This window comes from Saccostrea echinata, unplaced genomic scaffold (assembly GCF_033153115.1).
Source record: "Saccostrea echinata isolate AGI-Se365-2 ecotype Australia unplaced genomic scaffold, CSIRO_AGI_Sech_v1 ptg000014l, whole genome shotgun sequence".
In the NCBI taxonomy this organism is placed as follows: domain Eukaryota; kingdom Metazoa; phylum Mollusca; class Bivalvia; order Ostreida; family Ostreidae; genus Saccostrea; species Saccostrea echinata.
The window spans coordinates 15,327,541-15,399,629 of record NW_026889763.1 but is presented as its reverse complement, the minus strand read 5'-3'; the positions used below and the strand labels follow the sequence as shown (position 1 = coordinate 15,399,629).

The 72,089-nt window shown below is 34.6% G+C and overlaps 3 protein-coding genes across 4 annotated transcripts; 1 reads left to right on the top strand and 2 right to left on the bottom strand.

Moving 5' to 3' along the window:
* Window positions 1-34,833: 34,833 nt before the first annotated feature.
* Window positions 34,834-50,313, top strand: LOC133186815 (uncharacterized). Of its 2 annotated transcripts, XM_061322150.1 has the most exons (14): window positions 34,834-34,902; window positions 35,621-35,651; window positions 35,811-35,954; window positions 37,676-37,849; window positions 38,381-38,461; window positions 44,625-44,813; window positions 45,014-45,218; window positions 46,123-46,382; window positions 46,720-46,866; window positions 47,297-47,596; window positions 48,382-48,687; window positions 48,780-49,073; window positions 49,193-49,492; window positions 49,800-50,313. In XM_061322150.1, exons 1-14 carry the CDS (start codon window positions 34,846-34,848, stop codon window positions 50,009-50,011), a joined length of 2,700 nt encoding a protein of 899 aa, XP_061178134.1. In that variant the 5' UTR covers window positions 34,834-34,845; the 3' UTR covers window positions 50,012-50,313. The 2 variants fall into 2 exon arrangements, with proteins under 2 accessions (XP_061178134.1, XP_061178133.1); XM_061322149.1 differs by lacking the exons at window positions 34,834-34,902; window positions 35,621-35,651; window positions 35,811-35,954; window positions 37,676-37,849; window positions 38,381-38,461 and adding an exon at window positions 41,132-41,786.
* Window positions 50,314-51,136: 823 nt separating this feature from the next.
* LOC133186814 (uncharacterized) lies at window positions 51,137-58,558 on the bottom strand. Its single transcript, XM_061322148.1, has 8 exons — window positions 56,626-58,558; window positions 55,787-56,083; window positions 55,548-55,673; window positions 54,615-54,759; window positions 54,331-54,473; window positions 53,980-54,062; window positions 51,777-52,915; window positions 51,137-51,643 (listed from the first exon to the last, which is right to left on the bottom strand). The coding sequence occupies exons 1-8, from the start codon at window positions 58,529-58,531 to the stop codon at window positions 51,328-51,330; spliced, it is 4,155 nt and encodes a 1,384-aa protein (XP_061178132.1). The 5' UTR covers window positions 58,532-58,558; the 3' UTR covers window positions 51,137-51,327.
* LOC133186528 (uncharacterized) lies at window positions 58,548-65,474 on the bottom strand. Its single transcript, XM_061321761.1, has 7 exons — window positions 65,131-65,474; window positions 64,727-64,904; window positions 63,887-64,071; window positions 62,836-63,518; window positions 60,246-61,693; window positions 58,724-59,858; window positions 58,548-58,574 (listed from the first exon to the last, which is right to left on the bottom strand). The coding sequence occupies exons 1-7, from the start codon at window positions 65,357-65,359 to the stop codon at window positions 58,548-58,550; spliced, it is 3,885 nt and encodes a 1,294-aa protein (XP_061177745.1). The 5' UTR covers window positions 65,360-65,474.
* Window positions 65,475-72,089: the final 6,615 nt, after the last annotated feature.

Here is a 72,089-nt window from a genome sequence, read left to right as displayed (position 1 = left end):
GGATTGTTGGACACCTTAGAACATGGTATACATATTATTTGACAGGAAAAAAAGTCTGTATGAAACTTTGTGAATGATGGTGGCTTTCTCTTTGAAGATAACAAAGACATCATTTCTGGCTCATAAAACGTTTTATATATATATCGGTTTATATAATGGTATCGGATTTTTCAGCCGTCTTTATCGCTGAACCAGATGTTGAGGGTCTTTCAAGCATTTTAAACCGAATCGATCCATCGATCCCAGCCACCCACCTCACAATAAGTACTTGTGAGAATTTGGTATCTAAAGACTTCGTAATTAAGTTGTCCATGACTGTTAACCTGGCTGATCGACCGTCCTCAGATCGCCGTTGTTCGCGGCAGCAATAAACTTCCCGAGAATTGTGGCTACGACAGACCCACTGGTGTCCAGGGTTCGCGATCAAAAACAAATTTCTTCAATTTCCAAAGTGTCGTTCTGTTGCATGTAGAATTAGATCCTTTGAATACCTTTCTTTTTCTTTTGTTTTAGATCTATTTCTTACGTATATATTTGAGTTTTTTTTCTTTAAAATTTTGCATAATAAAAATTGGATAAAATAATGAAAAAATATTGTGTTCCCAGCAGAATAATCAGTGTTATGATAAAGCATAACCAAAATTAGAATATCAGAAACATCAAAGGTCTGGACCAAAAATTTAACATGTACCACAGACAAGTGGCCCGTGTCGGAGATATCGGAGAATGGAGGGCGTTCTCTTCTCAGCGTGATAATTGTTTCATTATAAACCATCACGGGAGTGATCTAGTCAACAGGAAAAACTCAGTCATACTCTGATAGCAATGCTTCACGTAAACACAAACAGAAAATGGTTACTCATTTTTTCGTCTTTAAGTTTTAAATATAACAATTTTACTGGTAGTTAAGACTTTTGGATTTTCTGACAACAATTAGATGACGTAGTCCGGAAAAGTTTGGTGTGAGTATAAGCATGCCATCTGCTACTGAAATATAGTCACTGTGTAACAGTTCAATGTGATATCAGCGTCTACTGAAATATACAGTCTATGTCATTGCTTGATGATTCAAAATGTGACCTACAAAATGTTTAAAACACCACATACACCATTCAGTGTAGAATCTTGTCATAATTCAGAAAATTTGTGTCCCCTCTTAAATAGAATAAATGGACGAAAAACTTAATAAAATCTGACCTTGACCTTTTTACCTTAAAGTCAATTTTGTTCATGTTTTTTATACTTATTATCGGCCACAGGAGCAGCCGATCTCTGTGGTTGTGTTAGAAGGTGCACATGGGGAAATGAGACGTTATTTTTTTTATTGGTTCGATTGAAAAATTCATTATTGAGAACATGCATAAAGATTATGAATAAGATTTTTAAATTCGCTTAATACTAAGTCGAAATGGTAATAAATACGTTTCACTTTGTTTTTCATTTCTCATCAGAAATTTATTAATCTATGATTGTATAAAAAATTGTAACATGGGTGTATGTAAGATATGAACACAAAACGTAATTAGTTTCCAGATATTAATTACAGTACCAAAGTGGGGTTTATTCTTTTTTGAATACACTACAGTTGCAAACAACACAGTAATACTTTTTTCTTCATTTTTTCGGCATTTATTGTGATACCTATCTATCAAAACGATGTCATCGCCATTGTCACGTGACAAAGATCCGGTGTATCAGCACGTGAAAAGTGTTTACGTCTTTTTTGTCAGAAATTATTGCGACATTCAAGTTATAAATTTTAAAAATATGTTCTTTTTTCCTTCTTCATCTTGTAACAAATTATTTTATGATGATACAATCATATCCCTTATGTCCGATTTCCATATCCATGACTTGATATTAGTTTAAAGTAATAGTTAACAATTCACTGAAAATAAAAGTATTTGAAAATGCACAGAAATTTAATCTAGGTTTACATTTTCACAAGAAAATGCATCATATACCTTTCTACTTCAAACTATTGAAATACTTTAAAATGCTACTAATCATTCTTGTGGTCAGTTTCACGCTTTGCATCACTTTCACTTGTAGACAGTATTGAAGTGAATCTGGAAATCATTTCATACTACCACAGGCACTTGTTTCGTATATGGGGCACCCACTACTTACAAGTATTTTTACCACAAGGTATCTAACTCAATTTCAGGTACAGTACTTTTTTAATATATCAATCATTAACCTACTGTAAAATGACATCGCTTCATGTTCGCTTCGAGAGACTTTTTTCTTGCTAAATAAATCGTTTCAGACGTCTCTGTTCGAGCCTCTTTATTGTAAACCACTCATTTATTCCTCGAAAATTACCTCGATATATATGAAGACTTTAGATGGGATACAGAACTTCCGGTTGGGGTTATAAATGTAGGATAAAACCAAAGACTTCCGAGTATTCCATTCCGAGGTCTCTGGTTTCATCCTTCACATTTTATTGTGTAAATATTTTCAAAACTATATATATATATATATATATATATATATATATATATATATATATATACGAGGGTTGTCCAAAAAGTTCGTGGACAAATGCTTAATTTTCTTTATTAAGTCCGCAATGGCAAACATGTACGATAATATCTTTATATAGACCATGATTGAGTAAATGTACAAAAAATTAAAACAATGCACATTATTTACTGAACACTATAGGTGTAAATACTTTGTATATGCAAGTCGCACGGGCCAGTCTGACGTAACGCTTTTTTTCATGATAACGTCAGAAATATGAATTTTGAATTTTTATCTCATGTTCATAGACGCACGCTATTTTTCTTTATTATGCCATATTGCCAAATTTGTGCAATGATATTTATGTATAGATTATGATTAATTTAAATTTTAAAATTCAAAACAATACACAATAATTTACGAGCGTCATTAATATTAACACTTCGTAAACACAAGATGCACATCCCAGTCCGACGGCGCTATATTTATAACAACGTCATGAATAGGAATATATCCTATTTTCATCAAATAACAGTAGTTTTCCACTTCTTGTAGTGTCTCCGAAATTTTACATACCGTTGAAAAATCGTATACACCAATTACAAATCACTAGACTAAATATTTTCCAATAAATTTAAGTTGTTTGAAAAAATATTTCTTTTTGACGACGTTTCAACCATATTAACCATAATTGTATGATTGGACGCTGTCCCGTTCAGATGGCCTACGTCGCTTTTTCTGTCAATTTTTGAAACATACTTCTTGTGGTTTTCACTTAATATTTTCATTGTCTATTGAGTAAGCGATACTAATTTAAAAGGTATCAGAAAATAGCGATAACAGCTTTATTTGTGATATATTAAATTTTTATTCAGCTTTGACTCGTTTTAAAAAGAAAATAATCGTTTCAATCAGATCACTTTATTTAAAAGTTCATGGCATTTTAACCCTGGTCCGTGCGCACTATCGGCGACCTGTAATTACCGAGATTTTTACAAAAATATTAAGTTCAAACAATAAAAACCAAACTATTTCGACTTGGATTTTCATGACTAATATTTTGATATACAATAAGCATATCTTGAACCATTCATTTTGACAAAAACGCCATTGTCCACGAACTTTTTGGACAACCCTCGTATATATCCTTACTCTTAGGGTTGAAATCGATCTTTTAAATTATAAATATAATGTTGCAACGGTGAACTGTAAGCGACATGAAAATTTGTTATTTGGTGATGTTTTTGTAGAATGGCTGTGTGGTGAAGAGTTGTGTTATCACAGATTAGAAATGAATAAACACAACAAAACATGAGCAACATGCTTATCACTATGTGACATGAAGTATGAAATACGGAGATAACGAAAGTTAGCGAAAGTCAAGCTCAAAGTCCATTTAGACAATACAAATTTGGAGCAGAGCAAACATGGAACTGCAAAAACATCAGAGATGTGATTATGTGCTATGAAAGAGTGAGCATCCCCTGCCGACCGGTCACACCAGCAGTATGCTCCTTGTCCTGATCGGGAAAAACAGAAAAATCCGTAGACAATTCAGTGTGTAAATAATGGCCTATCAATTAGTATGAATAACTTCAGTCAGCATTTGACTTAATGACAGGTGTATTTGCTGACAAGGTCATTGTATCGACCATAAAACTTACAAAATGATGACTTCAAACGAAACTGCTGATATTCTTGTTTCATCAACTTGTTTGTCAATCGCTTGCCTCGTTTTAGAAATTGTTCATACGTAGAGGACCCTCTTGCGTATCGAATCAACTGGGAGACAAAAACTCCATATTCAGGTGTTCAGGGTATATTGCTACATAAGAAAGGGAAGTATAAGATACCAAGTTAACAACATATGTTATATAATTATAATGTATAATGTAGAACAAAAATTCAATGCAATTTATCAGGGTCTTTCCGAAGTATTTTCAGATGAAAAGATCAGAGATATTGATTAATCATACTTTGATTCAAACATTTTCAGTTAGCAAATCATTTGTTTCCAAGTGAAGGGAATTGAAAAAAATTTTATTAACATTTCGAAATTAAGACATAATTTACTTTTTTTATATATGACTTTAAAAAAATATTCTCGCAAGTGGACTCAACAAAGAGGGGAAACCACTCTGGCCTAACAGTGACATTTTTGTAATTTAGGAAAATATGCTAGGCTGGCATCATCCCCGTTGCAGTAGTGTCTGGTTGCCTCTTCCTTGTCGTAAAGAATATTGAAAGCATTTCTTGATGGTTTTTGATCGTATGGTTTCTCAATATTTTGATTCTGGTTGACTGACCGCGAGACTGACGACTTGCCGCCATGACAGAGCGATAAATATCAAACCGCCATCTACTCTACTACCGGTGTGACTTACTTAAAAGAGGAAGTCCTAGATGACCCGCAATACAGAGTCTCTGATTCAGTGACATGCAGGGACCTACATATATATATCGGGGCAGAAATCAATACGCACTTCAGACAGATGTGTTCTTCTTCTGTAATATACATCACAGGACCAGGAGTCATCAAGCGTGGCTTTCATCCTCTAGAAATTCAAGGAATCCATTTTCTGGGTTAATGGCCTTCCTGTGACACAGCATTCAAGAAGCTTCCATTATATATCGCTTTATAAAATCGGGTTTTTTGACGATCCTCGCATATTGATTTAGTCGACAGGTTAAAGAAATCAGATTTTGACTTTTTACAGTGTCACAATGATGCACACTTTAAAAAAAAACTAATATGTAATACGTATTATAGGTAATGGAGGAGACTATGAGCTCTTGTTTTTCATTATACTTTCAGTTACACATTTATCTTTAAAGACAAATGATTTTTTTAATGCTTAGCAGTACCATCTGTAGAAAGCTGATCAATTAAGACCGGGTTTTTTTTTTATCTTTTGTCTTTTTTTCTTTTAATGACGGGTTGGGGCTAGGAGAGTGGGAAAAGGTTGTTTGGGGAAAGGTTGTTCATCTGATTAGATATGTTCGATACTAAGGTCCAAACTAAATCCTAGGGCCATGGTTTTCTGTCCAATCTCATACCCGGGGACATGATTTTAAACACACTTCAATATGCACTAGGATGTTAGCATATTAGTATAACTAATCATGGCCCTTCTGTTCATGAGAGAAGAGGTTTTAAAACAAGAGGTCCAAGGGTCTTATCGGTCACCTGAGTATAATACATGTATAACGAATTCGACCTATCAGTTACATTAATTACAGTAATTAATTATCATAAGTAGATTGCAAAGGGAAGTGACTTCTTCAGTAGAGTACAAATTTCCCTACAATATTAATAGAGCCCTACCCAGCACCAGAACACTCGACCCTGTGGTCAAGAATTTCACAAATCTAGTATAAACACCCTTGCACTGACATTACAACTATTAAGATTGTCAAAGAATTTATGCATTTTCACTATACATGTGTAATCCATGGAGCCCCACCCTAACACCAGAGCCCCTGAAACAGGGACCATGAAATTCACAATTTCAGAAGCATCCTTGCTCAACATAACCATGCACTTACTTTGTTTGCTATATATCCAGGGACAGAGAAGAAGATTTTTAAAGAATCTAATAGATGCATATTCACTATATAATCAATACAGCCCCGCCCTAACACCAGAATCCCTGACCCAGGGGTCATAAATTTCACGATTTTGGGATCTTTGCTCATCATAATTATTTACTTACTGTGATTGCTTAATATCCAAGAGCAGAGAAGATTTTCAAAGAATTGGCCCCAATACAGTCCCACCCTAAAACCAGAGCCCCAGACCCAGGGACCATGAAATTCACAATATCAGAAGAAGCATCCTTGTTCATCATGACCTTTTACTTAGTTTATCTGCCAAATACCTAGGAATAGAGACGATTTTCATTATATTATAATACAAGTCCAGAACCCCCGACCCTAGGGTCATGAATTTCACAATATTGGTAAAGGACTTAATGGTTATTACAATCATGCCACCACGTTAGCTGTTTGATCTGCAGGAGTAAAGAAGAAGATTATTTTCAAAAATACATCAAATTTGATGGTTTTAGACTCACCCTTCAGGCCCCCCAGGGAGTGAGGATCATGAAAATTTACACATTTTGTTCAACTTCATCCATAGATGTCATATGCTAAAATTTGCTGATATTGATTCAGCGGTTTCAGAGAAGAAATTGAAAATGTTCAAATATAAACACACGATGTACGAAACAGATAGCAATAAATTCCAAAGTATTCCTTTATTATACGATTGAATAATTCCCAGCTCTCTTATTAATGGCTTAGATCCAACAATCTAGAAAGCATATTAAGTTATGTGAATGTGACCTTCCAGTAAACATAAATATTTATTTTTTTCTACATTGATCTAACTATATCGAAACTTTCAGATTGATTCAATGAGTTATGAAAAGTTATTTCATCTGCATCCGACCTTCCAGCGGATTCGGTGAACGGGCATCGTCAGATACCCACGGGTGATCGTCACTCGTGGGCAAACTCGCCGAAAAATCGTCGCATGTAATTAATATTCGCGGATAATTTGATTGGCTGCTCCAGAGTCGCGATGGCAAATCAACAAATTAAAGTTTACGTTACGTATGCATGTTCGGCAATGACAAAAGTTTTCCGTAGTTAACACATGGATTGCAAATAAATCCACTCACCGGTGCATTTCGCAGTTTGAGAAAGGTACTCCCATATAATTTCTTACTGGTATTTGATATAAGTGATCTGTACGATTTGTCTTTAATCGTTTTAAGTGTAACAAAATTTGCACCTTTTAACGAGCGTCAAGATATTAAGCATAAATAGCAAACTAATAAACGTATTTTCAAAATTGAAGAGTTCCAATATTTTGATTGGTTGTCTATAATCAATAATTTCAATCGAAACTTCTCGGGCCTTTCCGACAAGCGGAAAAACAACCTCGAATGTGTTAGGTAGGCGTCCATGACAACCCCACTTTTCATAATCTTTGAAACAAATGTAGGGAGACCTCTTATCTGTAGAGTTTGGAGCTCAACTTTATTGAATGTAAAGATTTCACCTTAAATATACTATAGGGGTGCCTTTTAATTCTGTCTTTCCAATAGTTTAATAAATAGGAAGCAACTCCATCTTGTATAAATATTTAACATCCGGTGATGTTAATACATTCGAGGAGGTTGTTTTTCCGACCTCTGACGGAAAGACCCGAGATGATGCGATTGCAATAAATTAGCATATTTTACGACAATATTTCGGCGAGGTTGCCCACAGGTGGTGAGTAATAGACAAGATCACCCGTGGGTAACCGACGATGGTGAACGGGCAAACACTGGATCAAAAAAGCTCTCTTGAGACTTTGGCTCGGGTGAGCTACAAATTACAGTAATGGTTGAATAAAAAATAACAATCAATAATTTTAAATATTTTTGAACTACTAATTTTCAAAAGGAAATTTATTTATCTATAAAATTAATACATCATTGCCTCGAAAGATGTCTCTGAAAAACCGATGTATCTTTCCGTCAGATACTGAAAGAGTTCATTATATTAAGTTCTTGAGGACATGTGTACCTGGCCACCCTTGTACGGCTGATGATTATCATTGTTAACGCAATTAAGTCTTCTCAGAAAAATAACTGACTTTATGTAAGATTCTCTACGTTGTCTGTGTAGCAGATACAAAAAATGTTTATTTTCATTGCCCGAAAGCAGCATTACGTATTCATTTGGTAATTACTCGTCTGTGTTATGTAATCCTTGGTTATTTTCTGCTTCTTCTTCCACTGCTGCAAGTATGAACAATAGAAATTTATTACAACGGTGACACGCGTTGGTGCCGCAAAGCAAGATCATAGTAACAGAGAGGCTGCTCCCGCCCCCCCCCCCCCCCGATTTTTCCGAGAGTAGTTTTTGCTGTTAATTTCATCCAATGACCCCCCCCCCCACACACACACACAAACACATTTTGTTGCAGTATGGTCGTACCCTCAAACATTATTGTGCCCATTAATTTTTCTGCAGAAAATGAAAGCAGAATTCAGTAGCTTTTTTTTAGTTTGTCAATTATTTTTCTGGCTGCCCCTCCCCCTCCCGACACTAAGAGCCACTTCTGTTGTTTGTTAGAGTATTTTCAGTATTACTAAATACTTCATAACCTCTCATGTCTCATTTTTAAATTTTAACCAACTTCGCATTTATCAATCTTCATGATTATTTCAAGGCTTAAGGTTTTGCCAAAGGTCAAGATGTCCAAAAATTTATTTTTACAATAGCTCCAAAACTATGTGAGGCACAAAGTTAAAACTTTTACAGTTTATAAATACGAGGTGTGATCAAAAAGTTCGCGAACTATCTCTATATTTTCAAAACCACAATTCAGATCAGAACGAAATTTGGCACACATATAGTCATACATGTGTTCTATATATAGCAGTTTTATGTAATGTTTTGCTCCATGTTTGTGACGTCACAATCTGAAAATGACGTCATTAGGTAGGTTACTTGTGACAAAAAATGATTGACTCAGTAGTACGTGAGCAAGAAAGGCTGTAAAGTTTAATATGTATCTTGGAAATTCCTTTGCAGTAGCATATAATAATTTGTACAAAGTTTATGGAGACAAAAGACTTGCCAAGAGTCCAATCATTAATTGGACTGATTATTTTAGTGAAAGAAGGGAGATGGTTAAAAATGATGATTATTCTCTTGCCCAGTGAAAGCAAGCTGGGGAAGAGATGTGTCCTCAGTTGAGCAATTTGATATGAAAGTCCGCCAAGTTACAGTTAGAAAATAGTTGAATATCTTAACAATAATATAGTTATTTAATCCCTAGAATATCGTTTACATTAGACTTTAAACATATCAGTTATGATAAAAAGAAGGCTCCATGCCTTATATCCACATTGGATAAACGACTCTCCCAAGACAGAAGACTCGGGTTGTGATGGTCTCCATGCTCATTCCCGGAAAGGATATCCTTATCCACCCATCCTATTGCCGAGATTTGGTCATTTTTGACAAGTTGACTGTTCTTGTTATAAAAAATAACTTGCATGGTAAGAAATATAAGACTCGGAAAAATCTTTTACCTTCTGTGAACGGAACGCTTCGGAGCATGTCACGTGACCGCCTGTATCACGTGATTCGCGCTTGGGCAGAACGGTGACAGATGTGCATTTAAATCGGAGAGGACTTTTTTAAAAGATAATGAACACGGAAACCTAATTTCATTTCTTTTATGGAAGTTATTCAATTAGTTCGCGAACTTTTTGATCACCCCTCGTATATCATTGATTAACAGATAAAACGTATCACTCGAAAACAAATATTTAAAAATAATATTTTTTGAGAAAAAAAAAATTCAAAAAATTTGCATATTTTAAAAAAATGAACCTGCTTAATTTTAATTCTGTACTTTCAGTGAAAACCACCATTGCAGAAATAATATATGTTTATCAATGAAGGGCAAGGTGGACGTGAATGGTCTCTGAAATGCTGTTATTGAAAGTATGACATGTATAAAGACAAGACCCCTATAAAATCCGCTGTTTGCAATGTACTTTCGGTTTCAAATGTTAACATTTGGACAAATTAAACAGGGAAAACAACTTTCCAGAGGCTATCGAAGTCCAACTTGCCCTTCACTGATAAACATATATTGTTTCTGCAATGATGGCTTTCACTAAAAGTACGGAATTAATTAGGTGTATTTTTTAAAATCATATGCATTTTTTTAAAGAATTTTTCTCGATAAATATATTTTTTAAGTATTTGCTATCAAGTGATACTTTCTATCTGTTAGTCAATGATATATTTATAAACTGTAAAAGTTTTAACTTTATAAACCACATAGTTCTGGAGCTATTGTAAAAATAAATTTTTGGACATGTTGACCTTTGGCAAAACCTTAAAATTGAATACTTTTGCTTATTCTCTTCGGAGACGATTTATGAAAAGAAAGTAATATTTTTACATATGGGTGTATTCCTGTTATTCCTGTTAAGGAAATGATAAACATTACACGTGTACATATTAAGTTATTCTTTCTTCTGCTCAAAACTTTGAGTATCAAGATTTCAGGGAATATCTTTTAACACATGATGAGACTGGGATTTATTTTGGTAGCAAAGAAGAACAAAAAAAAACACACACACACACACAAAAGGTACTCTGAGCGCACTAGCTCACAAAATGATCATAGCCAAGGGTTTCTGATCCGCTACTCTCCTCACAAAGGGTTTGTGAGGAAAGCAGCGAATCAGAAACCCTTGGCTAGCGAAGATGCAAAACGATACGCTTTTCTTAAATTGTTAAATCTGGTGCCCCTCTCTTAAAAATTTGTGGGCCAGACATAAATTTTAATTTCTTTCTACAAGCAACCTTGGATTTTCCTAGTGATCTTGAGTGAAGGTCACAGTTCATCTTCAGATGAAAGGCAATCTTTTTTATCACCTTCCAATTTTTCTCAATGCCAAGTAGGCCGGCCACGCCAGGAAGTTGTACAAATGACCTTGAGTTTAGGCCTTAATGCATTCTCATATCATAAGTAATCTTTGTGTGAAGTATGAACTTCTAATACATGTAAGTTAATTATGCATTTTTTTTTTCTAACAGTAACCTTGTACAAATGACCTTGGACCAGATAACTTGATTGGTTTGCTGTATATAAGCAACTTACTGTAAGTAAATATGTTATATAAATCCCTTTTTCATTTTTTCCCTACTTATTCAAATAGAATGCCTCCATTCCAAAGCAATAACCAATAAAATCTATCTTAATTCAGCGTTGTCTTGTGTGTATCAATTCATAAAATAAACTTTTTTTTGAAAATTCCCTCCAATACACTTGCTGGTGCTGTCCATATAATTCTTGAAAATTACTTGGCTTTGTATTTCTTCATAAGTTTTTTTCTGACATAAACCCTACCAAGTGAAAAGTTAACAGATGCTCGACTGTCTCCGTAAACTTCGACTCTGCTTCCGAGATCATTCGGCAAACCTCAGCTAATTCCATCCCCTTTGTGATATGTAGATGAGGTACGAATCGGCCGAGGTGTTGCCGAGTGCTGCCGAGATTAGAAAGACAGTGAAAAACAAAGGGAAAAAGATACTTATAAGCTGTAAAGCTTGCATGCAATAAAGATCAATTCTGTTAACAATGAAAATATAGAATTTTTTTTTTGGTAATTGCTTTAAAAAAAACTAGCATGTTATTTCGAATTAATTACTGTCAATTTCCACTGTTCGTTTTGTCATATTTTTTTACGATTGAAAATCTTGAAAAATTGTTAAGTCGTACAAAAATTAGATCATCAGAAAATTATCTCCCTTGCCTTGAACAGCATTTCAACCAATGAAATAATTGAAAATTTTTTCATCATGCAATTTCTACCAATCACAAAAGAGAGGAAGTGCGTAGTCCGAAGACTGTAAAATACTTCAACTCTGTATACCGTCTTCCTTGGAAGACGGTAATATTTATTATTATTAAAAGAAAACAGTAAGTAAAATAAGCATGAATTGCCAATGTTTCTCCGTTATACCCGGTAAGTTGTGGACCAGGCACGAATTATACACTTCTATATTATATACCAGTGATCTTGGACTTATCCAATTAAAGGACCTTGCATTGGATTGATCAATTGTTTGTTGTTCAACGTCCCTTACGAATTTTTCACTCGTATGACAAGTCACCATGTACCGGTGAAGGGCATCAAATTTAGACTTTTACTCAGCTCGGCACTCAGGGCCAGTGACCAGCGAGGCTTCTTTTTGTGCACACTCCTACCGTGACACGGGGCCTCGATATTATTTGAAGCTTTTAAGAGATCGATCACTGTTCGTTATCTTTACCCTTTTTCATTTTCTTTTTAAGGTCTCATCCGAAAGACCCTTGACTTTAATTTCTAGTGTCGGGTGCTTGGCAAAGGAACAGTCACTCCCTATGATTGCCTGACGCCACGTGCGTCAGGCAGTATAAGGATTAATTTTTCCATGGTCCGAAACTAAGCAATCATTCTTAATGAACTAGATTTTGTGCAAGCTGATTTACATCGGAATTTGTTACCTGCATTTAAACAAATACAGTTTGCAGAAGAAAGAATCATATTACTGATGCAAAATAATGATGTGTTTTCCTTCAGTATGCACATGTTTATTCTTTGCGATTCTTTGTACGGACGTGTCCGTGTAACATTTTTTCTGCATTTCTAAACTACTGGATCAGTCCATTTGCCTTCTACGAAAGGGGTGACACAATCTTTTCGCGCCAAATGTCACGTAAATTATCTTCGCGCCCTTTTCTTGGATTGTTCTATTGAATGGGTGTGATAACTTTTATGGAAATAGTAAAGTTTATTCTTTTAATCTGATTCTTAAGCTTCAGATTTTTTAATTATGAGTAAATTTTATCTCATTTTTTAAAAGAACACATTGTATATGGGCAGGCAACACTAAAGCATTGGATTTGATGATTATTCTTACTATTTATCCCATAAGTGGACTAGTCCAATCATGAACAAACTCCCTCCACCTAGTAAATGGGACATCCCTTCTTGATTCAGTCTGTTTTCCACCTTTTCTTTCAATATTACATTTATCAATAATGTACGTTACAAGGTAAGGTTTTTAAAAAAGCTTAGAAAGTCAGCCAGTAGCATATCATTTCATGCTTTGTGATGAACAAGGGTTTCCTTTTAATACAATGACAAGAGTGAAGGTCAGTACCCGTAGAGGAATGGGCTTCACACCCGTAAGGTTCTAAGTGAAGAATCGGCAAAATGAAGAGGACATCATGATCTGTACTGGTTTTCATTTCATAAAAAAGCATGTTATTATAATTATGAGAAAGGTCCTGAAATCGATTGAAAAGAAAAACTAAACAATTTTAAAACTGTACATAAAGATGTATTCTAAACTCATTTATAATACATGTACATGTATATGGTAAGACCATCATCGCGTGAGTTTTGTCCGGGAGGGGGGGGGGGTATTACTATCTTGTTTGCTATAAAATGTACGGGTCCCAGTCTATAAATAGAGGCCGTCTCATCAATCTATCACTGACCAGAGAGTACATGTAATATGAATTTCTTTAAAACGTATCATGCAACTATTTTCCCCAGAATTATAATATACGCTAACGCACTTGTAGTTTCATCCCAACCTAACAAGTCAGCCCGAGGGCTACTACTAAATGACCAAATAGTGGCATGTCTTAGATATTCGTTAATCTGTAGTATTTGGTTATGACATTTGAGAAAGTCAATTGTACATCTTGTGTAATGAAGTATCGCAACTATGTCGCTCCTTGGTGATGGAAACGTTTAGCACCCCTCTTGCTTATACGTTCCATAGATATTGATTGATTAGTCAAGCAAGCTTTTTGAAAAGCTATTACTTGTAACGTCTAAGGTTTGTAGTCTGGTACTCTTTCCACAATTCCGTTCGCGTACTTTCTACACTGAGTGCACAAACGGAATTGTGGGAAGGTTACTAGAAAGATTTGACGCACTTGGAGCTCCTCGGGTGGTGTGCCTCGCACACTAACCTCTGACGTGAACGGTATTCTACTAATTCTACCATTTTGCTAATACTATCATGTGATCCAATGGCCACTGAATTCATTTTTGTCGCTAGTTAAATCCCATACAGATATAAACAAGTCACTGATCGTAATGCACTTGTCGACATGACGTCATCTCGCATTTTATGTACGTGAGAAGCGGATCAAGTAATTTTTACACAGTGCAAAATACATTTTATTATTTATTAGAATATTATTAACACATATATATTTAGACCATTAATACCAATTTGTAACCATTGATTTTTAAAATTATTATCGAGAGATGGTATTGAATTGATTTTCTTACCGTGTGTTGTGTACAGGATTGGCATGTTGACATCGAGGAGCTTCTTTAAATTGCATTTTCGCAAGGGCATACACGTAATAGATCTTGACCATTTTTGAATATAAAGAAAATATTCCTTAACTTAAAAAGTGCTGCTTTCGCGAAATCGAGAGAATTACTTAATAAATACATAAAATACTTCATAAAGGTCAAGCATATAGTTGCAAAGAATGTTACCTTTTGCAAATGAATTAAACTTGTAGGCCCTTGCGATATTTATGACTTCCATGCAGTACACATTACATGCATTTATCACGTGATTGTCGAATCAGGAGACGAATCTAAATTCAATACAGAGTGGGATATACACAATATCAATTCAATACAGAGTGGGGATATACACAATATCAAATCAATACAGAGTGGGGATATACACAATATCAATACAATAAAAAAAGATGAAGATAACGAACAATGATCGATCTAAAAAACTGAACAAACGATACATATCTGTGAACAGGACATATAACATAGTGGGGTCAAGTGTCTAGGGGGAGTAAACATCTCCTGTTGACCGGTCACCTATGTATTAATCATCTAGACGGAACATTCCTTAGTCGATTTTGGAATAAAAACAAAAGCATAACAATTGGTATGAAACACTTCTGCCAAAATACGACCTAATGTTAGAAAATATATTGCTAACAAGATCATTTAAAAGACCATAGAATTTATCAAATGCTGAATTTAATCGAGGTTGTTGAAAATACTGTAGCATCAACTTATCTGTCAGTAGCAAAAATTGATCTTACTCAGAGCATGCTCTTGAGTATCGAATAAATTGGGGGACTTCAACACCTTATCCAGGTGATAGCGGAATATTACTACGTATATATGCATTGGAAAGTTGACGATGGAAAAGGTAATTAAAAGTCATCGTGTATATAGTTAATGTATCCCACTACATGAAGACGAGGAAGTCCAAAGAGAGAAAACTTACACGTACCCTAGGATGAGTGAAGAGCTTTGGCTGAAATACTTAAAAGTAGTGTTATGGTGAGGTTCAGATTGGTTTGAAGTGAACAAGCTAAAGATGTACCAATGCAAACTTAAAACGTTAAGCAATCCCTCAGGTAACAAAAAAGATACGATTTCCATGAAAATGCAATGTCCGTTTGTGATTTTTAGCGGGTTGGTTGTTAATGGATATGTTTCCTCCGTGCTCTTGTTTGATGCATGTAAATTTTGATTTGATGTCTTCCTGAAGTAGGATAATTCCTTTCTCTTCCATACGTTGTGTTAATTAATAAATTCAACATCACAGATTTATTTATAAGATTTTCTCGTTACAGATATCCATGAGGGACCATAAAGAGTTCTGATGATAATGAAAAATCTTATAAGTCGACACAAGTGTCATCTTCCTCATCAATCGAAGTACTATGTTATATTTCAACCAATCAAATTTGGGATGGGAAAAATTCTTGTAATTAAAAAGATCAATGTATGATGATTGGAAGTTTCCTTAAAATAAAATGATTAAGGAAAGGTGTGTGTGTCATTAGGGGACAGCGGTCATTTCAATCCATTCTCTCCAGAACAAGCCATCTCTAGTAGTTGTCCTCGTGTAGAGCTATCCAAAATCGGAATAAAGAAAATTTAATCCTAAGCGAATAGTTCTCCATTTCACTATTAATAAATTAAAACAACACGTTTATACAAAAAAATCAACATGAAATAGACAATAATTAGTAATTATTCAGTTTATTCCTAATAATGATGTTCATCCTTCGATCCTTGCAATAGCCTTACAATTGTTACGTGCAATAATATGTTTCTTACATATATCAAGTGAATTATACAAAACATACATTGTATAAACGTTCATAATTTTGCCCTTGATGATGATGAAATCGTACGTAATTTGGTAAGCACCAGTCATATACAGCTATAGAATTGCGCCATTCAAGTAGACAGTCTTAAAAAATCGGTGGAATCGATTGACGGCACCCTTCATTTCAAATAAATTGTGCAGTTACGTGTGATAGTTTTAAAAATTCCTGTTAATATCCATTTCAACGCATTAAAAACTTGAAGAACCATGCACGATAACTCTCGATTCCCGCCTACATTTTACACCTATTTAAGGACATACGCAACGTAGTTTGAACATTATTGTCTTTTCCCTGGGGTTGAAGAGTTCCAAAACTTAAAGGAACTGTGTGCAACATTTTAATGTCTATATATGGTGCTGTACACTTCCTCTAAAACAAGTTTGGATAGACAAAACATCTAGAATATGTGCTTAGTAATTTTTGTATATTTTTCTTTGAATTATACAAGAATATTCATCAATTGATATCTTTTCAAAACCCCTGGTAAGCATGCTGATTTTTTGTCTACGAACATCTGATCGCGGTATAATCTTGAGAATATCTAAAAAAAATTATCAGTAGGTAAGGTACGTTGCGTATGTCCTTAATTCAATGTAAACGGCAGTTTAGCCATTAAAAATTGATTTAATGCAAAGAAGAGTTCAAGAAGAGTTTAATTCATTAATAATTTTAAATCCAGTGTCTAAAAGTTAATCGCTCTTATCTACGACTTTTTTCAAAAAGGAAGGGGGGGGGGGGTAAAATTTTTATAATTGAAATCAGGCTTTAAAAATCACTAGATTTTCAAAAACGCATGGAAATGGATAAATTCCCTTAAAACTTTCAGTATGCTTAACTTACGTAAAATTCAACATAAAAGATTGAGAGAAGACATATGATTTGTAATCTCATTTGAAATTGGTAACAAAATGACAATTTTTGCAGTTTTTTGTCTGTAAACATATGCCCCCCCTCCCCCCCCCCCCGAGAAACAACAAAAGCTTTGGTATGAATTTGTGAAATAACAATTCATAAAACCCGTAAAAAGGAATTTTTGTTTCACGGGGGGGGGATGGTTTAAAAATATTTTCAATTTTTCCGTGTTGATTTCTATAGTGAAAAACGCTTTTTTTAACAAAATTAAAGAGTTATCTCTCTTTGTTTTCCCAAATAAATTATGTTTTATGAAAACTCACATAAATATCTATATAAATATGAAAAATCGTTCAAATATCTTAACTTTTGAAATTTGACTTGGATGTAGGCGGCAGAACAATACTATCGTTCGCAGTCTTTTAAGCTCTGCAGAAAAATAGCCAAAATATCTTCTTCTTTTTTTTTACATGCAACAATTCTAAAGATAATCTTGGCTGTAAAGATATTACTTTGGTATTGAAAATATTGTCTTCTAAAAAAAAGTACTTAAATCATTAGTTTTATATCAAAATGGTGTCTGCTAAAAACGTACTTCAATCATTAGTTTTATATCAAAAAATTGTCGCTAAAAACGTACTTAATTTTATTCATGAAATCTTTTCTAAATGCACAAATATTATTCAATGTTGACATTATTGCAAAAATGATATTAGACAGGATTGAATTAATACCGCGGAACATTAACTGGCAAAATTGGAAATATGCACCTTACGTCATTTCCATCTGTTACAGTCAAAATATTTAATGATAGACAAGGAAATGGGCGGGTACAATTCGACACGGACGTCCGAGAAAACATTGGATTGAAATTCTAGTTTGAAATTCATTTTCCATCCACCTGAGGTGTTTTCAAACGCAAAGTATGAATGTATGGTTCAAAAGACAAATAATTTCAATTCCCAAATACATGTTGTTTAAAATTCATATTTATATAACTTTTTAGCCTATAATTTTAAGGACACATAAAAATCATAGAAGACAGAGATTATTTTTTCAGGGGACGGCTATTTGATTCAAGAAGGGGGGGGGTCAAAAATTGTCGAGTCAGATTATACCTTCACCTGACAAATTACATTTATTTCTCGGATGACAAGAGCTATTTTCTATAGTTTTGTCTTCACTGAAAAATGTTTGACAATCAAAAACAGGGAGGGGTTGTCCAAACTAAAAAGAAAAACTTTCTTTTATTTCCAAGATTGTCAAGCCCCCCGCCCCCAATACACGCATGCACATATCTAACAGAAATAAAACATTTGTCCCTTCAAATATCTTTTAAAACACTTGACAGAAATTCTTATTTACATGTATATAAATTTCAAACTAATCCGAAATTGAAATTATTTGTCTTTTGGGTCAATCAGTAACAGTCTAGCGTAGCTGAGGTGGATTGAAAATGAATTTCAAACTAGAATTTCAACCAATGTTTTCTCGGACGTCCGTGCCAAATTGTACCCGCCCATTTCATTGTCTATCATTAAATGTTATGATTGTAACAGATGGAAATGACGTAAGCTGCATAATTCCAATTTTGCCAGTTAATGTTCCGCGGCCTTATTTATCAAACTGATTAACATCGGATATTTGAAAAACAGAATGAAAATCATTAGTCTCGGTGAAACCCATATTTTTTAATAACATAACAGTCAGTTAACGTTGAACTGCATGTATGACTATTACTAGATATATTCGCTTAAAATCAACAGTAAACTATGATGCAAGTCGTTTACATGTACCTTGTGAGCTACGCTCCCTATTGTCATTATGACCACGTTCATCATCTATTTGTACAAAATCAACGATATTACATGGGGAACCTGCTACAATGTACATATTTAATAATAGCACAGAAATATTACACCGAGGAAAGAAAGAGCAATAGAGAATCTCTTTTGGGTCGATATTTACAATGAGTTATCGAACATTATGTCAGGTTTAGCAATAGCGACTTGAAAGAGGGGAGAGATTTTTACTCCCAAATCGATTGATTTAACATATACGAGAGGTGTTCAATATTTTTGTCCAAGCGATATTAGATCAACACAAACGAAATGGAAATTTAAATTATTTATTGCATTCCTTCAAAGTAATCACCTTCATATTTAATACAGAGCTTAAGTCGTTTAATCCAGTCAAAAACACTTTTTTATAAGTTTTTTTGTGGCATACTCCTTAAATACTGAAAAATAGCTGTGTCCAGTGCTGACCCCGACTGAAAACGCCTTCCAGAGAGAGCTTCTTTAAGTTTTGGAAATATGAAAAAAAAATCAGAAGGAGAAAGATCAAGTGAATATGCAGGATGTGGGAGTTCAAGAACTTTATGACGCTGTAGATAGTCCTTTGTCACTTTTGCTTTATAAGTAGGAGCATTGTCATACAGAAGTCTAATGCCTCTCAAGCCGGTATTTGGTCGTCTTTTTTGTAAAATTTATAAAGTCTCGGAAGAATACTTGAAGAATACATATTTCCAGTGACACTTCTGCGCTGTGGAACCGCATATTGAACTACTAATCCATTAGAGTTTTTAAAAATGCGTATAGAGCTTTCTTGAAAGTTTGAGTTGTTTTTGCAATTGTTGGTCTCTTCATATTCCTTTCTGTCCAGACTTGATTTTTTACTTTTCTTTCTGGCTGGAAAAAGTGGATCCACGTTTCGTCACCCGTTACACTTTGATTAAGCTTCTTAGTGTTCATATCTTTAAATATTTTCGAGTTTTTTGCCACTTTTATAAACGACCTCTCTTCTTCGCTTTGGTAAGTACATGTGGAATCTACCTTGCACAAATTTTACGGCACTTCAATTTAGATTTTAAAATGGTAAAACCACTACCAGTTGAAATTCCTGCAAAATTTGCTATATCTTTGACGGTAATAGCATCATGCATCTTTCTTAAGAATATCACGGATTTTTGAAACATTTCTTTTGGTGACTTCTCTTGGCGGTCTTCCTGAATGTTGTTTTCTGAAACATGTGTTCTACCACTCTAAACTTGCTAACCCATCTGTAAACGGTCTTTTTTGAAATAGCGGACCTACCATCCGACTAATTTCTTCATATATTTCATCATTCTCTATCCAGAGTTGTCTTCCGCTACGCTCACCACACCTCTGTCAACGCTCGTTGTGCAAGATTCTTGTACAAATTTTAAATGGTGATAATTTGAAATTTAAATAGTAATCAGTTATTGTAATTATCGATAAAGATATGGTTAAGAAGTTTTAGGTTAGTCTGGTATATTGATTTTACCTTAACCCCATTCCAGGTACCCATATCCTCGTTTGAACCAGATTGTTTTGTTTGTTCCTACCCTAGTTTTAGGCCTTGCTTTTCTCCCTGAGTCCCTAGGACTCAGACTTGAATCCTTATCTACCAGCGTCTCCCCCCGGAATAGCTTTATCACTCACAGGAGAGCTTAAAAATATCTTGGCTTACATCTTGCTCAGTAATCCTTTTTCTGCATAGTGATAACCAATTAGGGAGTCATTTTCTTGTCTTGGTGCATGACGTTAACGTCTTCGAGAATAAACTGCAAACACTTTTGACTTTGCCAAGCCTATTTTAGCTTAACTCTTCAATACTGTCTTTCTTTCTTTTGGTAATGTTACGTCGCGGGTTCGAATCCCACTGTGGGACGTGGAGACCGGTCCTTCGGATGAGACTGTACAAACCGAGGTCCCGTGTCGCAGTAGGTGCTGGCACGAAAAAGATCCCTCACTGCTCAATGGCCGTAAGTGTCGAGTATAGGACAAAATTTGCAGCTTTCCACCGGCAAGTGGTGGCGTCTCCGTGTGAGTGAAAAATTCTCGAGAGGGACGTTAAACAACATACAATCAATCAATTAATCTTTTGGTAATGCACTATATTTCCGACCTTGAAGTTGCTGACCTAGATACTTGTCCCAAGTTTTCAGCTGGTCATCAATGTAGCTATGTACTGTGTCCATCAGAGAGCGCTTAAAGCTGTACTTGTTCGTTACCAGAAGGTCTGTAAGGTCCTGGCAATATGTATTCCTAACAATTTCCAAATCTTGCAGAGAAGATCACTCTCAAAGTTACGGGCTTTGATCCGTAAATACTTCATAGGGATAAACGAATCTGCAGACAAAAGTAATAAATGCCTGCTCTAGCAGTCACGTCCGCTATTTGAGAAGGACGTTGGAAATACTTAACCCATTAATTAAGGTATCGTCTGCCATCAGTTTGTACTCATTCCCGCCCTCAGAAATACGAAGCCAAGCTTTCAATCGGGCTTCCCGGGGCCTGAAGACTTTTCATTTTCCATCAGTTTGGCAAAACACCGTTCTTATATACCACAAGTTCCGTTATACAAGTTGATGTCGTGATCATCCAACACCATGCAGTTACACTGCCTTTATAACTGATCTATCGTTTTATTGATTCAAGATTATGGAATGTCATGACACAGGTTTATGACTTTGAACCAGACCCCTAGGAACTAGTAACCCTTGAGGCGTGTAGGATTTCTTGCAAAATCACTCCTGTCTCATCTAGGTGAAAGCAGTCTTACTCCAGAACATAACACATGTGTTCCAGACTTGAGATTACTAACTAAAGTATTTTTGGTAGGTACATATAGTGCCCCAGACTCTAGGTAATGTCTCAGGTATACCTAGCTGAAAACTGTAGCTCTCCAAAAAAAATGACAGGGGAGCTACATTGCCATCCATTAATTAGTTGATTAATTGTATGTTGTTTTACGTCCCATTCGAGAATTTCTCACTCATATAGAGACGTCACCATATACCGGTGAAGGGCTTCAAATTTTGACCTTTACTCGGCACTCAGGGCCATTGAGCAGTGAGGGATCTTTATCGTGCCAACGCCTGCCGTGACACGGGGTCTCGGTTTTTAAGATCTCATCCGAAGGACCCGCAACTTTCACTTCAAAGTGCCGAGCGCATGGCGAAGGAACAGTTGCTACCCATTTTTTATCGACTTAGGTCAGTCGCGGCCGAGATTCAAACTCACGACCTCCCGATCAGGAAGCCAGCGCTCTACCGACTGAGCTACCGTGAACGGTGCCATCCATTAAAAAAACTATATATTTATTGTGCATAATAAGTTCTGCTTGATTCTGGATTTGCTTTTTCCAAATTCTTACCTTAACTACACAAAAGCTTGATTTCATCGAAAAATTCCTTTGACCAATACCAACCCATGTTTTAGTTGATATCTGCATGCACATATGTTGGACCGAATTGTTTTGCCCCACAAAATGGCAGTTTAAATATGTGAAATTTTCGATGGTCTCAATTTCAGGCCTAGGAGGTTTATTAACAACGGTTAAGGGGATTGTTGTTTTGCGGAAATAGTATAAGAATATGCTAGGAGCACACGGTTAATAATATTTGAGATGACAGTTTAAATATACAGAGAAATAAATCGAGAAACAGCGCACTATTTAATGCGCAATAATATACACTTTTTGCAATTGGTAGCAGTCGTCCATCCCATTTTTTCCAGACCAGCAAGGTACAGATCTGCAGATAAGATATACCATACAGAATCTACTTTTGCTTATAGGATATATCAGCAGAATTTTAAGAAGATAAAAAAGATTCCTGCATCAGCACTATCATTTGAGACAAGTAGCAACTCCGGGGCTGTTTCTTGTATTTGTAACGTGAAGCGGTCACCCATCCAAGTTTATAAAGGCTCGCTGTTGCTTAACTTGCCTGAAATAGAGGGAGACTCTACCGCATCACTAGAAAAGCTAGCTCACTAGCGAGGCAGTATAAGTTCCCTATATATACCGTTCGCTACACTCCACCCCGCTCAGAGAAGCTTCGACCCAAAGCTTATATTAAGGGTTCTCTCTAAGTGTCTGGGCCTCTTCAGTAACGGCAACAAATGCCGTCCACGAACACTAAGTACGTACATCGACACAAAGTCCTTCCCCTAGAGCTTCCTGAAGCAGGCCTTGAACCTCTTCAGTTGCGGGAACCTCTGCCGTCCACAGACAGCAAGTCTGTAAATAGACACAAAGTCCTAGCTCTAGTCCTGAAGTAGGCCGCCAGACACTATAGTTACTACGCTGCCACCAATATTGTAACGTGAAGCGGTCACCCATCCAAGGGTTATACTGGCTCGCGCTTAACTTGCCTGAAATAGAGGGAGACTCTACCGCATCACTAGAAAAGCTACCTCACTAGTGAGGCAGTATCAATACCCAATATACTGTCCGCTACATATCTGTGGCTTAAGACTTGACACTCCATTTTCATCAAACTGGAAAATTGTCATTTCATGGTCATATTTTGCCATGAACTGGATACGACGGCTTTACAGAGAGTGGGAACTAGCATCCCTAGACTAATCTCTAGCGGATTCATTTTCCGCAGTCAGTGATGATTTCTGTATTTATTATGACAAGGAAATCACAGCATAAAACATTCAGGAATGCCGGCGCAATTTAACAGCTTAACCTATGCAACGCGATCAATTTGATGGTCCTAGTGAAGGTCGCTGGGGCGCAAGATAAACTAATACCCATCTTGGTAAATTCAGAAACTCCACGCTTTTCTTTTTTTCACTTTTTTGTCATATTGACGAATTACTAGTATATTTGCCAATATTCCGCATTATCATCCAGCTTAGAGAACCAGCGCTTCACCGTTTCTTTGCCAATATGCTCTTTAATGAGAGGGAGCTGATATGCGTTACTTTGTTATGGCACTACAATTCATACACCACCGGACACTTCTGTCCTTTCGAACCAGCACTCGTACTGAGGTCTAGTCTGAGGAAGATGGCTGAATTACTCCGGCCTTCAACATGTTATCAAATTGACCTTCCTCTTCCCTTTGGAAAACGACAGGAGTGCGGCGCATCCGCAACTTAGGGGGCATGCATCACCAATATCTCTATGATTTTTGTAAAGTTCCCGAGATTAAGGTCATTTACGGCAAAGATTTCGGCAATACCCTTTAGCCAGATTTCAACTCCACTGGCACACTCTTCTGAAGATCCTCTTAAGGAGGAGCATTTTTTTTTTTAATAAATTTTCTCTCTATTGTCACACGGCGCACAGTGGGGTCTGTTGGTTTGATAGATCTCTAATAAATTATCTTAACGATATGTCCATCATGTATAAAACGCACAACCTAACCTTTTGTCTGCAAGCATTGTAGGCCCCCAGACCTCGCTAAGCCAGACGGAAAAAAATACTGGCTGGTTCCAGTATAAAGTCTGACGTATCCGAACTCAGGTCACACTCGATAGCCTGCGAAGTGTCTGCTGAAATTCGTACTCAGTGGGCTGACACCGCATCAAATACTATTACTGGCACCTCTGTGTTTAGCTGAAAGGATGTTTCAATGCCCTTGACCTCGAGGGTTCCGGTCTTGCATAAGACTTCTGCGCCATGTGCTAAAAAGAAAAAAATTCGAGCAACATTTCATCATACAGTGGAGTCGAGTGGACCTATGTAAATCGAATCTCAAAATCATGAGTTCAAAGTCTTATGTTAAGATTTTCCATGAACTGGGCAGTCATCCCAGACCCTGTCCCCTCTACAGTAAACCTCAATCTAATAAGAAACCGTCACGGTAGCTCAGTCGGTAGAGCGCTCGCTCCGTGATCGGAAGGCCCTAAGTTCGAATCTCGGCCGCGACTGACCTAAGTCGATAAAAATAGGTAGCAACTGTTCCTTCAACAAGCGCTCGGCAGGTTGAAGGGAAAGTTGCGGGTCCTTCGGCTGAGGCCTTTAAAACCGAGGCCCCGTGTCACGGCAGGCGTTGGCACGATAAAGATCCCTCACTGCTCAATGGCCACGAATACCGAGTAAAGCCCTTCACCAGTATATGGGGACGTCTCTATATGAGTGAAAAATTCTCGAATGGGACGTTAAACAACATACAATCAATCAATCAATCTCATAAATTCAGTAAAGATTACAAATCGAGCCACCTTTAAAAAATTGTTTACTTGCCCTCTCCCGACCGACTGGCTAAAAACGATCCTACTCAAGACTTTTTTTAACCTCCAGGAAGCAATTATTTTTTATGTATTCTGGAAAATAGACATTAAAAATTTAGCAAAAATTGAAATTTTCTGAGAAAATTTTTTTCTCACCTACCTACCGACCCAATTCTTTCATCCTGAGTCGGGAGAGGGCAAAGAAACATTATTTTAAACTTGGCCTCGTGAACACGGCAAAAACACGCACCCCTGGAAACACCACAGGGAGGTGAGATCAGGTGCCTAGGAGGAATAAGCATCCCTTGTCAACCTGTCACATCCGAGATGAGCCCTCTATATTGATGTCGTTTGATTAGGTAAAAAGAATTATATCTGTAGTCAAAATGGTATAAAAACAATGACATAACAAGATTGCATGATAAATTGAACAAAGGGACTATTTGATATTTTGGATATATCTGTTTTAAGCACACATTGTTGCAGGTATGAGACTATATCTTTCAAAAAATAATCATTCAATGCTTTAATTTGATTTGACTCCGATTTAACTCTGGAGGCGGGGTGAAGGTGGGTTGAGTTAAAGTTTGAACCTAGTTGCTTATTACTTACTATCATTTATACAAACTGTCTACATACACGTACCCGTTATCCTTACCTGTGAACAGAATCTGTGTAGTTATTTAAACTGATGTTTTCGTAGATGATATATTAGTAGGATTTCCTGTCGTTAACATGTTCTATCAGGCATTGGGTGGAACAACATTTATTTTAAACTCGTACTTAAGTTTAACTTCAGAGATATATCATGTAAATTAACCAAACCATGATTAGAAGATCAAAAAATTATTTATTTTTTCTGGTGGTGTTGTTTTCCTGTATACAAACAATTTTCTTGAATTGTGTAATACACATCGAATTTAAAGGGAACATAATTGATCAATTAAACAGTTTTAAAAGGTACGGTATAAAGTCGGACCTTTAAACCCCTCCCCTGCCGAGCAAATGTTCCTCCGATGACGTGCGGCCCGCACTCAGTTGTGTGAATCTGGAAGAGTGTGAAAAACTTTTTTTTAACCTTGTTATACTTTTTTTAACGGAATAGGATAGTTCCAATGAAACGTGTTGCAGCATTACCGCGGGTAGACCACGAGATTACAACTATCGACAATCTGACGTCACAGTTTCCGCCTGTTCAAATACAAGAATTGATTTGTCGCTTGCCTCGTTCTTTTGACCTTTCACCACAGATACACAATCACAATACATTTAGAAAAAGATACGATATCTTTTAGTATGTTTATTTTCTCGTAAAGAACCTTCAGCACAGATTTATTTGTGACATCACTTGCGCCATCGGGAGTTGTTGGTTCTAGAAAGGTTTAAATAACAGTTATAATCACGGTTAAGTGTACGAAAGTCAAATTCAGTATGTATAAATACGTGTAATCCTTTTTAAGTGACCACTGAATTTGACCTTGCTTAATCTCCTAATTAAAGTTAAACCTGCACACACCGACATGGAGGTAAGTTTCGTTTTATTCTTTTTGTGCAAAATCTTTCTCTCCCCCTCCATTTCTCTCTCTCTGCTTACAACTCTCTCTCTCTCTCTCTGCATTCCGAAAACAATCCTCCCTCGAGGTGCCGTGTTTTTTTCTGGTTGATGTACTTCTTAACAAATTAAAGTGGATGCTAATAATTATGTATTTAAATATTGGTATTGTGTAACATTAACAAAAATAAAATGTATTACCAAGATCAGAGGACCAATATGATATTAAATATTACAATTGTACTAAAGTATTACAGAGATTAATTCTTTTTTCTTTGGATGATAGAGTAGGACGAGCTACTGAATTTAAAAATTAAAAATATTAAAGATACCGTGTTTATTATATCTAGTAAAATAGAGCTAATGATTGGACAATCCATATAAAAGTAAATTGTCGTACGAATTGTGGATTGAGTAAAATGCGACACAGATCCGTTAATGTCTGTTGATCCTTTTTTCTCATTAATGCCATTAATGCAGATCAAGCCCCATAGCTTTCAGTGCTAATTTGGCGTTTAGTTAAAGAGTCAGCTAAGACCAAGAGCTATTTAATTAACATGTATTAAATTTTTCGAGTGAAATTACAATTTTTGTTAAATCTGTACAATTGTATTTGTCATAAATGAATACATTGTATATGAATATTTTCATTGAATTTTGATTTAAGAACCCTCTATACACTGCATACTATAGAGTTCTGATCTTGTGGTGTTTTTATGTAGTTAGAGTAACCTAAATAAATTTAAATCTACAGTTTATCAGTCAATTTCTAATCAATCCAAGCATTCTTAACATTTTAATAGGCCAAGATAAATTAATTGAACACCTCATCTGCATGCCCTTTCTCCACTCAGGTAAACAGTGATTTCTGTTCATCAAAACGTTGTTGACTTTGAAGATTTTTCCTGTGGGTAAAAGCCAGGCACCCTATGTTGAAAACGATATAAATAAGCTCAATATTTACACCTTCATACAATATAATTTTCTCAGTGTCCAAAAAACATTTTCGTTTAGCGTAAAGAGGGTCCTTAAGCACAGTTTTAGTAATATAACAAAAGTATCAAGCAGCTTGATAGTCCAAAACATCTCAAGTATGTTTTAGTAAAACAAAAATAGAAAAGTTATATATATATATCTTTTTATTTGTCATAACATGCCTGTTACATGTACACAATCAAGCAAGTTATTCTTAGTTGAACCCTTTTCTTATTACACATGTATATCCATTTTTTTCTTAAATGGAAAATGAGGCTTTGTCTTTACCACATTTACATTTATAAATTTATTTCGAAGATTTAATTTTATAGTTAACAAAAACAAAGTATGATATTTATGTAATTTTTACGTCTTTCCATTGCAGTCTTCATTCAAAATAAAACATATAATTACAAACAGATCCATAAAGAGTTCATAGCTTTATCCTTACAAAAGATGTAGGAAAACTTATTTGTTTTGAGGAATAAGATGGAAGTCGGGGCACCTCAGTCCTGCAATTTTAGGGCATGTCAGCTGGGATATCGAGAGATGGGTTATTAGATATCTACTGCCTGATTTGAACGCATAATATGGAATTCTGACAAGTTCGAAATGTCTCATATACTGTATGCCCAAGTTGTAATTTATTGAATCCTTAGTTTTTATAACAAAGAATGTTTGAATTTCGATACTTTGTTCAAATAAAATCTACCCAAAATAAAGAAATATTGAATGTCTTGTTTAACAATCTGCTAATGGCGTCTGTGGTTTCTCACAACACTTATTGGCTGGGTATTAAAATTACTCTCTTTACTATCCATGCTCTATTCTTTAACAAGAAAACACAGCACATAACGCATGCATAATTGCTGAAATTTCACTACCCTTTTAAGTTTATGCTAATAACGTATAGAGAATTCAAAATACCAACATTTACTCTTTTGGCAATATAGCATGTTGGTATACATGATGCACATTGTTAAAAACTGTGCAAACAACATTTAAATTTAAAAATACGTATATATTATACACTGAAATCTTAGATTTTTCTGTGCTTTACCTTCTGAATTGTATGAACGAGGCAAACAAATAAATACCGGTGTATAGGCAGACAAGCCTTAAAACTGATAGGATTCAAATTTTTGTTTAAAAAAAAATCAATTTTCATATTCAAACGTCAGTGATCAGGTCCTTATTTTATTGGTCTCATAGGACACGTCAGAGTACATGGTACACATATGTATAAGATTATGAAAGTCAGTATAATAAATAAATAGCAAGTACATGTACATGGAAGTTGTTAAATCAGGTTTTTGTAATTATGAAATTCTTAAGAATTACAAATAATTCATTTTCCTATTAAATGGACGGTTGTCAGAAACAATTTCGGAGATAACAAGTTCCTTTTCACTTTGTACACTAAGAAATTAATTTCCAAACACTAGGTTCGCTGTAATACTTTTTAAAAAATACTTTATGTTCACTCTTTTATTGTTATCATAAACACGAATAGAAAATCGATGACAAGAGACAGCATACTGATTCTATCGTCCCCCCTTGCCTTTTGGTCTATACACCCAATTGTATAAGTAGTGCATTATATATATATAGAGAGAGAGAGAGAGAGAGAGAATTTTGAAAATGAAATACTTCCAATAAACCAATGTAAAGGAAAAACAGACTACATATGTATTCTTGAAGGTGACAGAGGCAAGTTTACTAGTAATATCTACTTACACATTTCACCCAGATATATTTAATGTTGGGTTCGCAGTTAGATTGACAAAAATGTCCATTATCAAAGGTCAAGGTCACATATCGTCTCCCTACGACCAGTTTCAACTGTACGTCTTATATAATTTGGACCATTAAAACATTTTATAGCTAATGATCAATACGACTGTATTTATTCAGTTACTAAAAATTTAAAGTTTGTTCTCGAATTGCATATTTTTTAAATATCCAATTCAATTCTGAAATCAATGCTCGAGTGTAGCAATAAAATTTGAGATACCAAGATAATGATGGCTTGAATCCATTACATTCATGAGGAGGTACTTCAATTTTCTTTACTCGTCTCGTATCGTGGCTTGGACTATATACATAGGGGAAATTTATGGCCCTGACCCATGATCATTTTTGGAAAGTTCAAGTCACATACAGAAAATAATGAAATTTCCACAAAGTTCACGGAAGCGAGAGGATTGCGCATAGTTCGGTTTTGTTCATTGCTTTTATAAATACTAAATTTGACTACGGAGTACTCCGTATATCTCCGTATATATCAATACATAGGGCTCATTGCGGGTTTGCCCGGGCGATAGGGGATGCTTTCTCTTCCTAGGCACCTGATCCCACCTCTCGTGTTTCCAGAAGTCCGTGTTATTGCCCTGTTCACGATTTGTAACGGGATTTATGAGATTGATCGCTGTTCGTTATCTTCACATTTTACAAGAAAATATTGGTTTTCTTTTTCATATTTACTTGTGTATTTTTCTATATCTTTAAAATATAGGGCCAACTTGCAAGTTTTTCATACAATCAGAATTGCAACAACTATTGTAAGGTATTTATTTTATTTCATTTTTTTTCGATCGTTATAGTATCTTTTCTTTATCCCGATTTTCTGTATCATCTTTTTCTTCCGTCGTTTATCCTAATCTTCTTTCGAGATCGCGTGAATATTTAATATTACAGGTAATTCTAAGGATTTACTATTTTGGTCTTTTTACTTTTTATTCTTCTATATATTTTATTTACAGATCTTTTCTTTATCTTTAGTTTTCTTTTAGCCATTTTTACTCTGTCATTTCTTTTTTATTTTGATTTTCTTCCACACATGATCGGATGGACACCGGATATGATTGATTGATTATGTTGTTTTACGTCCCATTCGAGAATTTTTCACTCAAACACGTAGAGACGTCACCATCTGCCGATGAGGGCTTCAGCTCGGCACTCAGGACCACTGAGTAGTGAGGGTTCTTTATTGTGCCACGGGACCTCGGTTTATAAGGTTCCATCCGAAAGACCATTGGCGTTCACTTCTTACAACGGATATAAAAGATATTGTTAACGATTTACTTCTTTGAATTTTTCTTACGTGGAAAGACTTACTTTTTGAGAGAAAAATATACATTCAGTTTATACAGATTTTTTTTTTAAAAAAATCAGAATTCATTTAAATACATGTAAGTTATTTTAGTATTTTAAAACAATTCTGTGCATAGTTGAACAGACATGTTAGCGATTGCTTGACAGCCGCACCATTCATTACATACATGTATATGTAGTCATCAAGGTAAAATCACACAGACTTTAATTAAACTGTTAAAAATCACAGAAAACTGTCTTGAACTAGCTTTACCGAAACCAGTCTTGAAAATCTGTTGTTTTTTCACAAGTAAACGGGACCATTGCAAGCTAACTAGAATGAGAAAAGAAAAACTTCATTATTGCATGTTTTCTAAGATAAATGAACAGACGTCATGGGAGATTACTGTCGTTGACTTTAATGGCGTTTAAAAGGATAATTTCTATGCAACACCTGTACAGAAACATGCATGTAATACTGTAAGTAATGAACGGTCAAGTAGGTGTTGTAACAGACCCACCTGCATATATCCTGACCGGTTAAGTGGACGGCTTTGCTGAGTAAGAGAACTTGGCACCCATATATCATCCTACATAACTATCCTATAGAAATACTTTTGCCAAAGTTTATCTTTGATGTGCCCATATAAGGTCATTAGCTCCCTCAGCCTTAAAATGCGGGGTACCTAGATCAGAAAAGCAAGAGCGAGGGAGGAGACAGACAGAGGGAGCGAAAACGCTACATGAAAACACAAGGGAACGGGTGCAACATCGCGAGGGCTGTTGAATACTGCCTCCCTCGCATTGTTGCTACCTGTCGTTGTCGTTCTTTGCTCTCTCGTGCTGTCTCCCTCCAATTTCGTCCCTCTGTCCTGCGATTCTGCTTGTACAAATTTGGGTTTTTACTAAAAAAAAAAAATATATGTATGTATAAGTACATTTGTAAATATAATATTTTTTGAAACAGTAAAAAAAAAAAAAATATTTTAAAAGATATATACCTGATTCTATATTTTTCTTGATATTGCAAGTCATTGTTAATTTATTCCATTGTAGGAATGCAGGATTATAGAAGCTTGTCTTACGTTGTAGTTATGTAATAAAGGACCCTTGATTATAAACCGCTACTTGGGATCATAGAATATATGACGTAGACCGCAGACAGGGAGCTTAGAGATAAGCCAATACCAATGGAGCCTGTTATTTCGATTTTTAATTAAACTTTTATTTTCATGGCTCAAATTTTATTCATAATGGTTGTATTTACAGAATACTTATCTTTTAGACGGTTGTAGATATTTATCATTAATAATCTTTTTTCACAGACTATAGTTATATTAACAAAATTTAAAACACATGTCAGATATCACTAGTGATAAATACCGCTACACAAAAGGCCCATATGTATAATGAATTTCATTAATTTTCATACTGAATTCTTTCACTATCATAATGCAAACATTTCGTATTCTTCATGATCCGGAGATTCGATACCGATGTTATAGAGTAGGATTTTCCCCAAAGCAGGATCCCCCGAAAATATACTACGATATACAGAACATTACTAATAGGGGAGGGGGAAAACTGGCTTAGGAGGGAAAGTTCTAGTATAGAGTAGAATCTCCTCCCTCGGAAAGCTGACTCTAGAGTGCGATTTTCCTGTCGGAAATTCTACTCAGAAGCCCGTTTTCCGTGGAGGAAAGCCTACTCCAGAGTTAGTTTTTCGTGGGAAATCCTACTCTACACGACCAGTATAAATAATCTCGACCGTAGACCCTGGATCCCGGAAAAAGAATTTCCAATTTTTGGTTAAGGGTACATAGTTTACTGTCATGCCTCTGTTTGGTCTGCCCCCTGCCCAGGAATTCTAGCAAGTTCTTCTAAATGTCCAAAAGTAAAGAAAAAGGATCTTCAAAGTGTGATGTATTTTATATAATCGACGATCATCTTCCTTTCCTAGGACTTGAGCCTTTAACCCAAGGTCCATTAATGTTGAAGGTTTACAGCTCATTGTGATCATGGAACAATTTGTCTACTAGATGTCAATGAGCACAGATCATGCAATCAGTTTGTCTACTAGATATCAATGAGCACAGATCTTGCAATCAGTTTGTCTACTAGATATCAATGAGCACAGATCATGCAATCAGTTTGTCTACTAGATATGAATGAGCACAGATCATGCAAACAGTTTATCTACTAGATATCAATGAGCACAGATCATGCAAACAGTTTGTCTACTAGATAACAATGAGCACAGATCATGCAAACAGTTTGTCTACTAGATATCAATGAGCACAGATCACGCAATCAGTTTGTCTACTAGATATGAATGAGCACAGATCATGCAAACAGTTTGTCTACTAGATATCAATGAGCACAGATCATGCCAACAGTTTGTTTACTAAATATCAATGAGCACAGATCATGCAAACAGTTTGTCTACTAGATAACAATGAGCACAGATCATGCAAACAGTTTGTCTACTAGATATCAATGAGCACAGATCACGCAATCAGTTTGTCTACTAGATATGAATGAGCACAGATCATGCAAACAGTTTGTCTACTAGATATCAATGAGCACAGATCATGCAAACACGTTGTCTACTAGATATCAATGAGCACAGATCATGCAATCAGTTTGTCTACTAGATATCAATGAGCACAGATCATGCAAACAGTTTTTCTACTAGATATCAATGAGCACAGATCATGCAAACAGTTTTTCTTCTAGATATCAATGAGCACAGATCATGCAAACAGTTTTTCTACTAGATATCAATGAGCACAGATCATGCAAACAGTTTTTCTACTAGATATCAATGAGCACAGATCATGCAAACAGTTTTTCTACTAGATATCAATGAGCACAGATCATGCAAACAGTTTTTCTACTAGATATCAATGAGCACAAAGTTTTACTTATCTCGGCCATGGTAAAAATACAAGTTGCAGTCGGAAGTTTGTGCGCTATAGAGTTTTACCGGTACGTTTTTTTCAAAAGAAAATATTTTAACCGAAATAAATAAAATGAGTAAACATATTAAATGGCAACGCCAGCTACTTACTACGCCCTAATAATGACAATGCTCAACTGGGTACTACACCCATATAATGACATTGCTCAACTGATTATGAAGCCCTAATAATAACGATGCTTATAACTGTTTACGATGCCCTTTTTTCACAATGCCCTACAGGTCACAGTGTGCGACGCCCTACACTAGTGGATACAATGTCAATGACTCTAATGCCTAGCGATGACAGTTTTCCAGTACCGGTACTTCTACCCTATATAGTTTCAGTCCAATTTTTTTCATCATTACTCTAGGAAACTGATAGTCCCGTGAAGTAGCTATGGTACTCGCATCTGATTAGTTTTGAATTACCTCTAATATGCAAGTTTTCATTAAGTACAGTGTAATTAAAAAAGAAAACTACCAAACTTACACGTGAAAATATTTATCGTTTTGAAAAGCTAGAAAATTTTCATCCTAATAATGTGCCTAACAAAAGTGGTGTTTTATAACAAAATGATTCATACATGTAGTATCTTTTAATTCTTAATATATGTAATACACAGCGTTAAAATAGCACTCTGGCAATAGCATAGCATGTATTTAATATGTACTTACAACAAAATTCCAGAAACTTACTATCAAGAAAATATCAGTTTAAAAAATCCCATATCAGGTGAATGACCTATGTGTGATTTTTACAATTTATTAGGAGAGGAATGTCGGTAACACATTTATAGGGTACAGGCCTTTAATTATCAATCCCCAATTGACCAGTGGGATAAACAAATAAGCAAATCTTACGGCTGTTTTTGTAATGCTTTTTGTCACCTGATGATAATCTGCTTACAAGCTCGGATAACCTATAAATATGGAACACAAATCAACAGAGTAGGTAAAAAATAATTGCTCCTCAAACACCGTAATGTAATATGATAATTGTATGAATTATATGCCGTTCGCTTGATTTCATCTCTGAGTTTGTGGTATTATTTGCAGGAAGTGGACTTTTAAATTTTGAAAGCTTTGGAATAAATATTTTCAATCTTTCTCTGGGGGACGGTTCTAACAAGAGTAAAATTTGTCAAGCTGTTCAGTAACTGACACCCATTATTTAGGTTCGTACTGGTTTAGTATGATGGCCGATACTAAAATGGAATTTTCGGATGATAAAATAATGGCAGCCTTGATGGTAAGTCATTGATATAAAAGTTTATAATATTCCTTTAACTTCGAGAAGTTTAGGGATGTTATAGGATTCTTATTCCGACTGTGAAAAGATTTTTTTTTTAATTTTTCAAATCTGAATCGACATTGCAGTTTTATATGATTTCTCTTGGGATAGTTGTTTCGACATTGGTTTAGTAGTATTTATGACCAGCGAGGACAGTATTTATGTTTATTCAAAGATTTACTTTATGCTGTTTACTTGAAAGACCAAATTCTTTTATATATGTGACCTTTCACCAAGGTCTTGCATTTTTTGGATAAGTGCACTAATTGTTTTCTAACACTGTAATCATTATACAATCTTATCAAACCGTACAGGCCTTAGCCTCTTAATATGCATTTTTTTGAACATCTCACAAATGAACACAGAGTCGTGAAGCGGTGATAACTTTAATAAACTGTACCATTGTACCTCTAAGAAGATGTGAGAATGAAATCGATTCATGGGAATGATTCGAGAATGAAATCGATTCATGGGAATGATACCATCATTCGTTTGTCTTACTATTTGTTTAAACTTTATTTTGAAAGTCTGGTAAAATTAACTCCAGTATTTTATCAACATTTCCTCTCCTTAGTATCAAGCAAGCATGTAGATCTGAATTATCTGTGGTTTTGATAATGTTTTCCAAATTCTTTGTATTATCATTAAGGTTTGATAATTATCTTTCCCTTTTCAGAATGGGGAGATAAATGACGGAATAAGACAAGGTAAGAACTTACATCTCCGTGAATAGTGTTAAGAGTTTGGTACCCGTACACGTATATTTCTTTGGCGTTAGAGCGGATTGCAAATTTATAAATTGACCTTTACTGAATCTCACAAAAAGGCAATTTTATTTTATATCAGTGGTCATTCTTTTCCTCCAGAAATAAAAGAGACCTTTGAGTTGTTCGATAGTGACCGTGATGGACGAGTCAGTACACAGGAAATATCCGTCATCATGAGATCTTTCGGAATGCTTGTCTCCGACCAGGAAATGGAGAAAATGGTGGCGCGATTAGATTCAGACGGTAAGCATACATGTCGGGGGAGTGTTAGATCAAAGCAATATGTGTTTCAATTTCTCGAACACATTTTTGCGAAGCTGTAAGTCAGAAAAAAGAAAAGAGCTCATATTATTTTGTACTTTTGTGTCACCTTCCTTGTCTTTGTAATTAATAGAATGAACAAGCTTGGGCAGATCCCCGGGAAGAGTTGGGTTAGATGGTCCATATCCCTAGCCTTAGAATTTTTAGTGTTAATAAGTACATATCAAATTAGGCTTAAAAGGCTTTGAACCATAACGAAGAGTGCCCCCCTTCCACCAAAAAAGACCGTAGAAAAGAAAATTAAGTACAGTATGTCAACTCAAGCTGCATCTCTGCATTGCCCCTTTTCCGCGAAAGATTTTTTTTTGTTTGTAGATTTTTGGACAAAAATTTTCTTCTTCTTCCAGTAATATGCCGGGGCTCCAATGTTGGGCATTTTCGCACATTTTGCACTGTCGTGTCAAAGAGTCTTAACACAGAAAAACAGCAAGGTCATTTTGGATTAATTTAAGATCGTGAAAAGTAATATTTAAAGTATGTCTCTTAGGTTATAGCTCATTAACGAGATAATAGTGTTGTAAAGTGAAGTATGGGGTTATGGTAATGTTGAAATTATAGAAAGAGTACACCTAAAATTCTGTAAAATGCTTTTTCATTTAAAACCAAGTACTCCCAATTTTATGATATATGGTGAATTAGCGAGAGTACCTTTAACTGTACATATCAAAACAAGAATTATTGCATACTGGTCAAAAATTTTAAGTGGAAAACAATCAAAATATTGCAATTTAATGTACAAATTACTTCGTGCTAAATTTGACAATGGAAATGAATGTAAATGGTTAAAGAATTTGAAATCAATTTTAGACGATTGTGGATACAGTAATATATGGAATCAGAACCAATTATTCAATAGTACTTGGCTAATTAAAAGTTTGAAACAAAAATTACTAGATCAGTTTCAACAAAATTGGGAATCAAACTGCAATAATTCTTCAAAAGGTGTGATATATAATCTATTTACAAATTCAAAATTTGGATGCCAATTTTATGTAGATAGCGTCTTAAGTAATCATAAGAAACAAATTTTAGCTAGATTCAGAACATCAAATCATAAACTACCGATTGAAACGGGAAGATGGGAAGGTACTGAAAGAGATAATAAAATATGTCTTTTATGTGAAAATGATGTAGGTGACGAATTTCATTATATTTTATGCTGTAACAAGTTAAAAGATGAAAGAAAATTGTATATTCCCAAATATTATGTTACAAGACCAAATGTTATCAAGTTTAATGAATTGTTCTCATCCAAAAATGTTAAGCTATTAAGTAAACTTTGTTCGTTTATAAAAATTGTAAACGAGAGAGTCAAACCTCCTGGTTAATAACATCTATATATATATATATATATAGAAATATGATGCAATTATAAACACATTTTGTATATATGTTACATGTTTTGCTCACGCATGTATGTTGTTATAATTGTAATATGTTGCTTTGATCTCTATGTTGTTAAATAACAACCAAAGAGATACTAATAAACTGGTAAACTGGTAAACAGAAGGAGTACCATGGCAGGAATACCATTATGTGATCTGGGACAATTTTCTCAGCGGAGCAAGATAATTAGGGAACTTGAAGCTTTAATATACTGACTATGCCCGGAGTTTTGATGAATTTAATAACTCTCTTTTCAGGAAATGGAACCGTTGAGTTTAGTGAATTTGAGAATTTTATGTTGACTAGTGGTGTACTGGACAAAATCCCTGATGAAACCGACGAAAATCTGAGGGACGCTTTTCAGATACTGGACAAAAACAATGATGGTTATATCGACAAAGACGAACTCATCTTCTACATGACAAAATTTGGTAAGAATAAATAATAGTAATGCGTTTATCAAGATCCAGTAATACTATTATGAAATAATATCCACATTTCTATATGTGATGGCCCCAGAATGGATTGATTCAAAATTGATAACAATAATTTTAATGAACAAAACATTGGATTTCAGTTTCGGCAGTTAATTTACAAATTTACGTGAAAGCTAAATTCACTTTTACTATAAACTTTTTTGGGGTTAAAAAAATATTTTAAATATGCTGATCATTTTTAAATTCCATCTTATCTTCTTTACTCCTGAGCATCAGAAGCTGCATGAATATGATATAATGATCACAGTTTTCTCACCAAACTGTAAACTTTTTGTCACATGAGGTCAGAGTTCCTGCTCCAGAAGGGCTGGAAGTGGTAATGCCGTGACAAACTTCTGAAGCTCAGATGACCGTCAAGGCCCATGGGCTTCTTGTTCAAATCAAATGTACATGATCGATGTAACAACATTTAAATACGATTTAGCAACTACTAAATAAAATATATTTATAATTTTTGGTATTTAGGAGACAAGATGGCCGCCAAAGACGCAGAAGAAATGATACAAGAAGCAGATCAAAATGGCGACGGACGAATCGACTACAAAGGTATTTTACTAAGGTCTTACCAAGAAACATTTCAATTGATTCCGGAAAACATGATGGCTTCTTTATTAACGTAGAACAGTACAAAATAATTAGAGTTTTAATTATTTAATTTCAGAATATGTTCGCCATATGACAGGAAAGTTATAGTGATACGGTAGACATGTATTTATATGTTTATAGACGCATATGTGTGAATACGTGATGAACTTAAAATGGCTATTCTGACATGTTGCTGTCCCAGGTATACAGCAAAACAGTAAAACTTAAAATACAATGTGTCTACAATAGTCCATTAATGAGTATAGATATGCACGCAAATGAAATTGGAAGTGCTGTTTACATTTTTTTTTGTAATGTTCAACGTATGTATGTCCTGGATCCTAGTGCTGTAAACTTTATGCCTGGCTTCATAGACCAGGAGAAAATACATGAACATGCTAAATGATTCTTGGTGTCAGCATGTACATGCAGGTCTTCGTCTATACATATGTAAAGACTAAATATACCAGCTCTATTTCTTTTTATGAAGACTTTAACATCATCAATTTGTGTAAGGATGCATCGTACAATTTTCTGTGTCGGATCTATCGTAAACCTAGGAATGAGATTTATAACGTCTGAATGGATGAAGACTGGTAACCGATAACTTATAAGAAGAAGTCAGCTATTGTGGTGGTCCATGATGAATGAGTTAAAGAACTTTTCAGGGACGTATATGTTCTTATTAATGTTGTACAATGTTCTGTGTTTATCATGTATTGTAGTATTGGAATATATATCGTATACCATATAACACAGGTGTACAAATTGTAACATTTACTGACAGATATTAAAACAGTTTTCAAAACTTTTGATTGTACTTCTCTGTGTACAACATATATATCGTATACCATATAACACAGATGTACAAATTGTAACACTTACTGACAGATAAAAAATTTTCTAAACTTTTGATTATACTTCTCTAAGCACGTGTGCCGCAGCAACAACCACCTGCTATAAATCAGAGGCCTCCAGCTGAAATTTAACCGTATTAATGTTAACGTTGCACATGTAATATTATATGCATGATTCCTATATATTTTGACTTGATTTAAATACCTTATCAATATTCTGAAACAGAGTAGGGTAATACAGTGACACGTCCCTTAACCCCCAAAATAATGAGTTCCCCTCCCCCTATCAATGGCCTTGGTCGAATAGAAAAAAAAATGATATGAATTTATATATTTAATTACATTTTAATGTGCCGGAACCCTGATCTTAAAATAGTGACGCATGCAGGGAAATACAATTTTCCAAGTAAGTCTCTCTCTCAAAAAAAAAAAAAAAAAAAAACAACAGATTTCCAGCTTTTTATAAGGAATCAATAAGAAGGGTTATATATATTTTTATTTTGAATCCATAGATAAAACAAGGAAGTACGAAATGTATCAAAAAAGACGTATATTTGATATCAAAAATGTTTGAATCAGGAAATTGGGTTTCAATTTGTTTTCTCTAAAAGAGGTTGAAACAAGGAAAGGTCAATTATTTGTGACTTTGTCAACAATCCTGCGCTTATTTTAACTGAATATGATGTAATTTAAAATAATTCCAAAATCTACAGGTCTTTTATAACCAACTTCCTTCATTATTCTGAAAAATTAACTTCAGTTCTATTGTATCATGTCACTTAAAACCTAGTTACATACATGTAATTCAAAAATAAAAAGGCGGGGCTTTTTGGTTCAAGGTCATTATTAAAAATCAAGTATTCCTATACAGAATACCTCAAAGCCAGATTTATTTCGTTCATTGTCTGATAAATAAATCTAAATAAATTTAATCTTTGATAATGCTTGCAAATTAAAGGCAGAGAATACTTGACAAAAGCAATGAAGACCCTAAAGTACTTGAGCATTTTTATATACTGTACAACTTTTAAGGGTTCGAGTTTTTAGAAAACTTTGTATGGATAGAATTTTAATTAAAAAGTTGCTATGAATCTACATCCTTTGAGTATAAAAGTTTGTATACGGTGTTTGTGTTTTTACTGTTTTTATATTATTTAGTTCTGTCTGAAAATCAACCCACGCCATACGTGACAATGTTCATATATCTATACTTACACTGGTTTATTTTGTATTACATTAATATATAATTTACTCGATATTAAACAATAAATTCAAATGAATTGTTTGTCGTAATTAATAATTTGACCGGCCTCATATAGTTATCATTTTCATCTTTATGTATGATTAATCTATTCTTCGCCATTCATGTATATTATAGAGATACATGTATATAATAATAAATTTTTTCTTCCCTGCTAGATGGGAAGGAATATTTTCTGGTGTACTGGATCTAATGAACCATGAGGTCTTATGAAACCGTGTACAATTATTATAACAATTTGCCTCAGGTAGCATAGTATATATTATACAAGAGAAAGCGTACCTTGGTTGACTTGTAATTCCACAGAGCACATGTTCCCCACACCTTTCCCCCCATATTTTATTACTGACACTTGTAGGCAATTTAAATAACTTAGCAAAAATTGCAAGTAAAAACAAAATCCTGCATTGATTTATTTTTTTTCTTCGGGCTTCCTAAGGCCTAAATATTAATTAAGGCAGCTGCATCGGCATATGTTTTTCCATATACTTGGGATGCATGTATCGACTTCTGCGCTGGGACAACTGGGAATTTGTCAGTAATTCACGAATTTCATTAGTAATGCGAACCGTACGAATCAATAAACTCTTGTATTACTCATAACGCTCTCACACAGCCAAGCTGTAATCACCCGCGGAAAATGAATGGAGGAACAAATTTTATCTAACAAATCTGCGTCCCTCTTAAACTTGTGTTCTATTTCATCAGGAAATTTAGCTCGGAAGTGTGAAGAGCCGGACATTATACATTTAACAAAATATCTTTTCTCATAAGCAAAGACTGTGTCATCCATCGAAGGAGGGGTCCGCATCAATCGATTAGGAGTCTAGGAGGCAGTTTGATTCCACGTGTTTTGAATTGAACACCTGACTTCCGTATTTATGAGGATCAATGATCAATAAATTTGGCATTGATTAAATCTTAGTCGGATGATAATGTGATCTGTTAATTAAGTCGATTGCGATTCTATTGTCCGATAATACACAGATAGTTGCCGGTGATTAAATGCTTGATACATTTGTGTGTGTTTTGGCGGTCTGAGATATTGATACGGAGATCTGACCGATTCCTGCAAATACGATATGTAGGATGGGAAAACATGGCTTTCTGTGGAGTGTCATTTATATTTTAGATTTAATTCTCCTTCGTGTGGTGAATGCAGAGGAAGGTGGGTAGATTCCTTTTGTTACATAATTAGCTTTTATTACACAAGCATGCTGTTTAAAATAAAAATTGTTAAGCACACAGCCATGTGTGTTTGGGGATTAAAAAGGCACACTTTTCCCATTAGCTGCAGCGAAGTTCTAAATTATAAGTATTAACCCAGCGGATGTGGTGAAACAGATTCTAGTGATATGTTTGGGATGTCACGGAAGAGACACAAATAATGATACAGTGATAAAGGGAATGGTGACCCAATTCTTCAAAAAAAATCGATTCTGATATAAAACTGAAAAATATAACAATTTAATTATCAATAAGAAATACTTTTTACAAGTAGTGATTGTACAATTTTGAACAAAAAAGGAATTTAACGTGTAATATTGTACCCCCTACCCCCTTCGAAATCCTGACTTCATTAGCGTTAGTAAGAGGAAGAGAACATAAAAGTGTACGAAATAATTGAAAGAGAAGGATGTAAAAAAAAAATCCAGTCGATGGCCCTAGAGATCTGTAAATTAAGGGCTTTCAGTTTGTAATTATAATTTATGACGAAGTAGACATAAGGATAATGTAATGCTAAATTGTAGAAATCATTGAGTTACACTATATATATGCCGCATCCTTTGCTCTAGCCTTGGAGTAGTAATTATTCATTTCTTTATATAGCCATTGCCGTTTCGTAATTTTAGATCAAGAAAATATGACGTTACATATAGACGATTTTATTATATAATGTTAGGGCTTCATCTCGTACTTTATTAATTGATAACCCACTTGTCGTATTTGCATTTAAAATAATCAATATAATAAATGGTGTTTATTAGAGGGGATCCCCATCCTCTTGTCGATAAGATGCTGTTGAATAGCATACACTATATATTGGTTTATATATAAGTAAAGTGGGTCAGTTTGGTTTATACCTGTCTTTCTGACATATTTTCTATTTATTAATGAAAATATGCATTATGACTACTAAATAGTCATTTATCAATAAAAATCTGCAATTTGACTATTTTAGTAGTCATAATGCGGATTTTTATTGATAAATAGACATATGTCAGAGAGACGTTAGTGAAATACACGATGTCATAAACTAGTATGAACATGATGATCTGAACATATGATGTATCTTTCAAATCTTAAAAAAAACCCTTTTTTTCTTTTTTTTTTCTTTTTTTTTTTTTTTTTTTTTACATAAAAATGCTATTATCACTTATGTTAAGACATTACTTGTTATAGAAAATGTGTTTTTGATAGGTTTCTTTTAATGTAATATAAACATCTGGCACATGTGAATGTTTCCGATAAAACACTGATAAGTGCACATGAGCATTTGTAACAACAAATTCCAACAACAGAGAGTTGACATTGTGGGAATCTGCAGTCTGGAGACTCCATTTAATTACCACTGTGACAGTCTTTCAATATGAACTCAGCTAATTCTGAAATTTATGATTCCGTTTTCCAAAAGCTGATGAACAACAAACGTTCTCCATCAACCGTTCACAATTGTCCGACGTAATAATATTGATGTATCCAGACATAATATTAAGCATCTATGACAGACAGCAACTGTTGAAATCTGTCGGGATTTCTTATCTGATGGCCTACTGTATCACAAAGCAGCTGATCTTTTAAACCTGAAAGTTCAACCTCTGTTTTACATCTGTACAAGGGGTAAAGGTTCTTGATAACAAATTCTCAGATGTTTCAGGAATGTAAGATTCACGACTCAGTCTAAAAATTACAAGAAGTTTTGTCAATTGTTTCAAGTGAGAATGACACATTAGTATGTAGAAAAGAAAGAATTTAATATAAGAACTGCCTTGAATTTGGTGAGAGGAATATATGATTAAGTGGAATACTTCTTGTGATATGGAATGTATTTGGTCGCAGCCCAAGAAGATTGAAGAAAAAGTCACTCCAGGTGTGAAAATGACTTCCTTTTTCACGTCCCTCAACAAAGAAATATGAACACAGATTAGGCTGAGTTATTGTGAGATACGTCTATTCCCGTAGGGTCAGTGCGCCATAATAATTACATATTCGTACAGAAGTGTATGTAGTTTTTCTACCTGCTGTCCTCTACACATTAAGGACAGACGATACGTTCCTCAATAATATATAATTTTTTCCAAGATTTTGTCATTAAAGTATTGCTACTTTAACATGTTTACTCACAAAAAATTAAGGTACCTTACCAGGCATTTGTGCAAGATAGTAGTTTTTCTTATATAATCCTTTTGGGGGAAAATCAATTTACCAATATCAAATTTTTTTAGTGTTTGGACTTTTAAAAGACGTTCTGAAGCTTGTTTAGAAATCAGAAGGTAGTAAAAATTTTGAATATTTTTCATACATTACGAAGATATACAAGACAGATATTTGAGGAATGTATCGTCTGACCTTAAGTGATGTGTACGATTGGTCGTTCTTTTAATTTTGCAGTGATATGTATTACAGTAACACTCATCTCTGTCCACCTTAAATGGCCCCAGTCTGAAGCAAGGGAAATAATCCAAGAGCTATTTATTAATATTTGTTCCTTAAAATTGTAAATGTATGTAAAATTTTTGTTAGAATTAACATTTGGTTCTGATGAAGCTATGGAAACTTTACAGACAAAGGGACAGATAGAGAAAAACCTGGCAAATGTTGATCAATGCGGATTATCGATATATATCATTCCCTTTTCAAACAAGCGTTGGCCCAGACTTAGCAACCGAAACGATAGACGAGGAAATATTTGTTGTCATTTGAAATAGTTCTTAAGATAAGATGTAACATTAGTTAAGTGAAAACTATGAGTTTGACACATTCGTTACTATATTTTGTTATGCAGTGGGTTTACTACTCTTTGCTAATGGAACTAGTATCCAAAGATCACATTTGGATGGTACCCAGCGGCACGTGATCCCATTGACCAACATCAACAAAGCCAAGTTTGTGGAGTTTGACCCTCAAGGAAAACAAATCTACTGGGCAGATATAGGTACTAGGGAAATATGGCGCACAGATCTTTGTGGAGAAGGTAATCTCAGAAAATGTTTCCCGTTTACGTTTTTCTTTCCTCATGACAATATACATGTATACTCAACATTTATGAGGAATCAGTTGCTTACAAAATTGCAGTTTTGATACACATGGAAACCTAAGTATAGAATTTTGCATAAATGTATATACCATGTATAATTACGATTCTGTGACATAATGACAAAATTACTATTACAGAGCAAGAACGCGTTTACAGTCTTAACGCAACATCTTCCACATACTTTATAAGTCTGGCCCTTGACTACGAACAGCGTACAATTTACTGGACCAATACCGGATATGACATCATAGAGCGTGCAAACCTGAACGGAAACAGGCACATGGAGATAGTTAATGAACGGATTAGCTCACCTGCGGACCTAGCGATAGACATTAGCAATGGGTTTGTACTTGTAGTCTAGGGCATGTTATTGACATCTCGTACCAATCTTCAAAACTTATTTGTTCAACAGAACTGATTATAAATGTCAGCAACAAACGGCTATGTATTTATCAGATTTTATCTGCATGGAAAGCACATAATATTAGAAAAATCTTTCGAAAATTTGTTGAATATGTTAGTTGTACAGAAGTGTCTGCGTATTCAGACTTGCTCGTCATGTCGAAGAGCAAAAGAACATGTATATATTGGTATAAGCGTACATCTTACATCGGTTTGCCCCTGATTTTTTTTTTTTTTTTTTTTTTGTCTGACAAGTACATTTTTTCTTTTCCAAACTGTTATGCTCCTCCGACATGATTGTACATTTTAGCACGATTCAAACGCAGTTCTAATACATGTACATGTATAAAAAAAAAATTAATGAAATATGTATTAAATGTTTAAGATTAAATTATTTCAAATTATTGTTATACATAAACGTACCTCTGTAAATTGTTGAAGTTTAAAAATGCAAAATCTGGATAATACATCAATACAGGTGTGTTTATAGACTATGATACGATAAAGAGTATATGCATTTAGAACTATGATTCTATATAGCCATTGTTACGAATGCAATAATGATACTATTTTTTTGTTACTAAAGAAAGAGGATAAATCCCCCAATCAAATGCTCTAATTATTTTTAACATTTGCCTCTTCTCTCTCACTGTTAATATGAAGGCTCAGTGTTTCTTTTTCGAGAAAAAAAGGAAATTAAAATAACAAAGTTAATTTAATTAAAAGGATCTTTACTCACAGACTGTCTCAAGTTTGACCCAGTAGAGCCGCTGTCTAGTCAGATTTGTTTTTGTCGGTAGAATTACATACATAATGTTATTCAACATGAAGTTTGGTTTTCCAGGAATTTATACTGGTTGGACGGTGGTTTATGGCCAAAAATTGAACGAAGTCAGCTGGACGGAAGTGCCAGAAGAGTCGTGTTCGATTTGCAGAAGGACTACCCTAGTGCTCTGGCTTTGGACGTCAGCAGACAGGAACTGTACTGGAATAATAAAAACGACCAGTCTATGTGGGTCGGCAAAACGGACGGATCCGGCAAACGGCAGCTGGCCAATAAATCAGTTCATTCCTTCCCAGGCATGATTGGCCTATCCATCTTAGGTACCGTGTAATATGTACGTCCTTCCACGCAAATGGAATGACTTTCTAATACCTCTAATCAGAGAGAAAATCTAAAACTGACGAAACACTGTAATATTTCTTTTATTTTCCTTTTAAACACTTTCAAATTATGCCCGTATGTTATATCAAATTTTCTTTATTTTATCTCGATCATCTAATACAAATTTGTCTTCAGTAAAAAATCCCCTGAGAGTTTCTTTCCCTTAATAACTAATTTATTTACACGTTTTTGATTTATAAAATGTAACTTTATCGCTGCAGCTTGATTGCTAAAGTCACAATAAATTGCTCAATTAATTTCTAATACCGTTTTCAGATGACTATATATACTGGGAAAATTATTACCTCAAGAGGATTGAACGCATGAGCACAAACAACCCCAAAGCAGTAAATATCATCCTTAAGGATGTGGGCGACGTACAAGAGGTCAAGGCCATGAAAGTCGAAGCCAATGATTTAAAGTGTGAGTAATATTATTCTAGATACATGTATATACAGCATGAAGATTTTGACACGACATCATATATATATAGAGAGAGAGAGAAAGAGAGAGAGAGAAAGAGAGAGAGAGAGTATGAATAGAAAGATGTGCATTTTACAAAATGGGAGGGGTGTCCGTAGTCAAGCGGAGAAGCACCCTGAGCAGGATTCACTTTTCAGACAAGTCAAACGTAAACTTACATTTGTTAGGTTTGTTAATAGAAAGGGTTATATATATATATATATATATATATATATATATATATATATATATATATATATATATATATATATATATATATATATATATATATATATACACATTTATACACTGTATGCTTACAAAACCATCTTTCTAGAACTCGATAGATTTTAATCTGAATATAAAACTATACAATTGCTGTGTTAACCAGGCGCTCCAGGAGCTCCAATAAATATCAGCATAATGGATGTGACAAACACAACTGTCACAGTCACGTGGGAGGCTGGATACGACTGGGGAACATCTCAAAACTTCAGAATAGAGAGGAATACGTCAACCGGGTGGAAACTTTTGAGCCAGAGCATTCCATCCAACAATCGTCAAACATTCAACCGTATTATTACGGGCTTATTTCCGAATCAGAGTTATCAGATCCGAGTCAAGGCATGCAACGCTGTGAAAGGGTGCAACAAGGAGAAATTCGATGTTGTACACACTATTAAAACTAAAGGTACTGTAGGCTTACGATGTAGTCTGAAAATTTGTATTATGTGTTTTTCTTACAATGATCTTCTCATTTCTAAATCACTATTATTTATCAGCTTTCATTTCATTTATCTGATCTCTCATTTCATTTAACTTTTTAATCTTTTCTTAACATTTTTGGTGTCTAATGGCTGTTAATTTTAGTAGAACCTTTAACATTATGCATACAGAAATGTTTGTTTAGAATTTTTAATTTACTTTTAGTCGATCATTGCTTTAATCATGCATGGGGACACGATTTTTGTATGTTTGATGATATATATATAAATTAGGGATGGCAATCGAATGCGGAATTGCTAATCGGTTAACCGCAAGACGTTCCGACCGATTAATCGGTTAATCGTATAAAAAATTCTAGACATCTTTCATCACTGAAAGCTCTTCTGAAATAAAGAAGACCATAAATATGTTACATATAGTAATATTATGTTTATATTTGATCATAACACTATTTATAATTTATTTCAATTTTAATAGGTAAAAAATAATTAAGAATTCCATGCCTGTAGTATCAGATACATTTAATTATCTCTGAATCAGCTAAAATAAATAGGTGAAATTTTTATTTGTATACTTTTAAATTGAATTTTCGGGGAAAATTGTGTTCAATTTTACACATATATTAATTTTTTCCGACTAACCGTTTACAGATTTTCTAACCGATTACCATCGTTCCGACCGAGTAACCGGTTAACCGATTAGAAATTGCCATCCCTAATATAAATATTATACTCTTTCCTCTGACTGTAGGTTACCCGGAAGTGCTAGTTAACCCGTACGTTCTTAACGTTACCAACACAACTGCTACACTTACATATAAACTCCCAAATTACAAGCAAGCTGATCTGATAACATTGGTTGTTTTGATCCGGAAGCAGGGTACATTGTGGAAGTCCCTCAAGAAATTTAAGCCCAAAATGAGAAGTGTCTCAGGCGAAATCTTTGTGGAGGTGTTCGACTTACAGCCCCGTACAAGATATGAGTTTCTGGTTAGGCCCTGTAACGCTTATGGATGTAACCCGAGAGATCCCGAAATACTAGTGGTCACTACCTTAGGTATAAAATTTTTGACTGTGGTTTTTGAAAATCAGAAATGTTGAAACAGAAATCTTGTAAACATTTATTTCAAACCCCCTTTATGTTCTCAGGCTACCCAGATCTTCCCAGAAATCTTCGTGTCTCCAAGATAACCAATACGTCAGCGAAAATAGTGTTTAGTTCAGATTTCTTGAACACACAAACAAAAATAATGATTAATATAGAAAGCCAAGGAGATATGCTGCTACCAGACACTCCCTACACCATCATGGCTTTAGAGGGAAGACAAAGGGTAGAGGTAGATTCTCTACAGCCCAAAACAGTGTACCATGTGACGTTGGGGACGTGCAATGTTTACGGTTGTAACCCAAATCAGACAAAACCGTTTAGATTTGTAACTCGAGGTAATCACCACAGCCTCAAATTTGTCAGTTTAAATCATACATTAAGTAAAAAAAATCTCCAACTTCCTGATATTTACATTCAATTTCAAAACTTAATTAAAAACTACAATTATCAACAGGGGTACCTGACAGGCCATATGTTTTCAAGGTCACAAATAAGACATCATCTTCTGTGACCTTGACCTGGGGAGTGGCCTACAGCAAAGAGGAACAGTTCCATGAATATTCCCTCCAAATGGCTGTGAACAATGAGAACTGGACGATAATCAGTAGTTTTGTCTCCCCTGATAGGGGTGGACTTATAAACTATACATACAGCGAGCTACAGGAAAACACACGATATTCCTTTAAGCTCTCTGTATGTAACGTCTATGGATGTAGAACTGATCCAGCGCAGACTATCACACTATATAGCGATGGTAGAGATCAATTAGATGCAATATATACTCTTTCTCACTTCGTATTAGACTTAGTATAATAACACAGTATTAGTTCTCAGTATCACTCTACTCTCTACTGTAATGTAGAAAATATCTTGACTTGCTTTTAACATAATTATATATATCAGTTACCAAACCATTATGAATTGTTAAAAATTCTAGCAACTTTAGTTAACAGAATGCTGTGGTTTTTATAATAAAACTAAATTCGAACACCAAAATGATATTAGCAACCTTTTGTGTGAGTAGCACTTTGTAAAACTAATGATGTGTTTGTGTTTTACAGGAGAGGATTTCGGAGAAGCTGATGACGGGCACAAGGAAACAGACTTGTTCACTTCTCGTGATCGACTCATCATCATTATCGTCTCTGTTGTCATCAGCTTGTTCATTATTCTAGTTTTAATCATTTGCGTCATTAAATGTGCCATGAGAAATAAAAGCTCAAAGGATGAATATCTGCACGTTAAATATAACGATAAAGCAGCTCAAATTTAGTCAGTATATAAGTATGAAGATTATTTTTTATTAAGATTTATTTTTGATGCTCAAAAGCAGCAATATATGTATTTAATCATAAGTTAAACTGTCTCATGGGTTCTTTGTATATGAATAATTGCTTTGAAATACGAATGAGAAATAACTGTTTAATATGTATGCTCATAGAGTTGTATGTGTACTTGTGTATGTGCTTCCTGTTGAATGTTGCTGTGATAACGTGTCGTGTTTTAGGTTATGTTGATTTATCTCATGAAATATGAGATTTTTTTTAAACGTTTAATAAATGATTTTATAAACAATTGTGAATTTTAGCTTATGTGAACGAATTTTCCTTACCTCCAGTTTCCTTACCTTACCTAGAACCAATGGGCAAATTTCAACCAAACTTGCTACAGAACAACCCACAGGTGACGGAGGTTCAGATTTATTTTTTTATCAAATGAAGTGTAACATCTTTTTTCAAGGAGAAATGATTAAGAAATATTTAAAATTTGGAGGAATCTATTTCTATCTTTCACAGAACTACTGGTCGGAGAGACTAGTGAATGGAAATCTTAAAAAAATCATAACAGCAAGATTATGTTGGTCATATTGGTGATATTGGACTAAATGTTGTGTAGTTTCAAGTTTGGTTGTTAAGTTATGATTCATTGGCGCTAAATGGCGACGATATTTCAACGATGAAAAAAGAGGGGAGAATGGGATAAATTTTTTTTTCATCTTGCGAGTCTCGAGTTTTTGGTTTGATTTGGTACCCTTCTTCTGGGATCCTGATTTTTAAACCTTTGTTCTAGCCAATCGCGAAACAGCTTTCAAATTGCAACCCTGTAGGCCAAATGGAAGAAGTTTCGGTTTCAGTCATATTTGGTTTTCCGTTAGCAAGCAATGTTTGCATGCTGTTTACGCAGACAGAGGACGATAAAGGACAGGGCGCCTGATTTATATTTAAATAACAATAGATTAACTGGAAGGAAATGGTAATAAACACTTTTTCACAGCAAAATTTTTAAATGAGCCTTTGGTGAGGTGACAACCACAAAAATGAATAGATAATACACTTAAATCTCTGATTTAATTGATTGATTCATTAACAATTGGAATGCTCAATTAATTATTCAGAAATTTGATAAATCAAGTCATAGTAAAAACAAAGATAAGAATAATCAGGCTGAAAAACTATAGGGTGTTGTGTTCCAGAGTGTTAAAAATCTTGATTCATACCGGAGAAAAATCATTCTTCTAGTTTAATAAATAGAATGAATTTTAATTCTAATCGTCCATTACTTAATTAAACAACAAAGGAAGAACTTGAACTATATATTAACGTTTGGAACACCGCCATCTTGGGTATGTATGGAAGGCTTCTTGGAAGAGCTAGTCCCGGGTTTGCAGTCCTGGCTTCGTATTCTTCCTACGTGATGGGGAGGAAGCGTCTTCTTGGATCTGGAAGCAAACATACTTGTCAGTTCCAAAATGTTGATAGTTTCTCCAAGGTGTTCGTTTTCCGAATCAACTGATTTCTCCTGCGGAAGAGGCTGATCCTCCTCATCGTAGTCGGAAACTTGCTGATTACTCTCAACGGGGAATGTTCCAGAGGGACCTGCCATTTGGTTTGATGGTGTTTCGTGCCTAAAACAAACATAGTATACAACTAAGCTATGTTTAGGAAGCTTTTTAACATTCATCAGAAAATACATACGTAATACATTTAAATATGTAGATATATATTTTTTGATTTTATAATTTTGTTCTTATAACGTACCAAAAATCGGATACTTTCATCTTCTTTTTTGCTTGCTTTTTCTTTCGATACACAAATATGATCAGCAAAAAGGTAATGCATATGCATATCAAAATGGCCATAAGTTTTGCTGGGTTAATCGTGCATGTGTAGTCTGCTAATTCATCCAGACAGTCATACATTAAAGGACACGGGTTTGGGACACATTCGTCGATTTCATTTCCACAATAGATGCCTTCATATCCCTTGTCACAAGCGCATTTAAATTTCTCAAAAGAAACGGATCTCATCTTGTCATTGCAATCAAGTCCGCTTGGAAAGATTCGCTCGCAGTGACCATGGACACACGGATTTCGTAAAACAAAGATTTGAAACCATACGGCTTTACTGTACCATTTGACGGAATCATATACCAAAAGCCCATATTCTACATAGCCGTATGCTGAGACATTTAGCTTTAGGTACAAGTCAAATGATTTCAGTACAGTTGGAGGAGTTGTGGAGTTGCTGATAAATTCTAACAAGAAAGAATTTGGCCTGTCTTTTTCTTGCAAATCAAACACCATGTCGTCAGATCCATTGCTATAAACTTGGTAGGTAAGGGAATCATTCTGGTCAATATCAAAAGCAACAAAGGATCCTATGAAATATTCGGCATCGTTGGCTTCAACTATCACATCAATTTTGTTATGTGACTTTGAGTCAAAAGTTTCGTTGGATGAAGTGCCAAACAATATTGATGGGCCATCATTAATATTTTCTATCAGAATATCAAATGTTATATTGAATTGATTAACTAATTCTTGTGAACCAGTCTCTGAAATGATTTCTGTGATGCCAATATGTACAGTGTCCTTCCCAAAGAAGTTCGGATTTGGTTGATAATCTATTATTCCCTCTTCAGTGATATTGGCATTTCCGTGAAATGGTCCGTCAATCAATTTAAATGTTATGTTGTCATTTTCACTATCCTCCCATTCAAGATTATAATGAAGAAATCCATCTTCATCAATTGTCTTTTGTGTCTTTTTTATGATAGGTGGTGAGTTTTGGAGTTCTTTCTTGATAATCACCAGAGCAAATTGACGTGGTTCTGTAAGTATAACTGTCTGGTATGTTTGTCTTCTGATTCTATCATGGCCAGGATCATTTATGCAAATCTGGAGAAGAGGTACTTTTAGAGAAACGTGAATGTTTTTCTTTAAACATTTTCTTTGAATTATTGAGATTGCACTTTAAATCTCATATGATACATCTCCGTGCAAACACTTTATCTTGACATTTATTAGGAAGAATTCAACAAATATGATAATTTAATTTTTTTTTACACTATTTCATCCACAAGGAATATTCAACATTAGACCCATGGACCATAACACTCACCTGGTTCAATATAGCCCTGCTGTTCTTTATTAGCAGATATTTTTTATCATATATTCCTATGTAAAACTGATCCCCGATGTGACCCCACCCTACCCCCAGGTTTCATGATTTTAACAAACATGAGTCTACACTATCTGGGGATGCATCCATATTAATATGACTAATCGTGGCTTTGCTGTTCTTGAGAAGAAGATTTTTAAAGATTTGGTCCCGTCCTACCCTTGAGGGTTATGATTTGAACAAACGTGAATCTACACTACCTGAAGATACTTCCATATCAATGGCTAAGCACGGCTTTGCTGTTCTTGAGATTTATTTGAAAGATTTTAAAGATTTTTTTTTGTCTATATATCCCTATATGTTAAACTCTCCCATTGTGGCCCCATCATTTCCAAGGGGGCATGATTTGAACAAATTTGAATCTACATTACCTGAGGATGCTTCCATATCAATACGACTAATCATAGTTTGCTGATCTTGAGAAGAAAACGTTTATAAAGATTTTTCCTATATATTTCTATTTTAAACTTTCATCTCCTTTTGTGGCCCAAACAAATTGTGAACAAACTTGTATTTACTCCATGTAATGAATGTTTCACCTAAAGTTTCAACTTTTTTGGACCTGTGGTTCTTGAAATGAAGATTTTTTTAAAAGATCCAACAAAATTTTTACTCATTCTTATTTACCTTCCCTTGAAAGAGGGCTTGGCCCTTGATTTGAAGAAAATGGAATTACCTTTACCTAAGGATGCTTTGTGGCAAGTTTGGCTTAGATTGGGTAAAATATGATCAGTAAAGCTAACAAGAGCTTTCAGCTCAGGTGAGCTAAAACGATACTTACTTTTCCCTTTAATGTACTCTGTACATGATCCATTTGGATGTTTTGTTTGCAGTGGTCATCAAAAATTTGCCATTCTTCTTTAGCTTTAAAGAAATATGAAAATAATTTAGATTTTTCAATACACAATATTATGAAGACCATTTCAATAAAACATAGTTTAAGACAGTCCATGGGAACTCCGAAAATTGTTTTGCTTTTTCTGTACTTCGTTTCTTGCCGATGACATTTCTTTCGACAGAGTTTGGTCTTGCAAACAATAAGAAGACGTTAAATATGATATTCTTTTCTTAAGTACATGCTTATGCACTCGTATCCAGTCCATTGCTCATTTGGGAAATAAGACAATGATACCTCTATTCCAGATGACCAGTGTAGGTTGTGTAGATTCCACCAAGTCAGATTTGTTAACAGTCAAAGTAAAGTCTATCCAGCGATTGATGTCAGCCTCGCAACTCGGTGACATGAAGAAGGATAAATCAGAAAACTTCAAAATTCTGTGAAAAAAGAAAGGAAAATGTTGTTGACTGAGCTGATGTATCTTATAACCTGACTTAAGTGGTTTATTGCTAAAAAATATAATTGATTAGGAATTGTTAAACAGACCTAAATTCTATTAGCTGTATTTTATGTCATACCTTCGTTGTAGTGCCCTGGATGTTTGAGAAGCAGTGGTGTTTGGATCTACAATATATGATTTATAATTGGGCCCACCTGCAGAACCATAATTCATTCTCGTGTCATTTCTAGTCAGTACTCCAAAAGATATGTCACCTTTGCTTCCTAAAATAGATTTTAAAGAAAAATAAAACCTTAGAAATCAGAAGGTGTACAATTTTTAACTGCATGTTGATATGGTCATATATATTATCAATAAATATCGATATAAAATCACGAAATACTACACACATCAAAACAAAACAATTACTTGGCTACAAATTTCTAAAAGTATGGTCGACACAACCCAAAAAAGACTTCAAATATTTAGGAATATTTAACAAAGATTTTGTCAGATTACCCTTTGTCTGTGATCAAATTGCATGAAATTTATCTTCTTGATACCCAAAAGCAGTAAAAATATGTTATAAAAATGTAATGCATTTTCAATCGATCAACATTTACGCACTGGAGCCTTAATTTTGAAGAAAAAATATACTGTCTGCTCATATTTTCAATCCTGATATTGGAGCATGAGGTTTTATTGAATAAATTTTCACATTTTCACCTCTGGACGTTTTTTTAAATGACCTTGTGGTTGCGGAGGAGAAAGTTAAACATGAACAGACAGGCAGTCAGACTTCTTTTAGAAGAGCTCCCTTTAACCTGACCATAATCCATGTCTTTATCAGACATGGATTTGTTTTTCATTATAATGTTATCTTCGAGACATACGTTGCTTTTATTTTTCAAGGCCATTTTACACCCTCTATAAACAAGCTTTCTTCATTCAATGTCCTTATAAATCCTCTATTATTAAGGTATTGAAATGTATGTTAAAAAAATAAGTCTCGAAGTTGTTTAACTTTGGTTTTCAAGCAGTGTTAAAACTTACAGGAACTCAGAGGACCTACCTTGTAATTTTATTATCAGGTTGCTCTTAAGTGTGCTGTGCTGTGTCACGTCTACAAACCTACCATTAGTCAAATGCACTGTTTGAATCTTTCTGCTATGAAATGACACTAAATGGTCAGTTGGTCCTGCAAAAACAATGCCATATATTGATTGTCCCTAGTACCTGTATACTGCTAAATTTGTTACATCAATGCAACTATTTTATCTAAAGAAGAAATCAAGAATACCAAACACGTACGTAGATAGCAATTTGCATCAAGTGGTAATTGGCTTGATAAGTGAGATCTGCTTATTGCAAATAATCCCATATGAAAACATTTTCCAGGTTCAATGTTGAAAAAAGCGTTCTTCTTTGCTTCAGCAATAGATTTGTTATCCCAGGTTTTCAATACGAATTCTGCAAGAGTTGTGTTAGTTTTCTGATTATCAAGCCACATTCTTCCATTCACAATTGCAACTGAGCGCGATTTGCTATTTCCAACTTTCACTTTCTCCAAAAGATCCCCTTCTCCATCGTGAGAACCGATCTGCCACTCTGTAAACAATAACAATAATGACAGTTATATATATACATGTACTACATATTAAACATGTATTGCATAGCAACGTAAACAGTTTTCCAATGCTAAACTCAGAACTTAATGAAATAAGGAAATTAAATTTTGAGAGTAGCATTGCTATTTCAATGATTCATGAGTTAAATTATTTGGAATTCTTCTCGAACTTTAATGCATGTTAATATACTGATGTATTTGATTGTCTAGCATCGCCAAGTGTCCGAATACAAAGACTGGGATATGAAAGGAATTATCTAATAAGTGAAATCCTACTGAAAAACAGTGGAAAACATTTGATTAATACAGTGAAACCTGTCTAATTCGACATACACTGAGAGTCAAATTTTGTGTCAGAAAAGACAGTTTGTCAGATTAAACAGTGTAAAGATAATAGAATTTAGTAAGAATGGGAATGAAAATAAAGATCAGAATTCACAGTGAAAAGGATTCGACAATTTTTACTGTATATTACAAAAATTGAAATATTTGGAACAAGAATTATTATCTTCTTTTCTCTTACCATAAAATTCAGCGTCAGTCGTATGCGGGTTCCACTGTACACCAATATTGTTCTGAGATGATAGAAATGTTATATTTGGGGGTGCACTGATGATTGATGGACTTTTAAATAGCACAGCCGTGTCTGTCTTTGATATATCCGGTGCATGTAAATCAACGGTTATATTACAGAACTCTTTCGCATGTAAACCTGCTGAGTTATATGCATGCACTGAAATGAAGTAAGTAGTAAAGTTTTGAAGCATTCCTTCTAGATCGTCAGCTCGAAAAGTTGTATTCAAGCCAATGTTCGTTTCGTTGAGAACATTCGTATCATTCATTGATACCCCAACAGAGATTACGTATCGTATTATTTGACCAACGTCTTCGTTACATTCCCAAAATGCCCCTAAACTTTTTAAACTACTTTGATAATTAGCTGGCTCTGTCATAGAATGGTCAGGATCAACACACTCCATCTTTACAAATTCTGGTGGTGTAGTGTCAATGGTAATTGCAGGGCTATGAAGAAGAACCTGAAGACCGGCCTGGTTTACTATCTTAGCAGTTACAAAGTATGCAGGGGTTTCATATAAATCAAAAACAGTACTTCCGTTGCTTGTATCAAATGTTCTATTTTGTACCCCTTCATTAGCAACTGATGATGATAACAACGTTAAGTTGGTTATTTTAATAGGAATAATTTGAAATTCATTTTCTGTTGAACAATTTTTGTCGCACATATCAGGGCATATTTTGTTGCAAGGCTGACAAAATTCAATCACCAATTGGAGGGGTTTGACATTGTCCGTTCTGTTGATGCTATCCGATACGCCTGCCCAAATTTCTTTGATATGGCTCTCTTCGTCAAAAAATGCCTTTCCATACTGGCAATCATGGTCAATATCTAAGGGCACCTGAATATTCGTAAATCTGGATACAGCGTAAAAGGGATGAAATACATCAGTTATTGGAGGGAAGAAACCATTATTATTATTTGTGAGCAAAAACATGGACCATCTATTCTGAAATACTAAGCCTGTAAACCGTACTACTTCCTGTTTATCTATGAAATATTTTACGCTCCATGTTACTTTATATCCGCTATCGTCTTTTATGCTTTCCAATTCGAAGTCGATGTCTACAAAACTTTTTTCTTTTTCAAAATTCAATATTCTAGTATGAGTCTCATATCTATCCTTAGCCCAGAGGATAATTTCTCTAATTTCATCATTCGGGTATCCTCGGATTGCAATTCCTATTGCGTAAACATCGGGTGGTCCAGTGGCGTTGCTGGTTGATGAATTTGAATCAGAATTAATCTGTTCTGTAAAATGTAGAGGAATATGGAGAAGATCAGAAGAAAGACCAATAATTGTGGTCATGTTCTGACCACCTAAAGGTTTAACTCTATATGAATACACGCCGCTTTTAATATTTAGTAAGTCTGAACGAACTCCCCCTTTTATTATTTTTTGCAAAGTGTCATCATGCCGAATAATAATATCAAGATGTTCCAAAGTTATATCTGTACACTCTGAAGAAAAATTGGAAATTGTTCTAAATGCACTGAAGGGAAACTTTTGCTGCCGAGGACATTTATAAACACGTTTTGTTTTTGCAACCGCAAGAACAGCGTGAATTTCTGATTGTGAGAATTGGATTGGTTTTGAACCCGCCCAGTCTAATCCTGGCTTTATATCTCCCAGCAAGGGTTCAGTCATGTCAACATATATAGGCACACTGGTTATTTCAGTACTCAATCCTGCTCGATTTACAACCTTCAATCGAACAAAGTAGGGGACTTCACTTTTGAGGTTCAACTGATAAAATCTGTAGTTTGTTTCATTTTTAATTTCCGATTCCATGATGATGGTTTCTTCTTCAGATGCACAATGGGGCTTTGAGTACAATGTTAAGATATACATTTTTATTCCACTTTCATTATCCAATCCGTGTTCCCAATGTACCCTTAGAGTGGTATTATCATGAACGTAAATAACAGACACCTGTTGGAAGGATCCAATAAAAAGTCTGCTGTGCAATGGAGAAGTGGTATCAATTGTTAACGAATCTCCCGACACCACAGAACATAATGCAGATTCATCTTTTGCAATTACCGTAATAAAATATTCTGATCCATGTCTTAGCTGTAAATTATCTATGGTGACATATGTATTTAATCCACAACCCTTAGGCAAGAGTACATCAAAGTGTTTTGCGTATGTATCACTTAATACAGAGCAGTCAGAGGTGTCATTATAAAAGAAAGTTTTAGAAGACCCAATAGCCACATAATACTGCCTTATACCAAGATCTGAACCGAAATTACTCCAAAATACATTAATTTTATCTGTCATTGCTTGAAAACGATCATAGTGTATTTTTCCAGGTGTTATTCCATTTCTGAAACCAACCCTTACTCCATCCGATGTAGATTCCTGTTCACTTCCAGCTAGACTTATGGCCTTGACTGATACGTAATAAGTAACTGTTTTCTCGGTCAAATTTAGGTGTGTAAATGTGTAAGTTTTATTCAAACCAACATCAACAAAAGTATGGACATTGCTCCTTGTATAACTGTATCTTCGATCATTACCAATGGCTACCATGTACTTAACTATTGTTTGGGTAGGATCCTTTTTCATGTCATTTCCAAATATATCCCAGTTTGCTGATATTTTATTAGATGATGCCTGGTAATCCAGATCATCTCCTAGTCCATCGCGAACGAATCCAGGATCCGGTGGTTGTATTCGTACAGCTATTCCATCTGACCGTGATAGAAAAGTTCTTTGAAGAGCATCAGTTATGCGAATTATATTAATGTATGTCTTTCCATTTCTTAAAAGAAGTTCATCATTAAAAAAGTGAGTTCTGGCACCCTGGATATTTGTGAAGTTCTGAACGACATTGCCCTCGATGTCTTCAATGGCCCATACAGCTTTCACTACTCGACACGGGTCCGAGTAGATCCACTTTCCGCTCATTTCTGAAGTCCGATGCTGAAAATCTTCATCATTTGTTGGGCTATATCCATCAATGACTGACAATGAAGGGTTAGGGCTTATCGCAACTGGGTCAGAGACAACTGCTTTAAAAAGCCCTACACTATTAAACACTCTTACTGTCGCATATACCATTTTTCCGACTGGTAAAGCTACATCATTTAAAAACGTATAATTGCTATATAATTCTGTAACATAATCCAAAATATTTGTGATTCCAGGTAACGTCCCGAGACCTACTTCAATTCTGAAATAAAAATAGGTGAAATATATTATGTTGTCTCTTCTGCACTATGTTAAAGACATTATATAGCCATATAGGAGATAGATGTTCTTGCTTACATTTTTGAAAGATACTTGACCACTTGGAAAACTGTTTATGAGGTGAATTAGTCAGAATGTTGGATTTCAGCCAATTAAGACAATTAGATAGCCAGGAAACATTCAATCATATAATAATTTGGAATAAATAGCTAACATAAAAACATAAAATTAGACTGAAGCATAATTTCCATAGAAATTAAAAAAGTTGTTTTTTTTTAATCTACTCATTTTGATATGATAGCCTCAAATAAATAAAGACTATAAGAACATCTAACGCAATGTTGAATTTATAAGATTTTTTTTTCCTTACTTTTCTAATGCAGTTTCTTCATCTTTAAAATTTTTAAGAGAAATTTCTGCATAGGATACAGGTTGCTGACATTCTTGTTTTCTCCAACTCATACCTCCTGATCTCGTTGACGTTACAAAATAAACTTCTCCTCCTTCCGGCTCAGTTCTGTCTACATCAATTGGAAATTCTAATCTGAGGAAATTACCCAAGATGTTAGAAATCTTTATCGAGATGTAAATTTTTGAAATATCACGGTCTTTTATGATTGCTTTAAAATCTCGTATCCACGTGTATCTAAACTTCGGAATTTCAGTAAAATTCATAATGTTATAAATCAAATGTTGAGTTCCAACTGCCAATTGCACTTTTGATATTTTACTCTCATTTTCTATCAGTGTTAACCATGAACACTCGACAAGAGATTTTGCGACTGATATCACTGGCGTGCATTTAAAATCGACAGCAGAAGGTATCGTGTTATCGATCATTATTGGAGGAGAAATATCAGAATTGCTCAACCCTGCACTATCTGTGGAGTTTATTGTTAGAAATAACACCTGTCCTGTCTCCAATTGGACACTTCCAGCAGGTACAGACGTAAGAGATGGGTCATTTGAATGCCAGATGTCTTCAGAAAATGGTTGTTTTCTCAGTGCAACAGACTGATTTACGATCAATGACAGGTCATTTACTTCCCACTTAAGATCAATGGAGTCAAGAGATTTTTGAAATATCGCTATATTAAGTGATGTAGACTTAGTATTGTGGATAAATACAAATTTGGGAGGACTAGAGTCGATTTTTATTCCATTTGATGTGGACACGATATATGACTCTCGACAATTATGTCCTGTTTTTGCCCTTACAGTCACAAAGTATGTTTCAGCTTCAAAGAGTTTCAGATGTATTTGTGCATGACCGACGGTTTTGTTTCTCAACACAATTCCGTATTCTGTGTACGGAAGAATATCGGTGAAATATGGACTGGACCCTACCGCCCAGTTGTAGCCTATAATATTACAAGCCTCACTTTCGAATCCAGTGAAGGACATCGCAATAGATGTTTTATCTATTTGATAATCTTCGGCTTTCAAGAGATTTCTTCCGTCGAAAATTATACCAGGGACATTTTCACTTTGAACATAGATTGGCTTAGATTTCACAATCTTTGAAACAAGTCCTGCGCGATTTTTTACTTTGACAGAAACGATATAAGTTTTGTTAGATTTTGCGGTTGGTACTATGTTAAGATTTTCGATCAAAACAGAGGCTTTTTCGCCATCAATAGTGAACCAAGGAAGTTCTTCCTGGATATTACTTTCAGTTCCAATGGCAACAAATATCTTCTCCGGATTACTTTCAAAATCACGAGCTTTCCAGCTTATTGTCATGCTTGAGGGAGAATCATGCAAAATATATCCATTTTCATCAAGTTCTTCTTCCTCTTTAATTTCACCGATGTGAACCTAAGTTAAAAAAATCAAATGCCAGTTTTGCAAACCAGACACATCTACATTGTATTTTCTATTATGAAATCATGTTTATAGAAGGTAAGAAAATAGAGAGTTATATATGGATAAAATAATCTTCTTAAAGGGCAAGACGTTTAAGAGAATGTTATTCATTTAGTTCAAAAACGAAATTCTAATCCATTTTTGAATAGCAAATATACTTACACTACCACAAAAAAAATCAAATGGCATCTTTACATTTAAAAGATCCAATAGCTATGAAAATTAAATTCTTTTTTGCCTATATTGATGAAACTTGCAAGATGTTTTGGATCAATAAGGTATTTTCAGCTAAGCCTATTGCGATGCATAATTGCAAACCATGGGTTTTGTATCAATACCACAAACCCGTGGCTGCTTACTAAAAAAAATTCTCGTTCTAGTATAATGAACGGCTGAATCTTTTTAAACTGACCCGTATTTATCTTGACCAATCTAATCACTCTGTAGCGATTATGTGGACACTTTGAGATCACAGATTTTTGTCAAAACCAATAGCATCCAAACGTGCGATTTTTAAACAATTTATACAACCATTTCCGACGATAAAGATCAGTCTTTTCATTACAACAGAAGTCGAAAATGTGCAAACCTTGTCATTGTTCATCTGAAAAAATTTATTAAAAACATTCTGATTCTATCAACATGTAAACCGAGGTTGTTTGAATGGATTTTTGAGAATCATCACTTTACGTTATCTTCACATTTTATGCAGATTCTATGAATAGCTGAATAGCTCATTTTCACAAGGAAATTTAATCCAAAGCTCATGATTATCGGTATATCCAAACCAACAAATAGGATAAGTAGATCGTTTTACATTTGAATAAAGGTCTCTGGCAAATAACGAATGAACATTTTTTCATTGGTTGAATGTGTATCATTAATTCGAAAAAGGGGAACTTGCAAGAGGCAGACGAAAGTCTGCGGAAATAATATAGATAAAAAAGTAGAAGAAATTTAAGATTGCATTGAATTTTTCAGAAAAAGTTGATATAAATATTAATTAAAAAAACAAGGAATGACCAATGAACAGTTGAAAAGGTTCTACTAAAAAATGTGTATAATTTGTATGTTTTACTCGATTTGCCACTTACTTTGATAAGTGTCGGTGGTGTTATGTCGATCACAACACCATTGGATTCGTGTGTGGTAGAGAGATCGGCTCTGTTTATGGCTGTGATATGTGCAAAGTATTTATAACCAGATGCCAAAGACAGAGATATATTGTATCTTTCAGCTTCTTTGGAACTACTTTCAAAGATCTGATAATCCATATTTTCTGGCCATATCTTTAATTTCTGTCCTGCTTCCAGACGGTTAATAAGGACTCTGTATTCTTTAATGTCTGACTCCTGGTCTTCAAATTTCCAACGCAGAAAAATATTTTTATCGTCAGCCTGGTACCCATTGCCAGAAAGGCAGTCCCTTATCATGATCACATTAGGAGGTGTATGATCAACTAAAACACCATCAGAAGACTTCACTATTTTTAGTTCGGCGCCATTTTTTGTTTCTATTTCAACAGAGACAAAATCGAGATGATGAAGGGAGAAAGAATGATCTTCGAATATTTTCTCCTGCTCCATATTAAATGATTTTTTCAACTCTTTATTGACGTAGATATTAACTTTATAATCTGCTATGTGGCTTTCTAGATCGGTGAAATTTTCCCAACACGCGCGGACAGTTGCTGACTCAGATGTAAAATTTTTGTCTAAACTTTGATCAATGCCATCGTTCACAAATCCAGGATCAGGCGGTGTTACGTCTATTAAAACTGTAAATGAAAATTTTCAAACATTTTAAAGAAAGAGGGGGTGGCTTGTTTATGACTTGAACAAAATAAGTTCAAATTTCACCACATTGAATTTTAACCCAATATATGTATATCCCTATGTAAAACATTGATCCCTTAAGGTGATCCTATTCTACCATTCTACACCAAGGACAATGATTTGCACAAATGGTTAATAACCTCTATTGTGGTGCATTGATTATATTAAGATTGCAATATATTAACTTATGTTTCATTAATAAGAGATTATATTATTTTTCATATTTATGAATTTATAATAATGCGAACGTACGCGAGCAAATATGCATTTAAACTGAGAGAAAAATGATCGAGTCCTTAAGAATGCTTACCCCCGTCCGAGGATCCATTTGATTTCTTGGAATTAAGAGCATCATTGAATGCAATTACGGTAGAATAGTAGGTTTTATTGTGCTTCAAGATAGCTTCTGCACATCCCATTTTTGTATGGTGACTAAAATTTCTAAATGGTACTATGTCATCCAGTTCCGGAGCACTTCCAACGCCCCATATAAACCTAAAAAATAGTTCATTTAACTTCATAAATGCAGTAATTTGTGTTCGTTGTTTATTTAGTTGGTTTTACATCCCTTGCGAAACGTCTTAGGCTAGTGTGGAGCGCCAAGAAAAGGAACAGCTGCTAAATAATTTTTATCGACTTCGGTTTGTAGTAGCCGAAGTGCGAATTACAATCTTCCGACCACAGTACTAACAATCTATCGATTAAGCTACCGTTAGGTATCTTCTTTGTAGAATTCACAAAATTGATTAATTGATCGTATATTGTATATTGTTTAAGGCCCCTTCAAAACTCCAAATTACAACTTTTACTTGGAAGTCAGGGTCATTGAGCAGTAAGGGACCCTTTGTGTCATCGTCTGTCCTGACACGGAGCCTCGGTTTTACAGTTTCATCATCAAACCTGGAACTTTCACTTCAAAGTGTCAAGCCCTTGGCTAAAAAAAGTTTTAACCTATTTTTCATGGACTTAGGTCAGTCGGCTCGCGGCCTGGGTTGAATCCAAGACTATTCGATCACGATTTACAAACAATACTTTACTAGTATAAGTTTATATATTTAAAAAATGTCAAATTAAAAAAATTACCAAAAAAATTTCACTAAACAAGTAAAAATTGGGCTATAATTTCAAAGACTGAGGTAAAAAAACATACTCTTTGATTCCAGATTCAGGATCATAAAAATGAGTCCATTGTGCACAAATTTTGTTAGTTTCGTGCTGATATTGAAGGTCACGTCGAAGTTTGTTTCCATCACTAACTACTCCTACAATAGGCGGAGTTTTATCTACCATGATTGGCTGAGGCGCATGCCCAGATGCAAATTGATCAACTGAAATAAATAATGTTCAAGACATAGGAGGTTGATTTTACATATTTTAAGGTTGGTTTTAAGTTGGTAAATAAGCATATAAAATAAAAAGTAAACATTGGAGTAGGCCAATTATAATTATGCCAGATGAATATAAAATAAGATAATGCTGCATCTGAGAAACCTTCAGCTACTTAAAAAGCAAACAAAGAGCTCGATTAGAAGCAAACCTTTAGTTTAGTCATACCATTATTAACTGCTCTAACTCTTATCCAGGCCGGCACCCCGGGCTTTAAATCCAAGTTTTCCACCACAAAATATGGATCAAATCTGTTCATATGATTTCTTCTTACGTATCCGCGCACTTCGATGTCGTGTTTAGATTTTCCTAATCCAAAGTCTATTCTGTTTATACCAGATCCATCATCTGACACATTATAATAAACAGCCAGGATGTCGAAATCTTCGTCAAACATTATATCAGGCACTTGGTGAAAAACTGGGGGAGAAGTATCAATAATTAGCGGTGTAGAATGACAAACTGTAGTTACAAGGGACCCGCCATATATGACGTTGTTTAATGCTTGGACAGTAACGTAGTATTTCCCATCTTTTAAATGTATATTATTTTTAACCCCAGTGTATGTCCAAAACTTTCGACTTGAGAGAGTGGCATGAGGGTCATTATACTTAACAACATCGGTTCCACATGGCTTTCTTCCAGCAGCCCAAGTATAGCCATATATCCCACTCTCCTTGTCTTTGAACCCGTCCCAGTTGGCTTTAAAACAGAAAAAAAGATATTTCAAAAAAGTGTTTTATTTAATTGTTTCAGTTTGTAGTGGGTTTAATTTTATGTATCTCCTGATTAATTTTTTTCTTTATAGCTTTAAAAAAACAAACAAAAAACAAAAAAAAAAAAGAAAAAAAAAAAAACAAAACAAAACAAAAACAAAAACAAACTTTACCTGATATATAATGATTAGAAATTGTATATTTCTCTTCAACTGCCGGATGATGCCCATTAAAAACGGTTCGACTACCCACACCATCTATTATAAGCCTGAAAATAATGTTGCATACATTTAAAAAGATGATTAAAAATAATTTGAAAGGTGATATTATTTCAATCGTTATATATTGATGGTCTGTTTAAATCTGCGGTATTACTTGTTTCACATTTTTTTCAAATCAATGGAATTATTTTTAGCTTACTGTCCATCAAATAGATGACATTTTAAAGAAAGAACGGTTATTATTAGGGAAGCCAATGAGTACTACTTTCTAAGCTGTGAAGTACTCTGAAATTAACACTCACCTATGGTTCTCTTTCCAGGTAACATCTTTACATCGTTGCGTTATTGCAGCATTACAACCATCGGCCTTTAAAGTATCTAGAATTTTTAATCCAAGATTTCCTGGTTCAGGGGGCGTGAAATCAATAATAGTACCTTTGGTGGAAAGAATGGATTTATATCCAAGAGTGTTTGTTACGAGTACATTAATGTAATAAACAGTCCCATGTTCAAGAGAAATGTTTTTGTATGATATATGGCCATTAAACCCAATGTCAATGCGTTCATAGTTTGAATACGTTCCCATTTTGTGCAGAGAGGCAAAGGGTCCTTCAATTACTGAATGCAAGTTGCACGTTTGAGTGTAAGCGTCAAAATCAATTGAAACACATTTCTGACCATATTTTAAACAAGCTGTTGCACATAAGATTTCACTGTTTTCGACTGATGTCTTCAAAGGTTCTGCTGATAACTTTCCCTCTCTTCCTTGTGAGAAATGTTTTAAATCTGATAAAATATTCATGTTTGAACCAGAAGAGCGCAAATCTAACTTATCCCAAGGAATCACCTCGCTGCCGTACGGGCCAGGACTGTATCCCAATGCTTTAACATTATAATCTATAAGTGGTGAATCATCTAGAATTATAACATCAGCCTGTAAAGAATTTGGATGAGATGTAAAGGGATATGCTGCTTCTATGCGACCATCAGGATTTGTATTATCGTATGTTTGTATTCTGCATTTCGCAACAGTTTCTAACCCTTCAGTGTTTTTAGCTTTGACCGTCCAGTAAAGCGGAATTCCATTTATAAGTTTTGCTGGTGACACCAGACTTGTGCCCTGAAAACTTTGCCAGTTCAACACATCTGTCCCTCCTATATATGTTCCAACAGCATAAGATAATTTGAGATCGCTTCCATCATCTTGTGCGTATGCCTCCAGGTGGAAAGCTGTATCTGTTACATGTCGCCCGGGTAGTTGTTTAACTTCACATTCATTGTCAAATTTTGGTGGTGTACCTGTTTTACCATATTTTGTTTTAGTAAAAATATTCCACTTAATTGGAGGGCAACTCCAACTCCAAAAACACTTTTCAAAAACCTTTGCTCCAAATACTTTCGCCCAGGCGCAGAGTTTTAACTCTAAGGGAATTAATTCTACATCCAGTTTTTGGCTGTCAAAAATATGAATTTTAATATTTTTCAAATCAAACAATAACAATTGTAAGAAATGGTAAAAATAATTTAAATCTAAAAAATTGCAAAAGCTTTTAAATCATATATAAGATATCATATTAGATTCGTTTATGTATCGCAGATTTTAAAGAGGAAATTATTTTGCTTACACAATTTCCACTGGGGACTTGGACTGTTTAGTTTCGGTTGTAAAAGGAAATTTTGTTTTCATTATATATCCGATTAATTTTATTCCTCCGCTTGCAATGAGAAGTTCAACTGACACCCCACCATATACTTGACCCGAAATCCAAGGAGCAATGGTAATCTGAAATTAAGAATTTGTAGATTATTCACATACTATACATTTTACATTCCTTGCGACACAGACAAGAGTTGCACAGTTATTACAATACTATGCTATACAAAGTAAAAGTTGCGACACTAAACGAAGTGTGTTGCGGACATGTTGACTTTTCGTGCCTTTCTCACATTCACAATAATACATGGAATTCTTTATCGTTCTTCGGATGACACCGTATAAACCGAGGTCCCGTGTCGCAGAAGTTGCCGGCACTGAGACCGTATACACCGAGGTCCCATGTCGCAGTAGGTGCTGGCACTGAGACCGTAAAAACCGAGGTTCCGTGTCGCAGTAGGTACTGTCACTAAGACCGTATAAACCGAGGTCCCGTGTCGAAGTATGTGCAAGCACTGAGACCGTATACACCGAGATCCTATGTCGCAGTATGTGCTGGTACTGAAACGGTATGCACTGAAGTCCGATGTCGCATTAGGTGCTTGCATGAAAAAGATTCCTCGCTGCTCAGTCACTCTGAGTGTCGAGTATAGGTCAAGATTTTCAGCCTTTCACAGGCATGCAAGTGGTGACGTCTTCATATGCGTGAAAAATTCTCGAAAGAGACGTAAACAAACATTTTTTTTTTTTCATGTGGACCGTTATAAATGATACATTAAAGGGCAAGTTATCCGACACACATTTTCTTGAAGTTTAACACTCGTTAAGAGTGTCTGACTGTAGCTCAAAATGAATAGTAGTGAAATTTTATTAAAACATAAATCAATCCACCCATTCCTTTCACGGATTAATTATTAGATTTAAAATGCAAAATTCCAAATTTTATTTCAATTTTTTTTTTTTTTTTTTTTTTTTTTTTTCAGTTTTTTTAAATAGATACTATACTTTTAATTCAATATGCCATAAACTATAGTTGTAATAGGCAACAATATTTTTTGTGGAATTTTAAAATAATTCTGAGATGTTTGCTTCAACTTTCAAAAATGAATGATCTCTTTAAAGATGGATACAATACAAAATTTTCAGTGAAACATATTGGCATATATTGACTCTTACTATTGAAGTGCCACTCTTTGAACGAACATCACAGGAAATAGACAGCCCTAAGGCTCCACCTGCACCAAATTCTAAAACAAAGTTTTAAAAGATGTAAATATACAAAGGAAATGAGCAAATGATTTGCTTCTCCAGGAATATTCTTTGAAGTATAGTAGACTTTAAAAGCTCTTAAATGAAGTTTTGTCATATATTTCATTGAATCAGACGTGTTTAACCAAATCTTTTGGACAAAATACACTTTTGATTTCAATATATATTTGTAATGCCGATTCAAAATAAGAAAATTATAAAGATGACGTAATTTCTTTCGAATGAAAAAGTTGAAGATAATGAATAGTGATCGATCTCAAACAAATCTTTAAACTAACGCCTGATTTTATACTAAATTTTACTATGGAATATTTCTTCTGATCAATACATAGGGCTCCAGCGGGTTTGACCAGTCGACAAAAGATAATTACTTATTCTAGGCACCGGAGTCCAAATCTGGAATTTGCAGGGACCCGCTCTGTTCACAGGTTTTTATGGTTTGTAGGTTTTTTCTTTTTCTTTTTTTTTTATTTCGATCAGTGTTCATTTTCCCCACCTTTTTCATAGACTACTAATAGATTAATTACCAAGATGTATGCCTATTGGACCCACTCCAAATGTGTATCCAACTTTGAAAATTGTTAAATCGAGTTTTTTTTCTGGATCGTCACCAAGATCTCTTTTGTCACTTGTTTTCAAAAATTCTTTAGTAACTGTACTCTTTGGTGTTAAACTTTTCATATTTAACTGCAAAATAAATTGATAGACAAGCGAATTATTCTCGTTTATTCACATCTATTCCAAATTTTTAAAAAATATATAACAGATCCTTGTAATTTACCTCAATAGATAACTATATCTGTTGATTTTTTCAATAGAAACTGAGTGGCCCATCATTTAACATTTACATAATTAAAAAAGCAAAATCATAAAGTGATTGCAATAACAAAAAATACCTTTGATAAAAAAAAAACAATTTCTTCACTCAGAATACGAATATATATATATATATATATATATATATATATATATATATATATATATATATATATATATATATATATATATATATATATATATATATATATATATATATTAAATAAAACCTTATCCTTTATTCCTTCTTTTGCTAGATTGACCGTATCAACAAAAGATGACGCGTCTATGTTTCTTCCTGATAGTCCAGAAATAAAATCTTTGATAGGCATCTGTTTAATTATAGAATCCGGTATGATTTCTGTATAAAAGAAATGGACAAGAAAAAACAAGTGATATATCGTGATGTAATACTGCTTATGGTTTGTACTCTTTCCTATTGAAGTATTAAGAATAAGTAAGGATTGTATATGTTCTTATCTTTCTTTTGATGCAAATTAACATTTTTTGGTAATAAGATGAAAATTCTTATTATCAAATGTGATTAATTTACCTGAGATTGAAGATTCCATTCTTTTCCGTCTTCGAACATTTTCTAGGAAAAACATTTAATGCTTAATGTATAATGTGAACAGAAACAAGTAAATTGTGAATAAAATGTATATGCACGAAAAAAAAAATTATAGCGATGCTTTGTTAAAATATGAACATTTTAACCTTTTGAGTCCGTATTGTTCAGCTTAAATTCAAGGTTATCCAGAAGATGTACACTTGGAAAACATGTCTGTGTGGATAAACTGCATATCTTGATTGACAAACTTGTCCTGACATTTACTTTTTTTGTCACTTCAAAAAATCCTGATAATATGGCACTGTAATCTCTGTTTATATCGATTGTCTTTTCTGGTACTTGAACTCGTCCATCTTCAAAGTTAAACAAAAGAACTATTGCCACAACGCTCACCAGAGTCATTTTGGTTCTCTTGTTCTGCATCAGATTTTTCCAATATACATGAATTCTTAGTAAAATTTTTATCGTCTTTTGTGGCCTTAGCCTAAATATAAGGGCCGTGTTTTGAACATGAATGAATCTATGTTACTGGTTGTTTCCATATTGATATGATTTTTTTTCTATAGATTTGCTGTTTTTAGAACAGGAGTGTTAAGGCTTTTTCCTGTATAATACTTTTTGTGTCCCCACCCAACCCCCGTGGATCATAACCCGAACAATTACCACCTCAAAGACTATCCTTTCCACGTAAGTTTCAGCTTTTTTGGTCCAGTTGTTCTTGATTAGTAGAATACTTTTAAAATGTTTCCTGTATATTTCAAAATAAAAATGTCATTCCTATTTAACAGGTAAAAATTATCACTACCTCATTTTAAGTTTTACCGGTCCAGTGGTTCTTGAATACAATGTTAATGATCCAACCTTATTTTCGCATTGTTAGATTTTCTCTCCTTGGAAGGGGACTTGGCCTTTCCGTGAATTCTCTTTACACAGGAATATTCCATATTAACTTCACTTAAAGTTGACTTAGATGTTCTTGATAAGTTGAAAATGTGAAAAATTACAGACTGTTGGTCAGTTAGACAGACGGACGGAATGACACCCGACACCTGACAATAGGTGATCAGAAAAGCTCACATGATTTTCAACTAAAGTGTTTGTTTGTATGTTGTTTAACGTCCCTGTCGAGAATTTTTCACTCATATGGAGACGTCACCACTTGCCGGTGGAGAGCTGCAAATTTTGTCCTATGCTCGGCACTCAGGGCCATTGAGCAGTGAGGGATCTTGTTCGTGCCAGCACCTACTGCGACACGGGACCTCGGTTTATACGGTCTCATCCGAAGGACCGGTCTCCACGTCCCACAGTGGGATTCGAACCCGCGACGTAAGGATCAAGTCCTTACTTCGCGACTCTAGAGCAGACGCTCTAATCACTGTGCCACGCGGGCGACTCAACTCTAGTGAGCATGCACATTAAATCATTCAACAGGCTTCAAGCATTATACATAAAATTTAAATTAAAAAAAAATGTTTTTTGTTTTTCTTTATGTACTCAATATCGACTTGACCCTTATATTAAAAATCACAAAGTCATGTATACTGAAGACATGAAATCGGAATAAATATACATATACTTCACATGTCAACCAATGATACAGACACTAGTAATGGTGGAGTTACATAACACGTGGAGTTAAGAACCATGACAGTAAGCCTATATGATACATGTACTAACCTTGTAAATGTAAATCTTGTCTCTTATCTTCAAGTGTGATGGAAATAATTCCTCTCTGTGAATTGCAAAGGATCGAGAAAGACAAAAATTTTAATGACATGCCGAGAGGTATGTTGAGATTGCACTGTAATCCCATGCATTTTTCAATAGGAAAACAAGTGTGTCCGTAGCCTTTAGCAACACCTTCCTGAAAATTGTCACAA

Coding starts and splice junctions, on each gene's coding strand:
- LOC133186528 (XM_061321761.1), bottom strand. CDS start 65,359: ATGTTTGACGAAGATTTCGACATCCTGGCTGTTTATTATAATGTGTCA. Junction 64,905..65,130: donor AGTTAGAGCAGTTAATAATG/GTATGACTAAAC, acceptor TATTTATTTCAG/TTGATCAATTTGCATCTGGG. Junction 61,694..62,835: donor CACCACCGACACTTATCAAA/GTAAGTGGCAAA, acceptor TTTTTAACTTAG/GTTCACATCGGTGAAATTAA.
- LOC133186815 (XM_061322150.1), top strand. CDS start 34,846: ATGATGGCCGATACTAAAATGGAATTTTCGGATGATAAAATAATGGCA. Junction 35,652..35,810: donor AAATGACGGAATAAGACAAG/GTAAGAACTTAC, acceptor CTTTTCCTCCAG/AAATAAAAGAGACCTTTGAG. Junction 48,688..48,779: donor ACTAGTGGTCACTACCTTAG/GTATAAAATTTT, acceptor TTATGTTCTCAG/GCTACCCAGATCTTCCCAGA.
- LOC133186814 (XM_061322148.1), bottom strand. CDS start 58,531: ATGTATATCTTAACATTGTACTCAAAGCCCCATTGTGCATCTGAAGAA. Junction 52,916..53,979: donor AGAGTACATTAAAGGGAAAA/GTAAGTATCGTT, acceptor CCTCTTCTCCAG/ATTTGCATAAATGATCCTGG. Junction 51,644..51,776: donor ATGAAAGTATCCGATTTTTG/GTACGTTATAAG, acceptor TGTTTGTTTTAG/GCACGAAACACCATCAAACC.